Genomic DNA, 72,089 nt, shown 5'->3' with positions numbered 1-72,089 from the left:
TTCATGTTACATGGTTCAAATAGATGAGATTGAATTATGACATCAATGTATTGGACATGCAAATTGTAGAGATCTTTATAAGTTGAGCAAAAGAGATAACTTGCGAGGCTTACCCAAGTTGAGTAAGAAAGAAAATAAAGTATGTGGTGCTTGTCAAGTTGGCAAGCAAATTAGGAGTTATCACAAGAAAGTGAACCCCTTAACCACTACTAGATCTCTTGAACTTCTCCAGATGGACTTAGTTGGACCAACAAGAACAGAGAGTAAAGGAGGAAAGGAATATTTCTTAGTTGTATTTGATGACTACAGAAGATATTCTTGGGTAGCATTCTTACGAGAAAAGTTGGATGCATTTGACGAGAGAGAAAGGCTTATTAAACACATTCAGACTGAAAAAGAGCTGTTTGTAGTCAGAATAAGAAGTGGTCAGGGAACAAAATTTGAAAATAACAATTTTGAGAAATACTACAATGATCATGGTATATCAATTTTCAGCTCCTAAAACACCCTAGCAAAATGGAGTTGCTGAGAGGAAGAATAGTGTGTTACGGGAAATGGCAAGTGTTATGTTAAATAGTACGAAATTGCCTAAATGTCTATGGGCTGAAGCTGTGAATACTGCTTACTATATAATCAACCGTGTTTGTATTAGAGCTAGAAAAAAGAAAACAACATGTGAAATGTTGTTTGAGAAAAAGGCTAGTATAAAATATTTTGATACCTTCCGAAGTAAGTATTACATCTTACATGACTGTGAAAATTTAGTTAAGTTTGATACAAAAAGTGATAAAGGCATATTCTTAGGATATGTAATAAATAGTCGTGCATATTGTGTCTTAAATAAGAGAATTGGGGTAATACAAGAATATATAAATGTTGTAATTAATGATTAATCGATCAATCTCAGTCTTCACTAAGATGATGGTGATGGTGACATATTATGATTAATCAAAGTGAACCATTATCCAAATCATATATTATTGATTTTAAGTTAGTAAAAGGCCATCTGTTGACAACTGCAACTGTAGGGTTGCGCTATAGTAATAACTCGGTGAGACTGAGGTCGAATGCACAGGGACTTAACTTATATATATTTTGAAAATAATTATAACTATAACTAGAATAAGATCTAAAATAGAATTTGGAATAAGAGAGCTTAATTATGAAAGAGTTATCAATAATAAAAAGGAAACTAGAGCGCCAAGGATCAACTTATAGCTATTTTGATGCTACCTCACTTGATTCAATAAACGCAACTGGAATTGGAGTCCTATCCTATCCAGTTGGATGATAGAGCAATTAAACCATAATCTAAATTTTCCATTGAATTATTTTCCACATGAAGCACCAATGTGATGATTGTAGGGAATTCAACCTTCCACTATATCCAGGAGACAATGGTGAATCACGAATTTTATAGATCACACAATTATAAAACAAGTAAGAAGATATTAAAAGCCTTTCAAGCATCTACTATAATTGAAGTCACAATAAACCACTAAAAAACTGAAAATATTCCTTAATTCAAACTAAGAATTAATAGAAGTTTAACATAAATGTGAATCAAAGTAAGATAAACATCTAAACAAACTACAAGCTTCACCTCTTAGCTCTAACTAAGAGATTAGCCAACCAAATACATGATTGAAACTAAAACTAAAAAAAAAACCATAAAAACTAATTAGAAGAAGAAGATTGGAGAAGAAAGGACTCCTTAAAGTTCTCCAATACCTTGATCCACTCTTTCAACCCAAATTTGTGGTTAGAAACTCCTAAAAGACCCATATTTATAAGCTTTGCTTAGACCGACTTTGAAACCACCTCAATCTTACATAAAAAGTTACGCTTTGGTTAGACCAAATTAAGGCCGAAAATCTCACTTTTCACTGGACTATTGTTCACACCACAAGTATAGGGTTCTGATGTAGTAATAATCTCGGTAAGACCGAGGTTGAATCCAAAGGGACTGAACCTTGTACATAATTTGAAAGTAACTTGAAATAGAACTAGGCGAAGATGTAATCTAAACCAAAAGATTTTTAAGAGGATAATGGTGAAATATTAAAGTAAATCTTGTGAAATTCAAAGGTGGGAAACTAAGGTGCCAAGGATCCACTTGTAGAGTTCAGGGAGATCTATGCTTAATCCATGAACACAACTAGAATCAAAGTCCTATCTTCATCCAGTTGGAAGATATTTCATTAAAAACCAATCTGAACACCCTTTGATCTAGTTTTCAAGAGATGAGAGGTATGAGAATTAGAATTGATTCCATCACAAAACCATGCCCATGAGACAAAGCAAACAACATAATTTAACCAATCCACAACCAATCTGAGGGATGTATAACCTCAGGAAGGATTTCATCATCCAACCATGCTCAGGAGACAATGGTGAACAACAGGGACTCCTAAATTCATAATCCCTATAATGCTAAGAACATGCTTAAAGCTATCACAGATCCATTGTAATTTAAGTCACAACAAACTATTAAAAACTGAAAGGATTTCTTAATATCAAACTATAATCAAAGATAATGCATAAAACATGAATCAAAGCCGTAGAAATCTACCCATCACGTTACAAGCTTCACCTTTTAGACCTAGCTAAGAGGTTTAGCAAATCATAGGCATGATCAGCTAAAATTTGAGGGAAAGAATTAAAGGAAATTAATAAACAAAGAAAAAAGAAAAAGAAAAGGAAGAAGGAAAACTCTCATTGCCAGCCCGTTCCACGCCTCCATGGCAGCTCACGTCCCAAGATGTCCCTCCCACATTTTTCTCCCTCTCGTTTATAGGCCCTAGGGGCGGTTTAGAGGGCTGGAAGGTGGTGGAATCTATTTTCGTAGCTAGTAGTCGCAAGAATGCAATAGACCTACCATTGGATCGAGTTTTTGGATGGTATACGGCCAAGAAACCTGTTTTGGCTCCATGATTGGGGTAAAAACCCCCTTCTGAAGGTTCTGAACGGTTTGGATCACTCATCCGACCACAAACAGTGGCCCACAATTCCCTGCAACATTCGGAAAAACCAGATGTGCGTATGGTGCAAATTCCATTACGCTAACGTAATGGTAGGCCCCACAGTGATGTTTTCTGAAAAATTCACCCCGCTTATTAGATTCCTGGCGAAATTTTAGTCGAAAATGAGTATTTTTGGTCGAGTTTTGGTGCGGTCCACTGTATAAAATTAATTCGCCGTCCATTCTGCATTTTTTGGCGATCCACATGTGTACGTGTGCATTGGACTAAAAGGCCACCATGGTTAGGGTCGTTCCTACCCTAGGGACTCAATAGATGGTCCATATTACAGATTTGGATGATGGATGGGCCCCACTACTCAAGCCTAGATGGGTAGGTGCGTCCGCTGGATGTTTCATGCACGAGGAAGAGAAAGAGGTCGGGTCAGCCCGACTTTGACCGGGGTGCTTGATAGGTACACATCTTGTGCATGTGTGCGATGTACACGCACACCCTCGGGGTGGGGTCCACAGTGATCTTTATGAGAATTTGCTTCATTCATCCATTTTATCACCTCATTTAAGGGGTTGAGACTAAAATTGAAGCGTATCTAGATATCAGGCGGGCCTCAAATCAGGATTTTAGGGGCTGATCTGTCTGTTGGGCCACTTCCACAAAGATCTAATGATTGAAATTTAACGTGTACAGTTAATTTATGGTCCTCAGGCCATATATGAAGTTTCGAGTTGAACGGATGGTGGGAACCCTGTGATCTTGCATTCTAGACGATTTTCAAGCCTGTTTAACGTGAGTGGCCTGATTTTCTCGGATCTCTGGCGTGTAACCTCTTCGATCTCGGTCCCTTGGGGTCCGTCCCTTGCCTTGGTAATTTATGAGCATTAAATCCATGCTTTTAGTATCCTTTTTCAGTCTAGGCTCCTAAATACACCTTACATCACAAACACGATTAAAATGGGCCATTAAACAATATTATGTTCATAAATTCAGATAATAAATGGGGTTTAATATGCAATATTTAACCCTCAACACAATCCCCAACTAGCATTTTGCTAGTCCCAAGCAAAGTATGCGAAAAATAATTTAAGAATTACGGGACAATTCCTATAAAACCCGAGTGATTTTTGAAAAACAATCCAGTCAGTAAAATTTCAGGATTCATGAATGTTGGGCATTATTTCCTCTTGGACTCAAGAGCATAGTAAACTTCATAGTCAAGTTCATGGTATTAATCCATCTATTGGAAAAATTCTAAACATTGAGTTTCATGGATGTATCGTGCAACCTTAACTTATCATAATTAAAGGTTCAATCGTCAATTTTCATGATAATATTGATAATTACAAGAACATTCAGGACAACCATAACCTAAACCAAAACTTGCCTTACAGTTGGACTTTTCATTCTTTTAGCTTTTATTTTTTACATTGATGGGTTTCACGCTATATCAAACTTTTAAAGGTAAAGCCAAGGAGGGGAAACGAGCCCCCACCTATAGAGAGCAAACCCATGGTGAAGACCTTTCTCCCAACCCTTTTGGAAGACAATTGTTTTTTAGCTGGGTATTCATTCTTTTTTTTTTAATAAACATGATGGACAAATTCCCCAGGTTGGCTCCTTCCATGCCTAGTGATTACTTGGTTAACAATTCAATATCGAACTGAAGTTATAATGTGTAACGTAGGTGTGACATGTGAAATAATGACTCAATTAATGTTTAAAACTTCTAATAATGAATTAACAATTCAAACTTAACTGTGAAATCTAACAGATGGTTGAATCCAAGAGTCATAAATTACCAACATTAAGTATCTTATAATTCTAAATCAAAGATGGCCGTCAAAATCACTTCGAATTCACAAGAATCTCCAGAAAAAATTAAAAAAATTCATAATTTTTTGCTCAAGAATGAGAAAACATTGATTAGGTAACCTAATCTCCCATCCCTAACCTGAAATCTACATTGTCCTCAATGTAAAAGAAATAAGTATGCAATGCACATGGGACAATGAAAGTAAAAGAGAAGTGATGGAAAGATAGTGCCTGATGAGAAAATTGAACGGCCTTTCTAAAGAGATATCAGCGTGAGAGTGGGTTAGCATAAGAGTGAAACCAACGAAAGCAACCTATCCTAAAACAACTTAGAAAGTAAACTAACCTAACGGCATAAAGCCGACTATCTTGGAATGCCATAAAGCAAACTACCCTAGTCCTATGAAAACAGGGGAAAATCTACTCAGTCATGCCGCAAGGTTCTTCTTCCAACTAATATCTAGATAAATTTCTCAGTAGGTTTCTCAACAGGATCATCCAAAAGCCCTTTTTGCAATAGGCTTGGATACCCTGGAGCTTGAATGTTTAGAGAAATTTATGGACCTCATCAAAAATTTGTCGTTGATTCGCCTGAGGTATCCAAAGTATATATGATTCACCTATGACAGAAAAAGTTTCAAAGTTAGTATCTCATGATGAATTAGAGACTATAAGTAAATAAAACTCAGAAAACTTCTTAGAAAGTGATGTAGTCTCGACTTATTCCGAAGTTTCAGACTTTAGTTCAATTTTCAACTCCTTCTCCCTTAATGATAAACAGTCAGGATCTGGGGAAGAAGGGTGTTCAGAGTAAGGGTTCTCTCGGTTAGTAACAACTACTGAGATATTCTCTTGCGAGGCATCCACTATTTCTTTAATTATAGGATCGTTTGAATCTGGAAAGTGTGCCAAGCAATCGTCCAAAGAGTTGGGAACTTCAGCTGAGAGTGACTTATTTTCTACATTGACATTTGTAATGAAATGCTTAAGGACTCCATCTTTAAAAGTAGATGGAGGTATGCTCTCTTACTCTTGCCCTACGCAGACAAATTAAGGATCAATAGGGGAAGCATTGATGTGAACACTCTGTTCATTGAAGCTACTCAGTAGAGGCATTGAATGGTCAAAAGTGTACAGATTAGATGACGGCCTCAACTGGGTGGTTTTAGCTTCCAAAGTCATATCGAGCAACTTGTCCCTCTTCCAAATCATATCATCATTTAATTCAAGGGAGTGGTCCAAACATGTTTCACGAGAGTTAGAAGGGTCGGTTATAAGGGGCTCATCCTCAACATTTAAATCAAACATGTCAGATGAGTAGAGTAGCTCATTATGATTGATCACTTCATGTACTTCTTGATCATTGACCTGGACCAAACTTGAGATTAATTCCATGGGAATTTGGGCTACACATTCATGATCGTTATCCCAATACGCATCATCTTCCAATTTAGTGCAATACACTCTTGGGATGAGATTGCTTTCCTCACATTTTCTTTCTAAATTGGGTTGAGTTTCGAATAAACTAACCTCTCCCTTATCATTGAAACCTAGTGTGTCATGTGAGTGAAGTGTGCCATCATCATTATATTTGAAAGACACCCATGTCTCTCGATCATTCTTTTGAACCGTCATCGAGATCGACTCTTCAGGAAATTGAACCATATGCTCATTAACATAATCCAACTCTTCATTCCAAATTCTAGAGTTCTTCAAGAGCGAGTTAGGATCACTTTCCTCACAATGTATTTTGGGATTGGGTTGTGGTTGGGGTGAATGAGCCTCCTCTATCTTATCGAGGTGCGAATTAAGCACTTCCAACATTTTTCTAATTTTCACAAGACAGGTCATGTTACGCTGAAATGAATTCTCTTAGATTGTTTCTGGTTGGATATCAAAGGTAGGGTATCCAGGAGAATAATCATTATAACATGTTGTTAGTTCATCTTTCCAATTTTGATATTTCCACTGGTTATAATTATACGGATCATATGTGGGAGAATATGATGGTTGATAATAGTCCTCATTCCCATAATTATGATCGCGTAAGGACTTCTTAACTGATGGAGTATAGTATTCCAGTCGGTTCTCGATGATGGTTTGAGAAAAATATTGAGATATAGGTTAAATTACATTGTAATCATTATATATCCCTCCCCAATATCTCTTATCCATCTTAGCATATTGATGTACCCACTCTTCCATGGTAAAACCCTAACTCTGAATCTAATCATAAGCAAAATAAAAGAAAAGATCCTAAAGCAGTATGGAAAGTAAGGGGAGGGGAAGTTAGAAGGAAGTTACCAAATTAGAAGTTCCTATGTTAAGATCCTGCAAAAGAAAACAAAAGAAATTAGTTCCTAAAAATAAAAATTCTAAACTTAGAAAGTTCCTAAAAATAAAAAGTAGATTAGTTTCTAAAAAGGGAAAATTCCTTTTTTAAAAAAAAGAAAAATTTCTAAAAATAGAAAATAGAAAGTTTCTAAAAATAATTAGGAAAGTTCTAAAGCTAAAATTAGAAAGCTAAGTTAGTTTCTACAAAAAAAAAAAAAGAAATCCTAGAATTAGAAAAATTTTAAAAATAGAAAAATAAAACCCTAATCCTAAAAAAATAGAAAAATAGAAGAATTAGAAAGAGATTACTAATTTAGAAAGTCTATCTTAGAGTCCTTCCAAATTAGAAAGTTAAGTTAGTCTCTAAAAATAGAAAATAAAAATCTAAATCTAAAAATAGAAAAACCCTATTCTTAACCCAATTTTAAAATTAGTTAATTTCAAAAAAATGTAATTGTTAATACCCGGCAATGGCACCAAAAACTTATTCACACCCCAAGTATAGGGTTGTGATGTAGTAATAATCTCGGTATGATCGAGGTCGAATCTGCAGGGACTGAACCTTGTCCATAATCTGAAAGTAACTTGAATTAGAATTAGGTGAAGATGAAATCTAAATCAGAGGCTTTTAAGAGAGTAATGGTGAAATAGTAAACTAAAGCTTATAAAATTCAAAGGTGGGAAACTAGGGTGCCAAGGATCCACTTATAGAGATCAGGGAGATCTATGCTTGATCCACGAACACAACTAGAATCAGAGTCCTATCTTCATCCAGTTGGAAGATATTTCATTAAAAACTAATCTAAACATCCTTTGATCTAGTTTTCAAGAGATGAGAGGTATGAGAATTAGAATTGATTCCATTACAAAACCATGCCCATGAGACAAAGCAAACAACATAATTTAACCAATCCACAACTAATCTGAGGGATGTATGAACCTTAGGAAGGATTTCATCATCCAACCATGCTCAGGAGATGATGGTGAACAACAGGGACTCCTAAATTCATAATCCCTATAATGCTAAGAACATGCTTAAAGCTATCACAGATCCATTGTAATTTAAGTCACAACAAACCATTAAAAACTGAAAGGATTCCTTAATATCAAACTATAATTAAAGATAATCCATAAAACATGAATCAAATTCGTAGAAATCTACCCATCACGCTACAAGCTTCACCTCTTAGCCCTAGCTAAGAGGTTTAGCAAATCATTGGCATGATCAACTAAAATTTGAGGGAAAGAATAAAGGAAAGGAATAAACAAAGAAAAAAGAAAAGGAAGAAGGAAAACTCTCATTGCTGGCCCGTTCCATGCCTCCACGGCTGCTCACGTCCCAAGATGTCCCTCCCATGTTCTTCTCCCTCTCTTTTATAGGCTCCAGGGGCGGTTTAGAGGGCTGGAAGGCGATGGAATCTATTTTCACAGTTGGTAGTCACAAGAACGCAATAGACCTACATTTGGATCGAGTTTCTGGACGGTACATGGCTAAGAAACGTGTTTTGGCTCCATGGTTGGGGTAAAAACCCCCCTTTAAAGGTTCTGAATGGTTTGGATCACTCATCCGACCACAAATAGTGGCCCACAACTCCCTGCAACGTCCGAAAAAATTGGACGTGCGTATGGTGCGAATTCCATTACGCTGAAGTAATGGTGGGCACCACAATGACGTGTTTTGGAAAATCCAGCCCGTTCATTAGATTTCTGGCAAAATTTCAGTTGGAAAGGAGTAGTTTTGGTCAAGTTTTGGTGCAGTCCACTGTATAAAATCAATTCAACATCCATCCTACATTTTTCGGCGTGTGTACGTATGTATTGGATCAAAAGGCCACCATGGTTAGGGTCCTCCCTACCTTAGGGACTCAATGGACGGTCCTGATTACATATTTGGATGATGGGTGGCCCCACTACTTAAACCCAGATGGGTAGGCGCGTCCGCTAGACGTTTCACATTCGTGGAAGAGAAAGAGGTCGGGTCAGCCTGACTTTGACCGGGCTAAGGTCGGGCTGACCGACCGGTACAGGTCTTGTGCACTTGTGCTATGCACGCGTGCACCCTCGGGGTGGGGTCCACAGTGATCTTTATGAGAATCCGCTCTGTTCATCCGTTTTACCACCTCATTTAAGGGGTTGAGACTAAATTTGAAGCATATCCAGATATCAGGCAGGCCCCAAATTAGGATTTTAGGGGCTGATCTATCTGTTGGGCCACTTTCGCAAGGATCCAATGGTTGAAATTTGACATGTATGGTTAATTTATGGTCCTTAGGCCATATATGAAGTTTTGAGCTGAATGGATGGTGAGAACCCTGTGATCTTGTATTCTGGACGATTTTCAAGCCTGTTTAACATGAGTGACCTGATTTTCTCGGATCTCTGGCATTTAATTTCTTTGAACTTGGTCCCCTGGGGTCTTTCCCTTTCCTTCGTGATTTATGAGCGTTAAATCCATGCTTTTAATACCCTTTTTTCAGTCCAGGCTCCTAAATACACATTGTATCACAATCACGATTAAAATGGGCTATTAAACAGTATTATGATCGTAAATTCAGGTAATAAATGGGGTCTAATATGCAATATTTGACCCTTAACAACTATTCTGCACGATTTTAGTCGGACTGAAGTTGGCTTTGGTGGGACTGAAGTTTACTTTTGGAATTATTTCAGGACTTTCTATTTTAAGACTCAGAATTTCATAATATGATTTTTCTAACCAATTTTCAGGATTCCTTTTCTTTACTTTAAATCTTCGATTGTCTTCATTCCTCACTTGGTTTCCTTTGATCTTTGGCATGTGACTTTTTCATTAATGACTTCCAAATCTCCAAATCTTCATTTAGTAATCTTTTGAGCATAAATCTTCTATTTATGTGTTCTTTTCTCCTTAGCTCTCAAAATCACATTGTAAGAGAAAACATGTGAAAATAGATTAATTAAGCATATTTATGTTCCCAAAACCAATGAATAATAAGGGGCAAATATGCAATATTTAAACTCAACACACCCTTAATCAACATTTTGCTAATCCCGAGTAAAACATGCGTGAAACAATCTTTAAATCCCAAATTTCAAACCTGCTTCAGAAAATAATCTTTTTGTGTAATCAAGTATGAATGAGTAGGAATCAAAGATGAGAGAGTAAAAATTAGAAAACCTTGAGCCGAATCTCATGAGTAATTGTTTAAATCAAGTTTTCCTATACCTCCATCAGATTAGGAAGTTAATCCTAATAGATAGAATTAGTCGGAGGGATGGACATATCCTCTGAGTCAAATTTCTCAACGAATGGCTTGAGACGATGAGTGTTCACTTTTAAAATGTTGTCATTCATTGGATTCTTTATCTTAACGGCCCCATGAGGGTAAATGGTAGTAACAATGAAAGGGTCGGTCCAATGAGATCAAAGCTTACCCGAAAAAATATATAAACGAGAATTATATAAAAGGTCCTTATGACCTAGTGTGAACGATTTTCGAAGAATGTTCTGGTCATAGAATACTTTCATTTTATACTTGTAAATTCTCGAGTTCTCATATGCATTGTTTCGAATTTCCTTGAGTTCATTCAATTGAAGTTTGTATAGCGAGCTAGCATTGTGCAAATTGAAGTTCAAATTGTTAATTTCCCAATAGGCCTTATGTTCCAACTCCACATGCAAGTAGCAAGCCTTCCCATAGACAAGTCTAAAGGGAGACATTCCAATGGGGGTCTTGTAAGCTATACGGTAAGCCCATAAAGCATTAGACAGTCTAATTGACCAATCTTTATGATCGGGGTTAACCGTTTTTTTAAAATTTGTTTGATTTCCCTTTTAAAAATTTCAGCTTGACCGCTTGTCTTCGGGTGATAGGGGGTACTAACTTTGTGAGAGATGCCATATTTCTTCATTAAGTTCTCGAATGGCTTATTGTAAAAGTGTGAACCTCTATTACTTATGATGACTCGAGGTGTTCTGAACCAGGAAAGGATATTTTCTTTTAAAAATTAAATGACCGTCTGATGATCATTGTTCCAGCACGGGATGACCTCAACCCACTTGGTGACATAATCTACTGCTAACAAGATGTAAATGTTTCCAAAGGACTGGGGGAATGGTCCTATGAAATCAATGCCCCAACAATCGAATGCTTCAATAATCAGAATAGGGTTTAGTCGCATCATGTTTCGTTGGGACAATCCTCCCAAATTTTAACAATGTTCATTATCTTTGCAAAACTCATGAGTATTTTTGAACATATTGGGCCAATAAAAGCTGAACTATAGAATTTTAACCATAGTCTTTTTAGTAGAAAAGTGACCACCACAGGCCTGAGAATGAAAAAAGGATTTAGTTTGGGCAATATTTGAATGCTTTTATGTTTGTTGTCAGGCACACATCTCCTTAGAATTTGGTTTGGGCAATATTTGAATAGGTATGGATTATCCCAGATAAATTTGCGTACCTCTGTGTAGAATTTCTTCTTATCTTGTGCAGTCTAATGGATCGGCTGAAACCCGTGGCAAGATAATTAACAATATTAGCGAACCAAGGTACTTGGAAAAGTTTAAGTAATTGTTCGTTTGGGAACATGTAGTTTATTGGTGTCGTCTCAAGGGAATTATGTAGGTCAAGTCTAAAGAGATAGTCAGCCATTACATTCTCTACTCCATTCTTATCGCGTATTTCAATGTCCTACTCTTGGAGTAGAAGAATACATCTTATCAAGTGGGGCTTAGCATATTTCTTAGAGAGAAGGTACTTCAACGCCACATGATCGGTGTAAATAATGATCTTGGATCCGATTAAGTAGGACATAAATTTGTCTAAGGAGAATACTACGGATAAGAGTTCTTTCTACGGGGTAGAGTAGTTCACTTGGGTAGAATTTAGAGTTCTACTCACATAATAAATTACGTAGGGCTTCTTCTCCTTTATTTGGCCTGACACCTCCTCAATAGCATAGTCACTGGCATCGCACATAATCTCAAAAGGAGCGCTCTAATCGGGTGGTTGCATGATAGGGGCGGTAGTCAACATACTTTTGAGCTTATAAAAAGCTCTTTGACATTCTTCACTCCACTCGAATGGGGTGTCGGAGAAGATTATATAAAGGATGAGAGAGGTGACTAAAGTCTTTTATAAATCTTCTATAAAAATTGGCCTGTCCTAGAAAGGATCGCACGTCACGTATGCTTTTCGGTGAAGGTAGCTTAGAGATCAAGTCAATTTTAGACTTATCAACCTCAATTGCCTTGGACAAAATTATGTGTCCAAGAACTATTCCGTTGGGAACCATGAAATGACATTTTTCCTAATTCAGCATAAGATTTTCTCTTCACATCTCTTCAGCACAAGCTTAAGATGTTCAAGGCATTCACTGAAGGATGGATCGAAAATAGAGAAATCGTCCATAAAGACCTCTAGATATTGCCCCACCATGTCAAAAAAAATATGCTTAACATACATCATTGAAATATGACAGGGGCATTACACAGTACAAATGACATCCTCCGGTAAGCAATGGTGCCAAAGGGACATGTGAGCGTTGTCTTCTCTTGATCTTCAATGGCTATCTCTATCTGATTGTAGCCTGGATACCCATCCAAGAAACATTAGTAAGAATGACCAACTAGCCTTTTTAAAATTTGATCAATGAAAGGTAAAGGAAAGTGGTCCTTCCTTGTGATGGTATTCAACTTTCGCTAGTTAATGCACATCCTCCAACTAGAACTAACTCTAATTGACGCATGTTCATTGTCGACATTGGATACGATGGTGATTCTGGACTTCTTAGGAACCACCTATGTTGGATTCACTCATTGACATTTGGATATAGGGTATATGATACCCACATCCAACAATTTGAGTATCTCACCTTAACCCTTCCTTCATGTTTGGATTTAAGTGGTGTTGTGGTTGTTAGGGGGTTTTTTATATTTTCTTCTAAGTAAATGCGGTGAGTACAAATCAAAGGGTCAATTCCCTTGAAGTCCGTAATCGTCCATCCAAGGTCTCCCTTATGTTCCTTGAGAGTAGAAATAAGCATACTCTCTTATTTTTCATCAAGGTGGGAAGAAATCACCACTGAGTATGCCTCGTCTTGACCTAAATAGACATATTTAAGATCGGTGGGCAAAAGTTTTAAGTCAAGCTTCGGTGCCTTGAGAATAGACAGCAGAGGTACTATATCGGTCTAGGGCAACGTCTCAAATTGTGGCCTCCACCGGTTAATTTCAAGTACCGGCGTCACATCAAGCAAGGCATCCATCTCCTTAATCATGTTATCATCTAAATTAGGGGAGTGGACCAAGCACGTCTCCAAAGGGTTAGAGTATGGAGTAAAAAAATGTTCTATCTTCCACGAATGAATCGAACATGTTAACGTCGTGGGAATCGTCAACATCCTTTGATTGTTTGCTCATATTGAAAAAAATGTTGAGCTTCAATGTCATGTTTCCAAAAGATAAGTTCATAACTCCATTCCTACAATTGATTATAGCATTTGATATAGCTAGGAATAAGTGACTAAGAATGACAGGAATCTGAGTGCTCACATCCATGATAGGTTGAGTATCCAAGATGATAAAATCCATTGGATAGTAGAATTTATCGACTTGGACCAACACGTCTTCAATCATCCTTCTCGGTACACGAACTGAATGATTAGTAAGTTGTAGTGTGGTCCGGGTGGGTTTTATTTCACCTAGACCCAATTGTTCTAAAACCGAACATGGGATCAAATTAACACTTGCACCCAAGTCAAGGAGTGCATGTTTTATCCAGTGATTCCTAATTATACAAGTGATGGTTGGGCTACTGGAATCCTTGTATTTTTGTGGCATATCTTGCTTGAGGATGACACTCACTTTTCTATCAAAAAGACTTTCTTTTGTATATTTTGCTGCCTTTTGGTAGTACATAGTGAAAGTACCCTTGTTTGTCAATGTACGTGATGGTTGAGTCATAGAGTCAAGTGAGCCCCATATTAAAAACTATATGGCTGAAATCTTAACAAGAAGGAAAGGTTCAGGGTAGCCCCAAAGGAAAATTAAGCCTCACACCCCATAACCAAAACACCTAGGTAAAAGAACCCCCTCATAATCTAAGTTTGTTCAAAATCAACTAAGAAAACTCCGTAGAAAAACTTAGAATTATAAAGTTCCAGTTGCAAAGTTATATGAAAAGGAAAATAGATTTTTCGTAACTATCGATGACATCAAACATGTTCCAACCAAACCACATTTCTGGAGAAATTTTTGATGACATCGAAAAGGTATCGATCACATCAAACCTACAAGTTCGATGACATTGAACCCATTTTGATGATATCGAAAAATGGTCACCCAATTGTCCAGTAAGCTTAATAGGAAAATCATGAATTACTCGATGTCATTGAACTGCCTTCGATGTCATCGAAATTCAAACTTCGATGACATCGAAAAAGGGACCAATCTGTCCAAAGATTTTTCAAAGAAAATAATGAATTACTCGATGTCATCGAACTGACTTCAATGTCATCGAAATTCCAACTTCAATGACATCGAACATAGGAACCCAAAACTGAATAGCAAGATTCAAGAATTTTTGGTAAAAATGTCGATGAGATCGAGAAGTCATTCGATGACATTGAAGGTATCCTTCGATGACATCGAGCAGATCTATCCAGGCACTTACAAGAATATTTATGTACCAAGGCTCAATGCAATCGAAGTTAGATCGAGTCATCGAAGGAAACTTCGATGACATTGAATCTATCCTGACAGATTTCTGCTCGTTTTTTTTACCTTTAGGACTTCGTTGCCTATTTATTGAGGGTTGCTTCCTTAGTTCCTTAGTGATAAAACAGTAAGATTTAAGAGAGTTATTGCTATAGGAATACTACCTACCATTTTAAATCCTTTTTCTCATGGGAGTTCATCCTTCAACCCTATCTTAAATGCAATCATTGAAGAATTAATAGATTAGATTGAAGAATGAACTCCACCATTTAAGGATCTTCTAGCAATTCATTTATTGGCAAATCATTGAGCTGGAATCTTGTGAATGCTCAATATTTAGGAATCTCATCCACACTTAAAGACCCACATTCAATAGATAAGATTCACCAAAATACCTTGACCCAACATCGGCGACTTACATTAGAGCATCTACAGCTGTTGCAAATCAAGGGAGCTGAAGACTCTTCATCAACAAGGGAGATCATCTTTAATATGTGCTAAAAACATGGCTCACTCACTTACAAGTAAGTTCTTAAAATCCATAGAATTTGAAGACCTTTCCTTGCATAGGATTAGGATTCAGAGTTTGTTTCTCAAACTCGCGAAGACCTTTCGTGGCCCTCCAAATTAGTTTCTCACATAAGATGACCATGCCTAGAATTCTACATGTGTATCTTAGAACGTACATGGTTATAGTGAGGGCACTAGAATACATGGATCACAACTTTGTTAGCCTAATCTTAGACACCTGAGGACAACAGAAGAAAACTCTCTTAAACTCATAAGAATAGAAATGTTTCACACACATTAACTAGGCCAATGAATGAATGAATAATCCATGTAAATTTTTTAAGAAGCAGCAAAATATTGACTTTTCAAGGCACAACCCCAACATATTTAACCATTGTCTAGACCACGACTTAAATTGGAGTTTTTTTGGTGGATGTCCATGGGTTCATTGGATATGGGCCGGTGGGGATTACTTTGTTGAGAAGTGGAGCCACATCTGGGCCGCGCATGATCGGTCGTGGGATCTGCTAGACCGGTTGTGGCCCCCTGCTCGACCAGTCGTGGACTGGCATGACTCGAACTCTAGCGAGCTCAGTTTTTTTAGGTCCGAGGTGCTCGACCGGTCGTGGCCCATGCTCGACCAGTCGTGGGGTCCGCTTGACCGGTCGTGCAGTCTGCTCGACCGGTCATAGTTCGCAGATTCATTTCCAAATCTGATGCGGACTGCGGATTTCTGTGTCGCCTTTAGCAAGGGTGCGAAAGGAAAGTTGCCAAAACTATAAATTGGGGTCCCTAGGGCTATTCTAGGGTTAAGGTGAATATTGGGATATATTTTTAAGGTGTGGGTAAGGAATTTTCTCTGTTCTTCCAAGGGAGAGGTTAATATATTGCCTTGTAATCTTCGTTCTTCATAGTGGAAGCTTGCATCCGTGGTTTTTTTACCCTAGTTTGGAGTTTTTTCACGTATATCTTGTCTTGTGGTTTGTTTGCATTGCTTTGATCTATTTCTAGTTTATATTTCTTCTTGTTTATCGTTTGTGGGTAAGGTCTGAGATTGGATCTAGATTCACTGCGTTGTTGCGCAGCAATAACTAGTATCAGAGCTATTGGTTTAGTTCTATTGGGAGCGATGGCGGAAAAAGGGAAAACTAGAATTGAGAAGTTTGATGGTTCAAACTTTGCCTTCTGGAAGATGCAGATGGAGGATTATCTGTATCAAAAGGACCTCTATATTCCTCTAGGAGGAAAATAGAAGAAACCAGAAAAAATGACAGATGATGAATGGTTTTTACTGGATAGAAAGGCTTTAGGAACGATCTGACTCTCTTTGTTTAAGAGCGTCACCTTTAATATATCTAAGGTGAAAACTATAAAAGAATTAATGGAAGCCCTAGTCACCATGTATGAAAAGCCCTCAGCATCCAACAAGGTTCATCTTATGAAACAACTATTCAACATAAAGATGTCAGATAGTGGGAGCGTGGCTGAACATCTAAACGAGTTCAATACAGTCACGAGCCAGTTGAAATCCGTTGACATTATTTTTGAGGATGAGGTCAGGGCGTTATTGATCTTATCCAATTTGCCAGACAGTTGGGATGGTTTCGTGATTGCTGTGAGCAATTCTTCAGGGTTAACAAAGTTGAAATTTGATGATGTGGCCGGTCTAATTCTCAGTGAAGAATGTAGAAGAAAGGCATCAGGAGTTTCAGGGGATTCAGGGAATGCTCTAAACGTTGAAGGAAGAGGAAGATCGTTGAACAAAGGAGGTGATAAACACGGGCGTTCGAAGTCGAGGAAGAAGTCCAAGGGACCAAAAGACAAAGACGAGTGTTGGCATTACGGCAAGAAGGGGCATATGAAACGTGATTGCACGGTGCTTAAGAAAAAAGAAGGAAGCTCTCAAGGCGGGAAGGATTCAGTGAATCTATTTGAAGAGAGTGATATAGAGGCATTGATCTTGTCTCTTGATGCGATGAATGAGTCTTGGGTTATAGAATCGGGTGTTTCGTTTCATGCCACTTCATGTAAGGAAGTTCTGCGTGATTATGTGTCACGTGACTTTGGGAGAGTCTACCTGGGTGATGATGAGCCGTGCAGTATTGTTGGAAAGGGAGATGTTCATGTAAATAAAAAATACGGAATAATTTTGAAATTGAAGGATGTCAGACATGTACTGAGTTTGAAACGTAACTTGATCTCAGTGGAGCAGTTGGCCGATACCGGTTATGTGACAACATTCACTAGTGATTCCTGAAAGATCACAAAAGGTGCCCTGGTGATATCTTGAGGCAAGAAGAAAGGTAATTTATATGTGACTTCAGGATCGTATAGTTCACTCTCAGTCACATCAACTGGAGTGAATGGACAGTTGTGGCATCAGAGGTTAGGACATATGAGTGAGAAAAGGATGAAAGTGCTATTGTCAAAAAGGAAGCTACCGAGGCTGAAGTCTATTGACTTGGAATTCTGCGAGGACTGCATGTATGACAAGTAGAAGAGGGTAAGCTTCAAGAAGACGGGACGTGCTCCAAAGACGCATCTGTTGGAGCTTGTACACACTGATGTGTGGGGATCGGCACAGGTATTATCTCTTGGTGGCTCACGTTATTTTGTTTCTTTTATTGATGATGCTAGTAGAAAACTATGGGTCTATTTCTTAAAGCACAAATCTGATGTATTTGATGTATTTAAGAAGTAGAAAGTTATGGTAGAAAATGAGATAGGTAAAACAGTAAAATGTCTAAGATCTGACAATGGGGGAGAGTACTGTGATAAGAGATTTGAGGAGTATTGTGTAGCAAATAGAATCAAACATCAGAAAATGATTCCAGGAACACCCTAAGAGAATGGTGTGGCTGAGCGCATTAACAGGATCATCCTTGAGCGCGCCATGAGCATGAGATTACATGCAGGGTTGCCCAAGACTTTTTGGACAGATGCTGTGAATACTGCCGCATATCTCATCAATAGAAGTCCCTCAACACCATTGGATAGTAGGCTACCAGAAGAAACGTGGACTAGGAAGGAGGTGAACCTTACACATCTCAGAGTGTTCGGTTGTACTTCATATGTTCACATTGATGCAAAGCATAGAAATAAGCTGAATGTGAAGTCCAGGAGGTGTATGTCTATAGGCTACGGGCAGTATGATTTTGGCAATAGGTTTTGAGATGCAGAAAATAGGAAAATCATCAGAAGCGAGGACGTAGTCTTCAATGAAAAAGTGATGCATAAGGACAGTGTGCAGGAAAATAAGGTCGAGAAAAAGGAATTCGTAGAGATGGAAGAGTTACCAGATACGGGTGTTACAACGCCACAAGATGATCATGCATAGGAGCATTATGAGGTAGAGCCGCATACACCGGTTGTGAGGAGGTCTACTCGGGAGAGGAGACAGATGGTTCGATACTCACCTTCCTTATATTATCTACTGCTGACGGATAATGGTGAACCAAAGTATTTTGAAGAGGCATTACAGTCGGATATACAGGTTAAGTGAAAGCAGGCTATAGATGAGGAGATGGACTCTCTTGAGTCCAATTGTACATGAGAGCTAGTCACTTTACCTAAGGGTAAGAAAACTTTTCATAACAAGTGGGTTTACAGACTGAAGGAGGAGCACGATGGTTCGAAACGGTACAAGGCTAGATTTGTTGTGAAAGGGTTTCAACAAAAGACATGTATCGATTTCACTGAAATATTTTCACTGGTAGTGAAAATGTCTACGATTTGCATGGTCTTGAGTATAATGGCTTCAGAGGACTTACATCTAGAGCAGCTAGATGTTAATACAACCTTTCTTCATGGGGATCTTTAAGAAGAGATATACATGCATCAGCCGACAGGATACGTGGCACCAGGAAAGGAGAACAATTGTGTAGACTGAAGAAGAGTTTATATGGCCTGAAGTAGGTCCCGAGGCAGTCGTATAAGAAGTTCGACAGTTTCATGTTGGGAAAAGGTTTTAGGAGATGTCATGTAGACCACTGTTGTTACTTGAAGAAGTTTGATACGTCATACATCATCCTTCTTCTGTACGTTGATGATATGCTTGTGGTCTATTCAAGCATAAATGACATCTTAGATCTCAAAAGAAAACTGTCTAGAGAATTTTCTATGAAGGATTTAGGAGTTGCAAAACAAATCCTAGGCATGAGGATAAAGCGTGATAGAGAAAATAAGAAATTAATTTTGGCACATGCAGAATATATAGCCAAGGTACTTGATCGATTCAATATGAGAGGTGCTAAGCCGGTTAGCACTCCATTAGCCAACTACTTCAAGCTATCTACGGAGTAAGGAGCAAAGATGTAGGAGGAATGAGACTACATGGCCAAAGTCCCATACGCGTCAGCTATTGGGAGTCTTATGTATGCTATGGTAAGCACGTGGCCAGACATTGCTCAAGCAGTGGAAGTTATTAGCAGGTTCATGAACAACCCTAGGAAGAAACATTGGGAAGCTGTGAAGTGGATTCTTAGATACCTGGTAGGACTAAGGATATAGGGCTGTGCTATGGTGGATTAGAAATCAAGCTACAAGGCTATGTGGATTCAGATTTGACAGGAGATATCGACAGCAAAAGAAGCACTACAGGTTATGTCTTTACTCCGGGTAGTACTTCAGTCAATTAGGTTTCTCAGTTACAGAAGATAGTATCTATCAGTACGACGGAAGCAGAATATGTTGCGGCTACAGAAGCATGCAAGGAGATAGTGTGGATGTAAGGTTTCGTGGAAGAGTTGGGTAAGAAGCAAACAGATTACAAACTGTACAGTGACAGTCAGAGTGTAATACACTTGGTTAAGAATTCAGCCTTTCATTTAAGGACCAAGCATATTGACATCAGATATCACTTCATATGTTCGTTACTGGAAGATGGATCGATTGCTCTGGAGAAGATTCGTACAAGTGAGAATCCTGCAGACATGTTGACCAAAGTGGTCACACGAGACAAGTTGAAGCTCTGTTCAGCTTTGATTGGTTTTTAGGCTTGAAGATGGGGAGGTGGTGCACTCCGGATGAAGAAGAAGAGGTTTATGGTGATGTGTCTCCAAGTGGGAGATTGTTGAAAAGTGGAGCCACATCTAGGGCCGCGCACGACCGGTCATGGGATCTGCTCGACCGGTCGTGGCCCCCTACTCGACCAGCTGTGGACTGGCACGACTCGAACTCCAGCGAGCTCAGTTTTTTTGGGTCCGAGGTGCTTGACCGGTCGTAGGGTCCGCTCGACCGGTCGTGCAGTCTGCTCGACCGATCGTAATTACACAAATTCGTTTCCGAATCTGATGCGGACTGCGGATTTCTGTGTCGCCTTTCGCAAGGGTGCGAAAGGGAAGTTGCCAAAACTATAAATTGGGGTCCCTAGGGCTATTCTAGGGTTAAGGTGAATATTGAGATATATTTTTAAGGTGTGGGCAAGGGATTTTCTCTATACTTCTATGGGAGAGGTTAATATATTGCCTTGTAATCTTCGTTTTTCATAGTGGAAGCTTGCATCCGTGGTTTTTTATCCTAGTTTGAGGTTTTTTCACGTATTTCTTATCTTGTGGTTTGTTTGCATTGCTTGATCTATTTCTAGTTTATATTTCTTATTGTTTATCGTTTGTGGGTGAGGCCTGAGATTGGATCTAAGCTCACTGCGTTGTTGCGCAGCAACATACTTGTGAGTAATCACTAGCGGGTGGGTCACATGCATCTTTCCCTCCTAGTCTCTCTTTCTGCTTTTGGAATTTGGATTTAAATTGAAATTTGATTTTAATTCTTAATTTTAAATTCAATTTCAAATCACATGAGGAAGCGATATGATGAGTCCCTCCCTCATCCAAACTCTTCTAAATAGTTTCAAAATACACTAAGAAGGGATATCAGATGAGATGAATCCCTTCCTCATTCAAACTCTTCTAATGCTGCACTTTAAAAATGAAGGGATTCCTTGTTAAAGGCAACCAATAATGAGTCCCATAAAAAAAAATAGCAAAAATGAGAGTATCACGCCATTCCTCATTTTGTCCATACTATATATAATTTAAATTATTGATTGTAAAAAAGTCCAAGTTAATCGTGGAATCAGAGGGGTGGTTAAACGTCTCTATCCTCGTGCTAGTTATAGGCTATTGACGCGCACAGTACCTCTTTGGCTTTTGCAAAAGTCTCCAGGTTGCGTAATGTCGGATCCTGTCGGATCCTGCAGGCCCACCCATTTGGGTTGTCTTTCACAACAAGGTGGCTTCACCTTATTATTTTTGTACCTTCCATGCTGCATAGCCAACCATGATGGTAGGAATTCCAGAACTCAGGCCCGTAAATTTATTAGATGGGCCACACCATTGGAAAACCTTGAACAACCCAAAAGACCAATAAACTCGTATGTTAGTGCCACTTGGAGGAAACTTTTATGAGATCCAACCTGTTCTATAGATGCATCATCTCATCTTCACTACCACGCAGTAGAGATTGTACACCTACCATTAAAACCTTCCTCTGAGCCACTGAAATTTCAGATGAAGCTAAGATTTGTTTTTATCCTTCATCCATGTTTATGTGAGCCACTGAAATTTCGGTCCTACGAAGGTTTCACCGGTGGTCATCATTATCACCACCGCTTCCAATGGTATGTTCCACTTGATCCATGGATCTTGCTCATTTTTTTGTCTCATAACTTAAAATAGTATGGTAAAATGGATGAACGGTGTGGATAAAACTCATACATCAAGGTGTACCCCACAGAGCCCCTGTCTGGACCGATTTCCGTACAGGCGGGAGCAGGACGCAATCCGCTTCCTGTACTTCTCACGTCTAATAATTGGGCCTTTTATCTTATCGGCAGGCCTCACACCAGCGGCTACTTCTGGGGTTTTTGCTGAGCGTTAATATAAAATTTTCGATTCACATCTCTTCCCTACGTTTCCCATACAGCTACCGCACCACCACTACAACATCCCCAGCCCAGACACCACATGAAAAATGAACACATCGCCCGAAACCTGCCTTTTCACCACCCGCCAGCTATCAGGCCGCCTCCTCTACAAGCTCTACTTAGCTGTGTTCGTCGCCGCCATATCTTCTCTCTTCTACTATCGCCTCACTCACATCCCCAGCGACCATCGCCTCCTCTGGCTCCTCATCTCCTTAGCCGAATTCTGGTTTGCTGCCATGTGGTTCTTCCAACAAGGCTTCCGATGGGCCCCTGCATTCCACACTACCTACCCCGATCGGCTTCCAACGGAACACCTTCCCAAGATCGATGTCATGGTATGCACTGCCGATCCTGATAGAGAGCCCCCATCGCTCGTCGCTAACACACTCCTATCGCTCATGGCATACGACTACAACGTTAACAAGTTAGCCTACTATCTATCTGATGATGGTGGTTCGGAGCTGACATTCCATGCGGCCTATCAGGCGTCCATCTTCGCCAAATACTGGCTGCCCTTCTGTCGGAAGTACAATATCGAGCCTCGGGCTCCCCAGGCCTACTTCTCGACGGAGAATTCCATCGCCAGCTACAACAGCCATAGTTTCCGACTGGACTACAGCATAGTCAAGGTAACAATTTTTTACTCACTAAGAATTAGTACTTAGCGTTGGGAAATATATACCGAATAATAAAATTATTTAGTTTTAGCACCGGGCTGAATAATGAATAAATATGCCGAATCATGTATAATCCAGTTTATATAGGCACAGAGGAGTGGACGGTTGCTAGGTGGTCATCAATAGTTCAGAATATTTGCAAAATATTTCTGACCGTTGATACTTAATTCGGAGCATTTTAGATCGTTGGATCAAATGATCTAACCGTTGGATTATCAAAGCCCATCCATTTTCAAACCGTTAATGCTATTATCCATGACAGTTTTCTCTTGTGACGGTTTGCATAAGGTCACGAGGGAGGGTTCAAGTGCAGAGTGTACCATCTAATACTACTTCAGCCACACACGGCCTCGCACACCCCTAAGTTGGAGTGCGAGCATCTTAACCTCCAATTTTTTCAGTAAAAATACTACACACATTCACTTATAAATCACAAATTATTTATTTTTCATCCTTTCTGATGTAGGACTAAATAAAGCGTAATTTTTCATTTCTGATGTAGGACTAAATAAAGCGTAATTTTTCATTTCTGATGTAGGACTAAATAAAGCGTAATTTTTACTTGAAAACAATTTTTTAAAAATTATTTTAATTTTTAAAAACCAAAATTTCAACAGTTAAGACTGGTATCTAAGTTTGTTAACAACTAACCGCACTCTCTCTGAACATATGGCAAGTATCAGATCCCAACCGTTCATCTGTTGGCTCCTTTATTGATTAGGCTGCACAGCAAAAATCGCATTGGTTGAATCATCCTAGCCACTAATCAAAGGACTATGAAGAATCACATATGGACGGTAAAAAGAGGTTTACTAAGCCCATACATGTTCAATATGGCAGATATGTTCAAGATCCAAGTCGTCCATTAGGTTGGCCACTTTGTGCGGATATTTTGATTAAAAAATCAAGCTAGTCCACTGATAATCAGGTGGTGAAACAACTGGATGTATAAAACAAGTTCTCTGTAGCCATTCGTTTGTTTTGCACACTATGGTCCACCTCGTAAATGAACCAGCCAGATTTAGCTAAGATGCCTATAGTGTGGCCCATCTGATGTACTGATCAGATACTGCACACATTTGCCATATTAGCATGGGCGCTGATGGACAGGGCTAGTTGTACATAGGTGTCGCCTTTGAAGAACTCCAGTGAATAAAGTCCAACTAAACAAATCAACCATGGGTCAATCGTCGAAAGTTATCTAGTCCATGGCCAAATCATTCAAACATCGTGATTGTTGAGTTGTGGCCTATCCATGGCCCAGGTGGCTAGTGGTCGTGATATGTGGACCCCACCATGATGTATGTGTTTTATCCATGCCGTCCATCTATTTTGAAAGATAATTTTAGGGCTTGATTCCAAAATTTAGGTATATCTAAATCTCAGGTGGACCACAACATGGGAAAACAGTAGTGATTGAATGTCCACCGTTAAAAACCTCATAGGGCCCACTGTAATGGTTATTCGACATCTAACCTGTTGATTAGGTCATACAGACTTGGATGAATATGTTTTTAATGGTGGGCGTTCAATCAACACCGTGAGGTTCACTTGAGATTTGGATAAACCTCATTTTTGGGAAGAATGGATGGACGGCATGGATGAAACGCATGAATCATGGTGGGGCCCACAGAGCACCGACCACTAGCCATTGGCTAGTGCCAGGGTGAGTAGCCAATCCGTTTCCGGATTGATGGAACGGTTTACACCTAACTGGGATATGATCTGACACCGCATCTTTTGCAACCGTTCATTCAGTAGGTCCAATAGTAAATGGCATAGATCAAAACTCAAGACTCTTTGGATGATCTTAGCCCTTCGATCAGGCGTATCAAAATGGACACTAAAAGACAAGTTGTCAATAAATCGCACTCAAGGGCTAAAGATTCTTGGATTAGACAAATCAACGAACCTGTAGGATGCATGATTTGCATAACCAGATCAAGGTAATTTAAGGTAATTTCTGATTGATGGCCGATCAATGGTGAGGCTGTAAGATGCATGATTTGGATGATTGCACACAAATGCCACATGTAAATACGTGGAGCCGCACGCCTCTGCCTGGGAGCACACGTGCCAATATCGCCTATGTGCGTGAGATCTAAGCTTTGGTATCTTTTCACTAAAGGATTAGACCGTTTTATTCCGTAGGTGGGCCACTGTGCAAATAAAATAAAATAAATAAAAATAGGAGGGTTGAAAAGAAATGTCGTAGTCATCTCTCTTTCTGCTGTTTTCTGCACCGATGCCTATCTGGGCATCGAGTCGAGTCGGACCGGATTGGGTCTAACTCGGCTCAGTGCTAAATTTTCAATGAATTGATCCGATCCCATCCGAACTTGATCCGATCTGGGACCGAGTTCAGGTCATCTGACTCGATTTGATCCGTTGCACAGCTAGCCTGACCCGAACCGAGTCTGACTTGGTCAGGGAAACTGAGTTGGATTGGTTTGTGTACAGTTTGGATCGAGTCTTCTTTTTTATTTTTATTTAAAAAAATTTAAAATAAAAAAATATAATTTTCACCATTAAAAAATTCATAAGGCCCACCATAACGTTTATTTTCCATCCAATCTGTTAATAAGGTCACAACTATATGGACGAAGAGGAAAAACAAATTTCATATTGATGCGAAACTTCTGTGACCCCTAAAAGAGTTTCAATGGTAGACGTTCAACCCCCTATTGCTTTTTTGCAGTGTGGTCCACTTGATCTTTAGATCTCTTATTTTTTCGGCTCAAGCCTTAAGATGAGCCCGCCAAATGGATGGACGGTTTGGATATAACACATACCTCATGGGACCCATAGAACTTGCTGACGTCAATGCACCGGTTGGTGCATGGTACACCTGCCCATCCGACTTCCTCATGTCTATCAGGAGTCAGAAGTTAGAACAGTGCTCGAGGCGCCGGTTGAGATGACTGAGGAGACCGAATGGCTACTCCCCCTACCACTAGCTAATGGCTGGTGGTCGGTGCTTTTGTGGACCCCATCATGATGTATTTATTTCATCCATGTCGTCCATCTATTTTTCTAAATCAATTTATTGTATTAAACAAAAAATGAGGTATATCCCAATCTCAAGTGCACAACATTACAGGAAACAGTGTTGAATGAACGTTGTGCGGATCAGATCCGATCGGTCCTGATTGGCCATTGATCCGAACTCGACTCGATGTACGGTTAGATCTGAGTGGGCCTACTTGATCTGACCCGATCTTGGCCTTCGGATTGGATCGGATCGGGTCAAATCTATCGAATCGAGTCAGATTCTACCCAGCTCTACCTATATTGCATATTGGATACTGACACTGTCAATAACCATGTCCCATCGCTACTGGACGGTGCTTTTGGCCCATCATAATCTATATTTTCGATCCACATGTCCGTACATTTTGATAGCTCATTTTAAGCCCTAAGTTAGATGCAAATCTTAGGTGGACGACTAAATGAGAAACGATGGTGATTTAACACCCACTACTAAAAACTTACTGGGGTTGGAAAATTTTGTATCCCAGTGATATTTGCTTTTTTAGTCTTTCTATGTGAAATAAGAAGTTGGATGAAAAATAAACATTATGGTGGTCACTATAAAGCGATTAATAGTAGGCATTCAATCACCACTATTTTCCTATGGTGTCATTCACCTCATATAGTTGCCTATTTTTTGTCAGCTACACTAAAACAAGCTGAAAAAATGGATGAACAGCGTTAATAAAATACGTTTATCATGGTAGGGACCATGCATCACCACTATTTTCCTATGGTACATTTTGACAGCTCTACCTATATTGCATATTGGATACTGACACTGTCAGTAACCATGTCCCATCGCTACTGGACGGTGCTTTTGGCCCATCATAATCTATATTTTCGATCCACATGTCCGTACATTTTGACAACTCATTTTAAGCCCTGAGTTCGATGCAAATCTTAGGTGGACGACGTCATGAGAAACGGTGGTGATTTAACACCCATTACTAAAAGCTTACTGGGTTGGAAAATTTTGTATCCTAGTGATATTGCTTTTTTAGTCTTTCTATGTGAAATAAGAAGTTGGATGAAAAATAAACGTTATGGTGGTCACTATAAAGCGATTAATAGTAGGCATTCAATCACCACTATTTTCCTATGGTGCTGTTCACCTCATATATTTGCCTATTTTTTGTAAGCTACACTAAAACAAGCTGAAAAGAAATGGATGAACAGCGTTAATAAAATACGTTTATCATGGTAGGGACCATGCATCACCTTTTTATAGCTACATGGCTATTAATATCCTTAGCATGCAGGTGGCATTCCCTGACAATGCCTCTTGGATTGCCTGCCATGGTAGGTGCCGCACCGGGCTCATCCTGGTAGGTGCAGCTCTTAACATGAGGCCCACGTTAATGTATATATTGTCATCGGTAAAGATGAGCTAGTCAGAAGTATGAGATTAGCTTAGACATCTGTACGCGTTGCATGGTCAGCCAGCGCCAGTCATGACAAAGGAACTCCTCAATGATTAGAAAGTAATATCTTATTGTACTTTATTGTATGACACCAAACTTGAAACCGAGCTCTTCCATGGCCCCATCCATGTTCGAGTTAATATTCAGATCTCTTGTAGAAGCCTTTGAGGCATGATCCCATATAGGACCGATCACCCCCTGCTCTGAAGACTTTTATGAGAGAGAGTCCCTACATGATACGATAATATGAAGATGATGGTCATCCCCGATTTCACTTATTTTCTGTTAAGGAAGAGAGCTCGGTCTAGGCGCTCGGATACAACATTCAGGGGCATGTCGACAGGTAGTAACCTACTCGAATATTAAAGGAGAAGCTCGACCATGGCCCATCAAAAAGCCCAAGTTGGCCTCGGACTCCTACTACATGTTTCTCCTAATCTTGACCACTCAGAGCTTATTAAAGATATCTCTCCACGCTCTTCGCCGAGGATCTCAGAAGATTACCCCAACATGTTCGGGATAAGACTCCCTCTACAATATATACCTACCAAGTAGGGAAATTACCATCTATGCCACCGCACCTATCAACTATAAATAGAGGGCTATTCCACAATGAAAGGTATGCAAAAATCACATCTAAAACCCTACATTTTACTAGACTTAGTTTGCATGCCTGACTGTGGCATCAGAGGGTCCCCTACTGCAGACAAGGTCTTCGTCTTTGTCTTCTCTTGTAGGTATTAAGTGGTCTAAGGAGTATGTCCAGATTTCTGCATCAATAATTTGAAATCATTTGTGTGAACAACATTGAAAGCCTTTCCCATCATGTACAATGATCCTATGATGGTGAAAGGGAGAAAGAAGGCTTAAACCACCACTGTTGCACCCAACCTTGCGGTGGCAGAACAATTTGTGAACCATCGGGACTCACCCTCCCAACTTCAGGTTGATTCTGCACCCGTAGGTCCAATGCAGTGGTCCCGGAGCCGGGGAGGTTGGCTATTTCTCTGAAGCATCAAGTTGAAGCACCGACTAGTAATATCGATCAAAGAAGGCAGATCTTAGAAAGAAAGATCCCTCCTCCCAACCAAGGGGCTAAGGGAGCTAATGCTCGAACATCTACTGAAGTCTTTATGCCATCTCAGGTGCCCACCAGCTCCTAGAAGAACAAACAGACCCATGAGGTGCTGAGTTATGCACCCTCCCATGCCTCGAAAATTGCCACGCTGGCTGCCTTCGACCTACGTCATACATTGGAGAAGAAAAAGTATGGTAAGGCTCCCGAGACAGTAGCCGAGAACGAGGATCCTTGGGAAGCCGAACTCAAAGAGCTACGAGGTCAGATCGACGACATATGTCAAGTTATCGTGTCTACGCTCCGACCTCAATAGAAGCTATATTTGGAGGAAACTGAGCTGTCGTTCATTGACGATATCATGCATGCTCAGCTCCCGCCCAGATTCAGGATGCCGCAGATTACCCCTTACTCCGGGTCAACCAACCCAGCCGAGCATCTGAAATCTTTCAGGGTGTGGATGGAGCTTCATGGTGCCTCGACCGTGATGATGTGCCGAGCATTCTCCTTTACTCTGTCAGGAGCAGCCCTGAAATGATTTCGGTAATTGATGCCGAAGTCCATCATCTCGTTCACACAAACTCATCAAAGCCTTCATTACTAACTTCATTAGTGGACAAAGATAGGCAAAAGCCAACAACTCACCTCCTTACCATCACTCAGAAGGAGGACGAGTTGCTGAAGGATTATATTAAACACTTAAATTTAGAAGCGATGCAAGTGGAGGGCTATTCAGATCAGATTCCCTGACTGCCATAATGGTTGGCCTGAAGGAGGGGAGATTCCTCTTCTTGCTCGGCAAGAATCCCCCGACGACTTTGGTCAATCCTCTCAACCGAGCTCAGAAGTACTCCAATGTCGAGGAGCTTTTTAGCTCACGGAAAGCCACTCAGAGTGTAGGGAGCTCAACTAGGGAGAAATGGCCTAACAAGAAACAAACATCGCCCCCCAATAACAAGTGTAGAAGGGATGATGATCTAACTAGGGGTCAACGTCTGAGCAGACGACTTGAGAACAGACTCCGCTCTTACACTCCCCTCAATGCTACGCCCAAGTAAGTCCTTATGGAAGTTTGGGACAAAAGACTCTTGAAGTGGCCGAACTGGATGAGGACTGATGCCGACAAGCGGGATAAACGAAAGTATTTTCACTTCAATTGTGACCACAACCACTCTACCAGTGATTGCTTCGACCTCAAGGAGGAGATCATAGCCCTCATTCGCAATAGACACTTGCAAGAATATGTCAGGAGGGAAGAACGGTCAGATTGGAGGACCAAGCAGCCTGGCGGTGAAAACAACAATGAGGCTATAGGTGAGATTCGCACCATCTTTGGTGGGCATGCGGGAGGAGGAGACTTGAATCAAGCACGTAAAGCTCATGCTCAGAGCGTCAGCCATAACAGCTCAGAACACCACGTCCACCTCACCTACGGACCACTAAAAGAGCAGAAAAGGCTCCTTTGCTAATTGACCTTCACTGAGGAGGATGTCCATGGAATCTCCCACCCTCATGATGATGCTCTGGTTGTGGCCATGACCATGGAGATAGCTAACTGAGAAGTATACCGTATTCTTATGGATGCTGGCAACTTGGCCGACATCCGCTTTGCCAACGCCTTCAACAAAATGGGAATTAAGAGGCCTCGACTTCAACCTGTCAATACCCCAATGTTCAGATTTGTAGGAGACAGGGTCACCTCCGAAAGACCTATACAGTTACTGGTCACTGTGGGAGATGGACAAAATTAGACCACTACCATGATTGACTTTTTGGTGGTCGATTGTCCCTTCTTCTATAATGTGATCCTCGGACGACCATCCCTTAATACCATGAGAGCAGCAGTTTCTACATATCATATCATGATGAAGTTTCCCACTGAGCACAACATCGGGTAGATCCAGGGAGACCAGTGTGAAGCTTGCCACTGTTATTCCATGGCCTTGAGAGGGAATATGCAACACCACATGATGACCATTGCTTCCCTCTATATCCGAGAAGAGTCGCTCGAGAGAGGGTCTTCTTGGAAGACCTTGTACCCATCCCCTCAGTGAGTCTGATCTAGCCCGTAATGGACAGGTCAGCTCGTTGCTAGCTCTAGATATGCGGGATGGGATCACAGACCTCCTCTGACGCCATGCCGACATTTTCGCCTTGTCCCACCAAGACATGCCCGACATCAGCTCGGAAGTAATGGTCCACAAGTTGAATGTTGATCCCGACCATTGACTAGTGAGGTAGAAGTGACGAGTGTTCGAACCAGAATGATATGCCATCATTAGAGAGGAGGTCGGTAAGCTTGTGGAAGCTAGATTCATCGAGGAGATATATTATCTCAACTGGATTGCCAATGTCATCTTGGTGAAAAAGTCTAACGAGAAATGGCATGTCTTTGTCGACTACACAAACTTGAACAAGGACAGTCCCAAGGATAGTTTTCCTCTCCCAAGGATCGACCAGATGGTCGACAGTACTGCAGGGCACGAGCTCTTAAGTTTCATGAATGCATACTCAGGTTACAATCAGATCGCCATGTACCCACACGACAAGCAGAAGACCACCTTTATCACTGATAAGGGGCTCTACTGCTACAAAGTGATGCCTTTTGGGCTGATGAATGCTAGAGCTACGTACTAGCGACTGGTCAAGAAAAATATTTGCTTGGCAGATCGGGTACTCCATGGAGGTTTATGTCGGCGACATGCTTGTCAAGAGGGTAAAAGCTACATGTCATGACACCAACCTCGAGGAGATGTTCACAACCCTATGAAAATATTAGGTGAAATTGAACTCGAGCAAGTACGCCTACGACATCAGTTCAGAAAAATTCCTTGGCTTTTTGTCAGCCAAAGGGGAATTAAGGCAAACCCCAACAAGATTTGAGCTTTGCTTGACCTGAGTTCGCCCAAGTCGACAAAAGAGATCCAGTGCCTCACTGGAAGAGTCGTCACCCTCAATCGTTTCGTATCCCGGGCCACTGACAAGTGTCTTCCTTTCTTCTAGTAGTTAAAAGGCAAAAAGACGGTGGAATGGATTGAGGACTGCGAGCAAGCATTTCAATAGCTCAAGCAGTACTTAGGTTCACCTTCACTACTCTCCAAGCCCGAGCAAGGAGAACCACTGCTGCTACATGGTAGTTTCAGCCGCGACATTCAGCTCGGCCCTTATCTAGGAGCAAGGGAGGAAGCAACTCCCAGTGTACTACATTAGCAAGGCCTTGGTCCCAATCGAGACTAGGTACTCAGACATTTAGAAGCTTTCCTTAGCTTTGGTCGTATCATCTCGTTGCCTTCCTCCTTACTTCCAGGCCCATACAATCATAGTCCCTACCAATCAGCCTCTCCATCAAGTACTCCAGAAGCCCTAGCTGTTGGAGAGACTCACGAAATGGGCAATTGAGCTCAACAAATTTGACATCAAATATCAGTCTCGAACCGCCATCAAAGGCCATGCGGTGACCGATTTCATTGTCAAGTTCACCTACGACCAAAACCTGAAAACTGGTTCGAGCAGTGAAGATGATCAACTGGTCGAAGCTGATCAGGTGGCCAAACCCGGCTCATCAAACTAAACATTGTATGTCGATGGTACATCAAATTCTAAAGGCAGTGGGGCAGGGGTAGTACTCGGGCACTCAACTAGACCTGCATGCAATATGCCTTAAAATTTGGTTCCAGACATCGAATAACATGTCAAAGTATGAAGCACTACTCATCGGGCTTAGGCTAGCAACAACAATGGGGGCCCAAGTTCTAAAAGTCCACAGTGAACAACTCATTGTCAACCAGGTCGCTAACGAGTACTGGGCCAAGGAAGAAAAAATTATCGCTTTTGTTTAGAAGGCCCATGAACTCATCAACAAATTCAAAAAATGTGAAGTCACCCTTGTCCCCAGAGTGGAGAATTTCAAATCTGACGCAGTGGGGAAATTGGTCACAGCGATTAACGATGACATCTCGAACTCAATCCCCATCGACTTCTTGCTTGACTCGAGCAATAATGAGTCTGACATGGAAGTCACTTGCCCTCTCGACTCGGCCTTGAGTTAGATGGACCCAATTGTTGAGCATCTCCGTGAAGGCATGTTGCCCACAGACAAGCTTAAGGCACGCAGAATTCGGGTCAAGTTAGATCGGTATACCATGATAGGCACATCCTTTACAAAAAAAGGATTTTCCTTACCCTACCTACGATGCCTCCAACCCAAAGAAGCTGATTACTTTTTGAAGGAGATACACGAGGGAATCTGCGATAACCACTCTAGTAGTCGTGCTCTTTCCCATAAGGTCATCCATCAAGGATACTTTTGACCGACCATTCAAAAATTTATCAAATAGTATACCCAGAAATGTAACAAGTGCTAAAGATTTGCAATGATACCTTATTAACCCCTCGAGTAGCTGACCCCCATGACCGGACCATGGCTGTTCGCCCAATGGGGGATAGACATCATCGGCCCACTACCAATGAGTAAAGGTCAGGCCAAGTACGTTGTCGTCGCGGTCAACCACTTCACCAAATGGGCCGAGTCTGAACCGCTAGCCAAGATTACTGATTAGAAGATCACTGACTTCGTCTGAAAAAACATCATATGCCGTTATGGGATTCCGCATGCAATAGTCTCAAACAAAGGCAGACAGTTCGATAATGATCAGTTACGAGGCATGTGTGAGAGGTTAGGGGTCCGCAATGCTTACTCGTCTACTTGGCACCCTCAAGCTAATGACGAGGTAGAGGTAGTCAACAAAATCATCAAGAACCACCTCAAAACTAGGCTCAAGAAGGCCAAAGGAGCATGGGCCAAGGAGCGTTCATATGTGCTTTGAGCATACTGAATTGCTGCTCGCACATTTACAGGAGAAATCCCATTTTCCCTAGCCTTCAGAATAGAGGCCATCTTCCTAGTTGAAATGGGACTCCCCACAGCTCGTGTTCGGTCCTATGATGAAATTCAGAATGCCGAGCAGATGACCCTTAGTCTTGACCTGCTTGAAGAGAGGAGGGAATAAGTGCAACTGAAGGTCGCGACCCAACAGCAGCATGTCGCTCGATTATACAATTCCAGAGTAAGGGTGCAAAGGTTTCGAGTAGGAGACCTAGTTATCTGCAGAACCTTCCAAAACATGAAGGATCCCAGTTCAGAAACCCTAACGTCGAACTAGGAGGGACCCTATAAGATAATGGGTACTACTTGACCTGGGACCTATCGACTTGAAAATATGGAAGGACGGCCTTTACCACATCTGTGAAATGCCGAGCATTTGAAGTTCTACTATCCGTGAAAGATCGATCAAACTTTAGATAAAAGATGATGGGCCTATTATGTCATAAAGCTTGTAGTGTGGATAATCATATACATCGTGGTGGGAGCCTTGAATGTTCTACGTGGATAATCATATACATTGTGGTGGGAGCTAGGGAGCTTTACCACTAGTTCTGGAGGAGTCACTACAAATTTGAGTACATGCACTCGGTCATGAGCCCACAAAATAGATGGATAGGGTAAATTTCTCACAAACATCACAGTGTGTACCACTTAACTTCCACCACAGGAGTTTTTAGATTCCTAAAATCGATAGATCCCTAACTATGGGCCCACTGTCATGTATGCTTCTTACATCCACACTGTCCATCCTTTTCAAGATACTTTTAGAATAGGAGTCCAAAAATGCATCGAAGCCTATTCGCGAGAGGACCACACCAAAGGAAACGGTGGGGATTGAATGCTCACCATTAAAAACTTCTTGGGACCACTAAAATTTGGATATGCTAATTTTTTGGCTCATAATTTTAAATGATCTCAAGAAACGGATGGATGGCATGGATATAAGACACATATATCATGGTGGGGGCTTCACAAACATCGTATTAGATGTGTGAAATAAAAATATTGTTACTAGGCGTGGGTCAATTTGTCACAGAGATTCTCATGAAGTGGATTCTTGCAACATGTGTGTTTATGTTACACAAGTGCGAAATTCACGCCATTTATGGTGGGGGTTTTGTTGTAAATATCCCTTAACAAAAAATTGGCTGAACCACGAATCATCCTAGAGAGGCCATTTTATTTATTTTTCATTAATTGGCTGTCCATTTTCTATTCTTTTACCTGTTTGGTCACATAATGAATCGAATGGCCTAAATTGTGGGCTAACGATGGGAGACATTTGATCAATGGCCGAGGCATGGTTTGCTTATTATTATTATTATTATTATTATTATTATTATTATTATTGTGTGTGTGACGTATCATGGTTTGTGAGTTACGAGTTTTAAAATTAGATTGCTCAAACAATTCTAATTTCTAATTCTAGGACAGTTGTCTATGAATATATGATTATTGTTTTTTTTTTTTCAACTGTTCTATAAATGTCTACATCTCTAGTAGTCAGATAATGAAACACATGCGCTTTTTTTGACTTGTGACACATCTAAATTTGTTAATATAATTTGAAAATTTTGGAGACCAAGATGTTGGAATTATTGAGATGTGGAGTCACATCTGGATAGGGCCGCTCAACCAGTCGAGTGCCTTGCTCGACCGGTCAAGTGGCCCACTCGACCAGTCGAGGACTGGCTCGACTCAAAGTCTAGCGAGCTATGTTTTTTGGGGTCTGAGGTGCTCGACTGGTCAAGGCCCCTGCTCAACCAGTCAAGGGTCTACTCGACCAATCGAGTAGCCTGCTCGACCAGTTAAGGTTATGTGGATTCGTTTCTGAATTTTGCACGGACTGCAGATTTTTGAGTCGGTTTTCGCAGAAGTGCGAAAGGGAAGTTACCTAAACTATAAATAGGGGTCCATAAGGCTTTTCTAGGGTAATGAGAGTTATTCTAAAGTGTGGGCAAAGGGTTTTCTCTATACATCTAAGGGAAAAAGGTTAATATATTGCTTGTAATCTCATTTTTTTCACAGAAGTTTGCACCCATGGTTTTTTACCCTTATTTGGGGTTTTTCCACATATATCTTGTCTCGTGGTTTGTTTGGTATACTTTGATTCTACTTCTAGATTATATTTCTTTCTGTTTATCATTTGTGGGTGAGACCGGAGATTGGATCTCGGTTCACTGCGTTGTTGGTGTGCTGTACAACAGGAATTAATCTAGAAAGAAAAAAGTAAGATCAGGTTGAAGATTCTCAAAGGGCATGGGAAAGCCTGAAAAAACGTAGCTAGAAGTAAAGACTAATAAATAAATAAACCTACTCCAATTGGCTAAGGATAGTGATGATTAGTATGGACGACTTAATTTGACTTTTCTGCCATTTTTTAAATCATTTTTGACTGCATGCATATCATTTTTTTTTGGTGATTAGATATGGCAAGACATGTGCATGCATATCATTGTTTTTTATTGGTGATTAGATATCGCTGTATATGGACAGGTTTTACTTTTGTCTTTCCTTTGAAAGGAATCCTAAATGGACTAATTGAAATGATTGTCTATAGCAGCACACGTGACAATTGTGACACGTGTTGTATCTAGGCTACCCATGAGGTCGGGCCACCTTGAACAACCCATCCCCTAAAAATTCAATGTTTTCCATTCATGGTTTTGGTCACGTTCCTTATTTGAATTTGCTCGACGGGTCATCTTTTCAAACTTACCATTTTTTTCCCAATGCAACAACAAGACTACTTTTTGGGACAGGGAATGTTTGCTTTGTTTCCCACTTGATAAATTGTTTGGTATGGATCTTTCACATGACTGACAGATTATTACGTGCATTTTTAATCTTTTATTTTTTCCTTTTGTCTTTGGCTTCAACCATGGAATCGATTGTTTTTCAGGGATAGTCATTTCATATTTTGTTGATGAGTAACCCTTTTCACCAAACTTTATACCCATAAAGGTTAACCGGTTATACCACATGTTACCATAGACATAGAGGATAGCTTTTAACCTATTAAGTTTTCACTACTAGAAGGCTTGCCCCATCACTTGGATTGCCTTTTGACAAAAATCAGCCCCATCTACTAATTAGGTGGGCCACACTATATAAAGCAATGCTTGGCCACTAATAAACAACAAAATACAAGCATGGTGCACTCAAAGAGTGGATATCACGGATTTTTATTTATTTATTTTTTTCACAAGGTGCATGATCTTAGTGATGGGCCATGGATTGGTTGTCACACCCACATAAAGGGATGGAAGTTATCTGCTAGTTGGACTGTAACTTGTGGTCACTTGTTAGACTTTAAACTTTTTTTCCTTAACACTCACGCATATAGAAATTATACAATTGTGTAGGCTAATTAAAATTATTCTATATAATTCATGAAATGCTTAGTGAGTCTGACGCAGGGATGAACGTGATGAGGATAACTACTCTGAATCCATGGAGCTTCTCTGGACTCCTCACAGAGACTTCTTGAATCCACGAGGAAAGAAAGAAGAAAATAGAAATAAATTCTAATAAATTCGAAATTGATTAATTGATGACTAAAAATGAGTTCACAACCCTTTAAATAGGGGTACCAACAATGGGAAAGAAATCAGAATCAAACTACAACTAAAGCTCCTAGAATCCGTGACTTATTATAAATAGTAAACTTACTATTTATATACAGTCGTGATGTCTACTAGTGCACAAGGTTTTTGGCCAAAAATAGTAAGTGTCCTATTTGGCTTCACCAAACTGTTCCCCTAATTATTCTAAGCTCTTTTCATGTTGGACACAACTCCTAAAGCTCGACGGATGAAGAGTTATAATTAAACTAAAACTTACTATTTATAGTAAAAATGAAATTAAAATAGGAAAACGATCGTCGATCAAGGGATTTTTTGCAATTTCGGCGTAGCGAGGTTGGTTAACTAAAGTAGCTCGTTCTACCCCAAAATCATATATTTTACGTCAGGTAACTCATTCCGAATTGCGAGATACGCTCGATCTAAGGTCCGACGGTCCGGATCACTTCTGTCGTCGACCGGGCCTTTTCTGATCCATCTTGGCCATGAAATTGTCCGCGACCCACTCTACATCAAAGTCACAGTTTGAAAATTAGATTTGCTAAAATATTCCACTATTTGATTTTTGAAAAATTGTTTGTTGAAAAGCAGTGGTGGATGATTTTTTTCAGTTCCACATGAATGTTCTCTATAAGCATACTTTTTGGTTCATTATAGTGTTTGGCTCAAATTCGGTCATTCGTGTGACTTGCGCATGCCGGTTGTGTTAGAGCTAAATGTAGCTTGAATTGAATCGAATGCCTTGTGACCCCAAGTGTTGAATAGACCACGAAATTGAGTTTCGTATGAAATGGGCCATCTATCCAACCACCGATAATAAAGAATTAGGTGATTTGTGAAGAAGAGGGTTCGTTCTTCTAATGAGTTATTTTTATCTTTGTAATGAAATGAATTTTTATTAAATGCTTATAGTCTATATAGTTCAATGATATGACAATATTGATTGAAAAGAAGTGGCCACAAACTAAAAGTATTCTATTAATATCAAATGAATACTTACAATCATCATAAAGAAAAATAAAATGGATAACTAATGATAGTTTGTTCATTGTTTAACAAGATACTAAGCTTCATAAGCAAGACGGTCATTAGGTACTACAGTCTGTTTGTCATCGAGCTTCGATAATCTGCTCATTCGCTCAAATGAACTTTGTATGTAAGATAATTGTAATTTGGAGGATGGTTGTCAATTCATTGCTCAGCGTAAACTAGGCTTCGTAAGCAAGATGATCGATAGTGGGTGGATCTTCAACAGTCTATTCATCACACGGCTTGGCTTCATAAGAGAGATGATCATGATTAGATGAATTTGTTCGTCACCTGGAACCATGTGTTGTAGGTACGATGGTCGGTGAGGTGATAGTCTGTTCATCTCTTGAAACAAAAACTCATAGGTGAGGTAGTCGTGGCCAACCTCTACCTATTCGTCACTTGGGACCAAACTTCAGAAGTGAGATTGTCATGATTTGACTATCTATTTGTTACTCGATTGGGCTTCATAGGTAAGGCGTTGTAGTTAGACAACAATCAATTCATCACAAAGTCAAACTTTATAGGTAAGACAACCGTCGGAATTCCCAAGCATGTATGTAAGAATTTTCTACTAGCTTTCTATTTAAAACTTGAGATCATCCTAATGGTCTAGTGGTGTGATTGCGGAAATAGGGTATAGAGATAAAAAATGTAATTGGTCCATGCTTTTTACAACATTGTGCTAGTTAGTAGAGGAGGAGTTAGATTGGGACTAAGCTAAACCAAGATTGACATCTATAAGGGACGAAAGGTAGACAACGTTGTGCTGTATTGAAGAGTTGTGTTAGATTGACATGGGTTCGGAGCTCTTCATTCTTTTCTTTATTTATGCATAAATAGGGTGGTTACTGGAGAATTATATTCAGAATTACTCTCCATGATGTTTCTCAGTTAATTGGCTAATCAAGAAATATAGCCAATTATGCTTCTAACTTAACGATGGCTTCATATTTCCATCTAGTTGTTGTTGGAAAAAATTTATGAAATAAAAAATTTAGAAACACAAAAATTGAATAAGTTGATTAAAGCCAGGTTGAAGCACCTTTTTAATACATTATCCTTAAAGCATGATTCACACCCTTGTATGTGATTTGAGATTGTTGGTAGGTTGCTGGCAAATTGCTTCAAGGATATGTCAAGCCTTGTTTGGTCCTACGTGCAATGATCATGATGGGAACACCTTAGGAACTCGGTTAACGAAGTGAGTATTCTAATAGGAAATTCTGTGTAAAAGTTTGATTACTACTACGAGAGGTCTTGCCGAAGGAGAAAACGAGTAATCTGAGTGTGCTAATTCTAGTCTCTGAGGAGAAATGTTACCTTGGTTGTATTTTTCATTCTAGTAACATCGGTTTGTATAGATGGAGGGAGTGGACTGTTTCACATGAGGCCATCAAAGTTCAAAATGTTAAAAAAATATTTCTGAACATTGGCTCATTAATTCAGACATTCAGATCGTTGGATCCTTAATCTAAACATTGGATAAAAGATCTAGTCATTTGGAATAAAGATCATACTGCTGCAGAATATTTCACATAATACAACATTCTGAACGGTTCTCTCTTTACAACAGTAAAAAAAAAAAAAAAAAACCATATATAAAGCGTTCGATTAACCAGATTTTATAGTCTTCTCATACCAAAGAGGCCACATCCTTACCCACAACCTTAAACCAGTTATTTCTTAATAACATAATCGAAGAGGCCACACACATAATCACATCTACATTACATGAGTTACCTTATATTACTTGCTTAGCTCATTTAATGGTCATGTGTTCATTCCGTTTCATGAACGATCTCAAGAAAAATTCTAACTCTCATAAGAGGTGGCATCACCTCTACATTCACATAAGTGAAATCCTTCAAGTGTCATCATTATTATTAAAACACTTTTTCTTTAGAGTAGATTTCATTAACAGTTCTAAGACTCAACCATCTATCTATAATGGCCTAACGTCCAACATTATTCATCCTGGATGAGATTATGATCTATTATTTTTAGTGATGAAACTTTTCACTTATCAAGGACTTGTTCTTATCTATTGAACCCGAAATTAGAGATTTTCTAATGTTAGGTTGAATTTCTATCACTAGTTGAATTTTAAGTGAAAAGTTTTAACCCCATCCATCTAGATGATGTCCTTACTACTTCTCTTGTTAGATATTTATTGAAAGGATATATCAACAAGTTATTAATTGACTTCAAATATGAGATCGCAATGATTACATCTCGAATTAACTGCTTTCCATTGTTACATCTCAAACTTATATGCTTAGACTTTCCATTGTATGTTCCACTATAAGCTCTTGCTAGAGTGACTTCACTATCACATTGTAGTAAAATAACTGATATAGGCTTCGCACAGAATGAGATTTCTAGTAGAAGATCCTTTAGCCACACAACCTTTTTCCTGTTATAGCAAGAGCTATAAACTTATATTCCATTGTCGAATGTATTATGCATGTCTGTTTTTTAGATCCCCAAGAGAACTATTCCTCCTAGGGTGAATACCCAACTTGTTGTAAACTTATTGTCCCCTATACTTGACATCTAACTCACATCCTTGTCTCTTTTCAACACAGTCAGAAATTATGAGTAGCTTTGAGGTAACCAAGAACCCTAATAATAGGTTTATAGGGTTCTCACTGAGATTACTTGTAAACCTACTTAGTTTAGTCACAACTTATGCTATATTTGGTCTTATGCATTTCATAACATAAATAAGACTACTTGTAACACTCGCATAATTAAACTTTGCAACTGTTGTTCCATCATTTTCTCTCAACTTAATAGTTAGATCAAATGGGGTATTTGTTTTTATTTTTATTTTTATTTTTAAGCGATTAAACTTATTCAGTATCTTCTCAATGTAATAGGACTGAACACTACTATATATATATATATATATATATATATATATATATATATATATATATATATATATATATATATAAAATTTAGATACCTAGTATGGTATCAACTTGTCCAAGATCCTTTATTTTGAAGATGGAATAGAGGAACTGCTTTATTTTAGTTATATATTTCATTGTATTACTAATAATTAGCATGTTATCAACATATAAATATATAATAATGATGTAATCATTACATGCCTTAGAGTAAATTCACTTATCAATTACATTATGCATGAAACCATGAGATAATACCTTTGAATCAAAATTTTCATGCCACTATTTATGTCTCTGTTTCAATCTATACAATGACTTAATGGGCTTACATACTTTCTTCTCATTTCCTAGTAGAACAAACCCTTTTGGTTGCTCATGTATAAATCTTCATTGAAGTCACCATTCAAGAATGTTGTCATTACATTTATTTGGTGGATGTGAAGATGATGTATGAATGCCAATGCGAATAAAATTTTAATCAATGTTATTCTAACCATAAGTAATTATGTGTTAAAGTAATCAATTCCTTCTCTCTGAGGGATGCCTTTTGCTACTAGTTGAGCCTTGAAGGTCTGGATAGTACCATCACTGTGGTATTTCCTTCTGAATACCCACTTGCACCTTATAGGTTTGAAACCTGGATCCAGATTTACCAGTTCCCATATCTTATTTTATACACTCCTTCCAAAAAGAAGAGTCTCTTGAAGGCCTTGCTTCACTAAAGGTTTTATAGCCATCTTCTATAGTTAAAACTATATATATCTTCCTTATAACCTTATCTCTATCACCCTCAACAAGATAAAATGAGACATGTTGAGACTCTATCTAATCAGGATTGTGACTCTTTTTTACCCTTTCCATTTGACTTCTATGAGTTTCATTAGGAGCTTCAAGCTCTTGTTTAGTTCTCTCTATAGGATTACCACTAGGAGTTTGGATCTCAGTATCCTTTGTCTCCATAAATAGTGTGTTCTCAAAGAACTCTACATCTTTAGATTCTATGATCACATTAGACTCTAAGTCCAAGAGTGTATAGGCCTTACTTTTTTACGCATAACTCATAAAGTCATACTTACCAGCTTTGGGCCCTAACTTGGTTCTTCTATGATCAAGTGCTATTAAATACATGAGACATCATCATACTCTAAGATATCCTAAGATTGATTTTCTTCCTTTTCATATCTCATATGGAAAGGTCTTGATTTTCTTATATGGGATCCTATTTAGAATATGACACGCTGTTAGTAGCGCTTCTCTACACAAATTAAATAACATTTTTTTTTTGTATTAGCATTGAGTAGACCATTTCAACTAATTATTTATTTTTTTCCCTCGGCCACACCATTTATAGCTGAATAAATCATAAAAAATTATTATTCTCCTCTATTATTACATAGATTTTTTAAAATCTTTTTATCTAGTTGATTTTCTACCTCTGACTTGTAGATTTTAAATATATTAAATGCTTCATGTTTTTATCTCAGTTGGTACATATAGATATATATAGAGCAATCATCTATGAATGTTTTGAAGTATATTTTGCCTCCTCGGATTAGAATGTCATTTAACTCACATATGTTAGTGTGTATTAGGTCCATTACCTGACTTGATCTCTCAACACTTGGAAAATGTTTCTTTATCATCTTTGACCATATGCATACTTACATTCATCATTCTCACTTCATTATATGAGATTAAGTCATTCTTAGTCATGAGTCTTATGATGTTATAACATACATGTGCTAGTCTACCATGCCACAGGGATACAAACTTAACTATATAAGTAGAACAATTATTTTTATTTAGCGAGAACTTGATCATCCCATTACAAGTATACACTTTTACAACAAAATTCTCATTCCTCGACAATATTAACATGCTAGTTTTATATACTACCATAATTCCGGGTTTATCTAGAAGATCTCCTTAAACTAAGTTTCTTCTCATGTCCAGGAGACACACAGCATGTTGGTCAGGATTACATTCTTTCTAAAGGTAAACATAAGTTCCACTGTTCATTTGTCGATGACCTTTGACCAACATTCATTCCCCATTTGAACCTATTAACCATTGGTTAGGTTTTGAAGACAGATCTATCATAGCATACATGGATTGTTGCAACTGTATCGTACCACCAAATATGAACTTTTCCTTGAACCATGTTCACTTCAGTGATCATTTTGATTATGTTGTCTTCAATTGCACTAGCGTCTTTTTTTTTTAAGTTTTTTGTGGTCCCTAAAGAGTCAAGAGAAATTCCTAGTCTATCTGCAGACATAGCAAGGCCCATTGGGTTTTCTATTCTTCTTTTGAGACTTTTTGAATTTCCCGTTATCTTTATTAGGTTTTAGGGATTTATTCTTCATAGGGTTATTATTCTTTTGAGATGACATCTACTGCATTCACCTTAGATGAGGACACACCATTAGTATCATCTTTTTTGTCTCAGTCATGAGACTCTTTCTCAATTTAAAGACACTTTTGAATTTGTTCCAAGGTAAATTCTTCAGATTTATGTAGTAGTTTCTTCCTATAATCTTTCCAACTTGGAGGTAGTTTAGCTACTATAGGCCCAACTTAAAAGAATTCAAGTAGGTCAATTTTTAAGGCATTTATTTTATTTACGATCAATTATAATTCTTAGATCTAGGTCAGTCGATGCTTATTATCTACCATCGTGAAATCAAAGTACCTGACAATTAAGAATTTCTTTGTTCCTTCTTCTTCAACATTATACTTGAATTCCAATGCATTTCAGATTTCATTGGCCAGAGTTGTTTTTATGATCACGACATAAAAATTCGTCCTCTTATGGTTGTTTCTTACAGTGATTTGTTTTGTAAAAATTGTTTTCAGTTGCTTTTGAAAGTGGTTGCAAGTTCAGGTCTAGGATGTAGAAGATATTTAGAATGGTGAGAAGGAATTTTATCTTATCTTACAACTTGGTGAAGTTTGTGCCATCGATCCAGTCAAGCCTCATTAAGTCTCGGTTAATCAGCTTGATCGATGCAACACTTTTGGTATACATGTTAGTCATGCTTTAAGATTGTTCGAAAAAATTATGAAATTAAAATTTTGGAAATTAAGAATTGAATAAGTTTATTAAAACCAGGTTGAAGCACGTTTTACATATGCTTTAAAGCGTGATTTTCCCCCTCCTATCGATTTGAGATCGCTTGTGGGTTGCTGGTGAATTGCTTCTAGGATATGACAAGCCTTGTTTGGTCCTGCATGGAACAATCACCAAGGGACCATCTTTAAAACTCAATTAACGCATTCAGTATCATAGTAGGAGACTCCGTGTGTAAAAGTACGATTACAACTATGAGAGGTCTTGTTGAAGGAGGAGAAAATGAGAAGTCTGAGGATATTGGTTCTAGTCTCTAAGGAGATTTGTTGCCTTGGTTGTGTTTTTTATTCCATCAACATCGGTTTATATAGATGAAAGGAGTAGATTGTTTCACCTAAGGCTATTAAAGTTTAGAATGTTGCAAAAATATTTCTAAATGTTGGTTCATTAATCTAGACGTTTTAGATTGTTGGATCCTTAATTTAAATGTTGGATTAAAGATCTGACCATTTGGATTAAAGATCAGATAGTTATAGAATGTTTTGCATCATACACCATTCTAAACAATTCTTTCCATGCAATGGCAAAAAATTTATTGTATATAAAGCATTTGATTGACTAGACTATACACTCTTATCACACTATGATTTTACTGTCTCGCGATGGTTCGTGTAAGTTCGCTAAGGAACAACCACTCGTGACACGATGTGCATGTACGAAGTGCAAAGTGCACCAATAGCGCCTCTATAACCACACTACCTCACTACCCGGACCCTCGCCCATGCCTATGCCCACGCCGCGCGTGCAAGAGTGTGTGTGTTCTTACATTCCAGTGCTCCGCATTGGAACAGGCAAACCCATGCTCCCTCACACTTTTTCCTCTAAGTAAAGGTACTTCTCTATCAAATACTTATTATCACACTTTTCTTTCCTCTCCCTTAATAATGTTGGACAAATGAATTGTAGGGAAAAACACCTTTTTCCAAAAGGTTATGAGGGAAATTCAAATTTTTATTGGAAATATTTTCAAAACCCTTGTTTTAAAAAAAAACACATAGCTATTTTTTTAATTTACCTTTTAACCAAAAATCTCAACAATCATTAGCCAAGTCACATTTTGCAATGTGTCTTGGTGTATATCACTGTTAACTAGTTATTCGATTGTGTACACTTTCTCGAGCCATTATGTAAACTATGGTCTTTCGAATTCTATCATGTGTCCTGAAGCATATCACTGTCAACTAGCTATTTGATCGCATGCACTCTCTCGAGTTATTACATAAATTATGGAATTTTGTATTCCACTACATGTCTATGTCACGGTTGTGTGCTCTTAGTCTTTCTTTTCGTCTGACATGTGTTAATGGGCGATGATCATCCTGATCTTCCATTATCTTCTTCTTTTTATTCTAATGGCTGTAAGGATCTCATCCCAATCTTCTATATGGTGGTGCTGCCATGTGTCGACTTTCTAGTGGTCAAATCTGATGATGTCAAGTCGGGTGTAAACATATAGATTTAGAAACTCATTTATTAAACAATTTAATTTGAATTACTTACATGTCCAAGTTTATAGTTTTGAATCATGTGTTGTTTACCTTTCATTAAACTCCACCAAAGTATCAAAGTTTCTCGTTTCCACAATAGTCCCTTCTTCCCCATGATCATCCCCCTTGATATGGCTAGGGATTAGAGTTGTACATGAACCGAGTTAGCTCGGTTAGCTTGCTCGACTCAACTAAAAAATCTCAATTCAATTCGGCTAATTTTTTTAGCTTGAAAATATTTCGAGCCAAGTTTGAGCTTGCCCGAGCTCGACTCGACTCGGATTGAACCTCAACTTAAATCGACTTGGTGACTTGATTATTTTGATATTAATGTTGCTCGTCAAGTGTTTCATGAAATTACTCAATGAAGTGTTGTTTCATGTGCATACATTCTTCGCGGGATTGGATAGTGGCAAGGAAGGAATGGATATGAAACAAATCATTATATATAAAAAAAAAAACTTCACATTATAAAATTGCCCTCTAATCATGATTTGATGTTGCTCGCCTAGTGTTTGCTAAAATATCTGTATGTTGTTGTTACCATTTTGCATTATGTGAAAAATTGAAGATACTTTGTATGTGTTTGAGAAAATGCCGCACAGGCTTGAACTTAGATCGAACTCACCCGAGTTGCTGACTGAACTGAGCCGAGGTGACCAGTCAGGCTTGAGGACCGAGCTGAGCCAAGTTCGAGTTGGGGTTAGCTACTAGCATAGCCGAGCTGAGTAGTGCTAAGCTCGACTCGGTTCGACTCATGTACAACTCTACCAGGGATTTATGGGAAAAACTGAAACTTATTTGAAAGGACTGCACTAGCCATGTCTACAACTAATCGAACAGCATGCCAGGATGAATGCACATTAATTCTTTCAATCCATCATGTGCTCTCTTACATTTTCTCTATGGAAGTTAAAAATTAGTCCATTCCAAGACCTAGGTGTGCCTTAACATAGAAAAAGGTAGAAAATCATCCCTAAAAATTCTTTATTCACATGGTGTGACCCACATAAGTCTTGGAATGCCCTTGTGAGGTGTATTAAAGGAGAGGATTGGATGACATATACATACAATGTTGGATGCCATACATAATTAAGACAATTTTAATAGTGGGACTACCCATCTTAACTTTTCCTTATGGTGTAAGACTTCTCTCTTCTCTATTAGGTTTTGGACTACGGAATCACACCGAGATGGATCTAAGATAACAATCTAAGAGCACTAAGAAAACACAAGAGAACACAAAGATTTAACGTGGAAAACCCTTTCGGAGAAAAACCACGGCGCAAAGCGATAGATCTTCACTATGAAAGTAGAAATTACAAAGAGGAAGGACTTGACCAATCCTTAAATCTCTCCCTCGCTCCACTCTTTTAGAAACCCTAGAACCCTTTTAGAAAGCCTTAGAATCCCTTAGAAAATCAGAAAGAATCTTAAATTAAATTGGAAACAAATCCCGCACTTTCGCAGTTTTACAAAAAAATCTGCGCAGAATCTAATCAGATTTAAGACATCAATATAATTATCTCCACCATGTCTTCGCGATTCCGACGCCGTGACTTGCGCACCGAACCGATGGGCTAGGAGATATGGGCTCGCGTTTATTCCGAAGAAACACCGCGCGTTGCGGATTTCGAGGGAATCTCTACTATTAGTCCCATCAATCAACCATTAAAGCATCCCATACCTCAAGTACAACAACCCATCACCACCTTTTACAAAAGTCCACCATTCTTTCCACCTCACCACTCCTCTTTTCCAAATTTCAACAACAACCATACCTCTTTTTACCATTTTCAACCCAAACCATCCCCCATCACTCCATCACCCATCTCCTTCTCTCTCTCTCTCTCTCTCTCTCTCTCTCTCTCCCTTTACAACTATCTCTCTTATTCATTTTTTTAAAAAAAAATCCAAATCCAAGAGAGAGAGCTCCATACGTATGAGACCCTCTCCCATTTTCTCCCAAGTTTCAAGTGTGGCCCATCTCCTACCCCTTGATCTCTCATCTCAACCATCCATTTCTCATCTTCCACCATCAAAGAGGAGCTCAAGGAACCAAGGAAGCCTAGGGAGCAAGAAGATCAAGTGGTGGGTGTCTTAATAGGGTAGATTTTCATATTTTTAAGATGGACCAAGTGAGGCCAACCGATTAATGGTTTGGATCTCACTTTGGACCCTAAGATGTGGCCGATGGCCCACTTGGATCATCATGATCATTCCATGATGGGGCCATTCTCCATGGACCCCATCATGATGTTTATTTCCTTCCATGTTTAGGGTCATCTAGACCATTTATTTTAGTGGAGAAGGGATCTCCACCGTTGGATTTCAATTCCATGGACCCACTTGTAATGGGACCCACTTAATGTATGATTTAGTGCAAGGGAGGGCCCATAGTGCCGGGGTCCCTCCATCACACGGTCTCACTCTCTATATCTCTCCCTTTTTGTTTTATTTTTATTTTATTTTATTTTTATCTTGTTGTGTGATGATAAGGTTGTATGGCCCGCTTGAATGGACCCCACCATGTAGTAAGTATTTTATTTGAGTAGGGCCCACCTTATATGTGTACTACCCACACCACTCATCAGTGGTGGCCCACCTGATCAGGCCCACCTCAAATGTCCAGACAGTCCAGCGTCGTCCCTGGACGCTGGACGTGTAAATGGGAAAAACACAAATATCAACTTTTTCCAAAGTTTTGGGGTGGCCTATTCATGTAGGCCCCACCTTGATGCATGTATTAAATCCACACCATCCATTCCCTTCCCAAGCTCTTTTTAGCCGTTGACCTGGAAGATGGGATCCATCAGACCTTCAGGCGGGCCATACCGTGGCAAAAGGGGGTTTGCACCATTGAAACCTTTCCTAACCCTTCTATACGCTGAAACAGGCCCAATATTGGGCTTGTTTTGACTGTCGCGAAGCATGGGGAGTCTTTGGACGGAGCAGATCTGCAAGAGGTGGACCCCACCTGCAAAATCCATGGAAAAAGCGTAAATCAAAAAATAAAAATAAAAATAAAACACAGCAGCAACGCTGCTGTGTCAGTCAGCGCAGCAGGCGCTGCCTGCGCCAGCGAGCGGGCGGACTGGCCGCCGTACAGCCCAGCACGGCTGTAGCCGTGGGCCCCACCTTGATGTTTATGTACCATCTAAGCCTCAGGTGGCACACACCGCATGATACATCGGGATTTAACCCCTACCTTGGAAATCCTTTGGGGCCCACGAGTTTTGGATCGGGGTGAAAATTATTTTCACCCTTCATCTAGTCTCTGGACCTTATCAACGGTCCGGATCGGATATAAACACTATGGTGGGCCCCACATGGAGCCCACATTGATGTAAGTGTTTCATTCCCACCGTCCGCCTGGACGGTGGACGTGGAGCCACTGTGATGTGTGTGGGCCCACTGTGACGAGTGTGTGGGCCCACTGTGATGTGTGCGTGTGTGTGTATATATATATAGATATATATATATATATATATATAATATTATATTTCATATAATATTATATACATGTATTATGTATATATATTATATACTATATACATATTATATACTACATTATATGTATATATTTTTTTTACTAATGTTGAGGCCCGTGATTGAGGCCCACCTCAGTACTTGTGACCCATGGTTGAGGCCCACTTTGATGTATATAAAAGGCCCATGGGTCGAGGCCCATTCAATGTATTAGGGGCCCATGGGTCGAGGCCCATTTGATGTAATGGGGCCAATGAGTTGAGGCCCATTTGATGTGCACATGGGGCCCAATTGGTGAGGCCCATTTGATACATATAAGGCCCAGGTGAGTAGACCCATTTGATGTACATATGGAGCCCAACTGTCGAGGCCCATTTGACACGTGTAAGGCCCATAAGCTTAGGCCTATTTGATATGTTCTGAAGCCCCCGGGTTATAGCCCATTGCAATGTACATAAGGCCCATTGGTGTGGCTCACTTAATGAATATAAGGCCCATATGACTTGGCTAATTTGATGTATTTAAGGGCCCAATGGATGTACCTAAGGTCCATTGCAATGTGTGATCCCAAAATAGCTTATGAACTGATATTTTTCGACGGTCGTGCCTTGGGAGCAATGTTGGTTTGACGTCCACATTGTAAGTGTAGTGTGGTTAAATGTCCGCATTATGACTTTCCCTTGGGTCCACTGTTAGGCCCATATGTGTAGTGTATAGGCCGTCTAGGGCCCATCTTCCCATATGTGTAGTGTGTAGGCCGTCAGGCCCATCTTCATTATGAACATCATCCACCCCATATAACATATTTAATTCCATGACTCATGATCATATGCATCATACGTATGCTTGATATGAGAAATGACTTGATCATAGCATGGCCTTCGGGCAGATTGTTTAGGGCTCCGTACAGGGGGTGTTGCCTACATGAGCGCACGATATGCGCAGGATTTCTCTGCATGACCGAATAGTGTGATTCATGCATTCGCATTGTGTGGTATAGTTCTGTACGCCCTAGCGACATCGGGGTCGTAGCCTCCACACACGTATCGTGGTTGGCGGGATTGGATACCGGAAATACTTGTTCTACATGGGGTGCGATAGATATCCACGGGTGAAAGTCCCTAAACCCTTATGGTACCGGAGGTTGCTCCAACGTCTAGGCCGAGTGGGTGCATGAGCGCTGGGTGCCGATTACTAGGACGGTTGCGCTTTCCACCGTGTCGTGGTCGGTTGGAAGGGGTGCGGCCTTACCCGCCCGAGAGTCGGGGGCAATGCTGGGTTGAGTCTGACCAGCTCGAGGACTGGGTCCGCGATTGACGAGCCGAGCCCGATATTGGCAGGCGGATAGTGAGGTCTTTTCCCCTCACCTTATTGTGAGCGATGGGGCGGCAATCGGCTTGGAGTGTACTAGACCCCAGTGATATTCCCGATTTGAGCCGTATTGACATGTGGACTTAGATGAGGATTTGTATGCTTGACTTGCATTTTGCATTGCATGGCCTTGGTATGGCCGACATCATTCCTTGCACCGCATGGCCTTGGTACGGCTAATGGGATTCTTAGCATTCATCGGCATGTTCCGCATTACTCGATACATGACTACATTATCACCTTGAGCATACACGTTCACCACCCTCTAAGCTTTATAAGCTTATGCACGGCCGTTGCGTGCGGTGACGTTGGATCGCAGCGAGGCTTGGACGCGTGCTGATCTTCTTTTGGAGTTTTAGTCTATATTCATTGTATTTCCCTTATGCTCATTGTTCTTGTAAAGCTTTTTGATTATAGTGGAAATGTGATGGAGTTTTTGGTTGTTGTTTTTGGGTAATGACTTTGCTTATGCATATTACGAATCAAACGGATGTTAAAAATACTCCTTGTAGCATCCCAGGATCGGAACCTGGCGAATGGGCGCTGGGAGCCGAGAAGTAGAAATTACAAAGAGGAAGGACTTGACCAATCCTTAAATCTCTCCCTCGCTCCACTCTTTTAGAAACCCTAGAACCCTTTTAGAAAGCCTTAGAATCCCTTAGAAAATCAGAAAGAATCTTAAATTAAATTGGAAACAAATCCCGCACTTTCGCAGTTTTACAAAAAAATCTGCGCAGAATCTAATCAGATTTAAGACATCAATATAATTATCTCCACCATGTCTTTAATCTTCAAACGTGTAGCTCTTTATCCTCTTCTCTTATATCTGCCTCGCATCATAGCTTCATCAATGCTTCTCATGCACACTCCGTCCTCTTTTTACGCCATCGCCAAGCCTAGAGAAGTTGCACATAACTTGAACTTTTCTGTAGGAACAACCTTGGTGAGCATGTCTGTTGGATTCACGATAGTGTAAATCTTCTCTAGAATTACACCTTCTTCCTCAAGCACCTGTCGGATAAAATGGTAACAAACATCAATGTGTTTAGTACGAGAGTGATAAATAGAATTTTTACCCAAATTGATAGCGCTCTCCTTATCACAATTAACCGACACAGCCTCCTGCTGAAGTCCCAAATGATTTATCATGCCTCTTAACTAAACACCTTCCTTAAACACTTTCGTCACTTTTATATATTCTGCTTCGATCGTGGAAAGTGCCACCATGGACTGAAGCTTCGACATCCAACTAATTTCTCCACTCGCTAATACAAATGAGTATCATAAAGTTGACTATCTGGAATCCACACTGCCTGCGTAGTCTGAATCCAGATACCCTACCAACTTTGCTCTTATCTTCTCAAAAGTTAAGACGTAGTCTTTTGTACCTTGAATGTATCGAAGTATTCATTTCACCACTTCCTAATGTTACTTGCTGCGGTTTGACAAGTATCTGCTCACAATATCGACTACATGTGAAATCTCTAGTTTCGTACAGACTATGACATATATTAAACTGCTAATCGTATTCAAATAAGGCACCTGAGATATAACCTGTTTTTCCTCATTTAATTTAGGACATTATTCTGAGAAAAGCTTGAAGTGAGCTGTGTGGGGAACACTCACCGGCTTTGCCTGGTCCATCCCATACTTGATCAGAACCTTTTCAAGGTATTCTGCCTGTGATAAGCAAAGCATTCTCTTCTTCATGTCTCTATGAATATCTATGCCAAGAACCCTCGTTATAGCTCTCAAATCCTTCAACTTGAATGTTCCTGATAACCGACTCTTCAGTACGTTGATTTCAGATATATCGTGACAGGTGATCACAATATCATCAATATACAATATTAAGATGATGAATTTTCTATCACTCAGTGTCTTGTAATAGACACAGTGATCGTATTCACTTCGAGTAAATTTCTGACTCAACATTAAAGAATCAATTTTTTTATAACACTGCCTAGGCGACTATTTCAGGTTGAACAATGACGCATTAACTGCAAATCTTTTTCTTTGCTCCTTTAACTTTGTAGTCTTCTGGTTGCTTCATGTAGATCTGCTCTTCCAACTCCCAGTGCAGGAATGCAATCTTGACATCTATCTGTTCTAGCTCGAGATCGTATTAGGCAACCAGCGCCAAAACGAATTTAATGGATACTTGCTTAACCACTGGCGTAAATATCTTCTTGAAGTCGATTCTTTCTCTTTGAGCATACCCCTTCGCTACCAGCCTTGCTTTGTATCTATCCTGTTTTCCTTTAAATAACCACTTGCATCCAATCACTTTTCAGCCCACTAAAAGCTCCACCAGCTCCCATGTGTGGTTTTTGTGCAACAAGTCCATCACATCATCCATAGCCGCCTTCCACTTTTTTTATATCAAGCTCATTAAGAGTCTCCTGAATAGTAAAAGGGTCCCCCTCATCTATAATGAGGGCATATGTGACATTAGAGTTGTCCCTATATCTTCCCAGTAACCTGCGATTACGCAGTGAGTTACTTCTCATAGATGACTGCTCTACCTTATCCTATACCTTTGTCTATGCATGTCTCTACTTGAGTATCATCTGTGTCAATCTAGACGTGTACGATCAACCTTTCTGGTTCCACTTGCTCCTTCCGATCATTCTTGTGGAATAGGGAGCTTTCATCGAACCTGACGTTAAAGCTAGTGATGACCTTGCATGTGACCTTATCGAATAACCTGTTTCACACCAATATCATAGCCAACAAAGATATAATTTTTAGCTCTAAGGTCTAGTTTATCTCTCTCAACTGACGGTACATGAAAGTAAGCCTCACAACCAAATATGCACAAATCTGAGTAGTCCATCGTATGTCCACTCCATACTTCCTTTGAGATTTTACATTCAATTGATGTAGACAGGGATCGGTTCACCAAGTAGCAAGCCGTGTTAACGACTTTAGTCCATAAGTCCTTACCCAACGAAATATTACTTAACATGCATCGGGCCCTATCCAAGGGAAGTCCAATTGATTCGCTCAACCACACCATTTTGTTTGAGTGTGTGGCGCACTGTATTGTGCCTAATGATCGCTTCATCTTTGCAATACTCATTAAAATCAATGGAAGTAAATTCTCTACAATTGTCAGTCCTTAAAACCTTTATTAATTTTTTACCTTGACTGTTTTTCCATCATTGTCTTCCATTGTTTGAATATGCTGAAAACTTTGAATTTACGTTTCATAAAGTAAACCCAAACTTTCTTGGAGTAGTCCTTAATGAATGAAACAAACCATGATGACCCCTCTAATGGAAACCTCTGGTGATGGTCCCCATACGTCAAAGTGCACATAATCAAGCACTCCCTTACATACTTGTTTTTCTAGATTTAAAAAATAAACTAGATTGTTTACCATATATGCAATGCTCGCATATATCTAAATCAGAATTCTTAATAAAGCTGGAATCAAACAACGATCAGATAGTACCTTCACGCCTCACTCGCTCATGTGGCCCAGACGAGCATGCCACATATGTACAGACATGGAATCTGCAACAGTTGTTGCCGCTCCACCTGCTGAAGTGTTCCCGATCAACCTGTGAAGGTTTCTATGCCTTTGTGCTCTATTAACCATGAGTGCCCCTTTTGAAACTTTAAGGACACCATCAATACCAATGAACTTGCACCCTATAGCCTCGAGTGCACCAGGAGAAATTAGACTTTTCTTCATATCAGGAATGTGCCTGATATCAGTCAAGGTACACTCCATCTCATCAAACATCTTGATGCTTACCGTACCAATAAGCATAACATTACAGGCATTGTTATTGCCCATAAAGACCTGTCCACCATCACATTCCTTGTAACTAGCGAACCAACTCTGATGAGGAGTCATGTGATATGATGCTCCCGTGTCAAAGATCCATTCATCTTTATGATTGTCGTGCAAGTGACCAATCATGGACATATATAGAACATCACCACTACTTGTCTCTTCACCAGATGTGACAACATTGGCTTCCTTGGAAGAAGCCTTTGAGTTTTCTTCCTTTGCTTTAGGATTGGTATAATCCTTTTTCATGTGTCCAACCATCTCATAGTTCTAGCACTTTAGTTTTCCTTTACCATTGCCCTTGGATTTAGATTTAGGTCTTGAAGATCCTGTACCTCGATCAATATTCCTGCCCCTCATAATCAGTGCATTAGAAGATGTCCTCATGCCGTCGTTTAGCTTTCTAATGGCCTTCCCTTGAAGGGCTGAGATAATGGTGTCGACACTCAGGATTTTATTTGCGATGCACATTATGTTCCTGAATGGCTCATATGATGTCAGAAGAGAATTCAATAACATACATGCTTGTTCCTCATCTCTGATCACTTCCTCTATATCCAGCAGTTTGCAAACCAATTTATTAAAGTTGCCAATGTGGGCCCCCAGATGTCCACGCTCTACTACATCTTGAAGGTGTACCACTGTAGCTTTAAGTGTAAGTGATTTTCAGATGATTTTTTCATATGGATATCCTCTAACTTCTCCTATAAACTAGCCGCAGTTTTCTCCCTCAAAACATTGTAGAGAACCTCATCCATGAGACATAACAGATGGAAGCTAAAACATTCATGTCAAGAGTATTCCAGTCTTCGTCATTCATAGTCAATTTTCGCTTCTTACGAGCCTTAACTTTGTCTTGCTTGGTTAATAGACTAATCAACTTGATCTTCCATAACTCAAAATTATTTTTCTGAGTGCTACTCAATATCAAACTTAGTGTTTCCCATCGATGCAAATCCTACAGATCCAGATCTGTGCTCCAACGATTGCTCAGATACCACTTATTGGGGATTGTACTGTGTAATCACATAGAGATGGATCTAGGATAGAAATCCAAGAGCATTAAGTAAACACAAGATAATATAAAGATTTAACATGGAAAACCCTTTTGGAAAAAAATCATGACACAAAGTGACAAATCTTCACTATGAAAGTAGAAATTACAAAGAGGAATGACTTACAAGACTTGAGCAATCCTTAAATCTCTCCCTTGCTCCATCCTTTTAGAAACCCTAGTACCCTTTTAGAAAGTCTTAGAATCTCTTAGAAAATCGAAAAGAATCATAAACGAAATCAGAAACAAATCCTGTACTTTCGTAGTTTTGCAAAAAAATCTACGTAGAATTTGATTAGATTTAAGACAACAAATACAACATTCTCAACTTTTCCCCATGGTGTAAGAATTTTCTTTCAACATCAGATTGATCGAAGAATCTCACCCTTTGATTAATGGACAATTTGACTATTTATGACTTTCATTTATACATTCATTGGTGCCCACAACCTAACCATTTTGATCAATCCACAAATTTAACTTTCATTGTCATTAAAAAAAAGTTTAGTTTTTCATTTAAGCCATCTCTAAAGGACCCACATTTTGATAGTTTGGATTATATCTACAGTGTTGTGTACTTCTATATGATTGTTCATATTTTTTTAGGGTATGATAACTTTTTGTTCTTCTTGTATTTAGACTTAGCTATCTTTCAAAGATTCTTTGTCTATGAAGATTGAATACTAATCTCCCTTTCCTAAAGAAACAATAGGTCTAGTTTAACTTATTTAATTTGATTAATTTATATGGTATGAATAGTTTTCGTGTTGTGCAATTGTGCCGTGTGTACAATCTATTTGGCCCAAATTCTTTTGGTTGTGTGCTGTGTACGTGATGGGTGTACTAGAGCATAATGTGGTTTGAATCGAACTGAGCGCCTTGTGACCCCAAGGCACCAAAATTGATAGAGAGACTAAGTTTTATATGGATTATCCATCTATATAGCCACTGATTATAAAGAATCAGGCAATTTGCAAAGGAGAAATTTTGTCCTTTTGATGAGTTTTCTTTGCCTTCTAAATAAAAAGATTTCAATTAAACGCGTGATAAATTATATTGTTTAATGATAAGACAGTATTGATAAAAGGAAAATTATCTAAAACTAAAAGTAATCTATTGATATTGAATGAATGTTTACAATCAACATAAAGATAGATAATAATAATAATAATAATTAAAAAAAAAAAACAGAATAACTGATGACAGTATCATGCCTCAACAATATACTAGGCTTTGTAAGCAAGACAATTGTCAGTCATGACGATGTGTTCACCGTTTAATTGCGCTTCATAGGCAAGACAGTCATTAATCTCGATAATCTATTCATTGCTCGACTGAACTTCATAGGTGAGGCAATCGTGATTCTTGGGAGGGTCGTTTATTTTTCGTTCAGCATGAATCAAGCTTCGAAGACTAGACGGTCGATGGTGAGTGGATCTATGACAATCTATTCATCATGTGGTGGGTATCGTAGGCGAGACGATCGTGGTTAAAAGATAATCTATTCATCGCTCAAAACTGCAATTTGTAGGTGAGACAACTGGTAGTGTGATAGTCTATTCATCGCTTCGAACCAAACTTCATAGGTGAGATAGTCGTGGAACCAAACTTCGTAGGTGAGATGGTCGTGGCCAACGACTATCTGTTAGTTGCTCAAGACCTCACTTTGTAGGCGAGACTATTGTGATTCGATTATCTGTTTGTTACTTGACCAAGCTTCGTAAGCGAGATAGCCGTGGTTAGATGATCGTCTGTTTATCATACACAGTTGAACTTCATATGTGAGACAGTTGACCAAATCTCTAACCACATTAGTGAGAAAGTCCCACTGGCTTTTTATTCGAAACTTAGGGTTCATCCTTGTAGTGTAGTGGTGTGATTCTGGGCATAAGGTGAAGAGATCATAAGCAATCTAATTGGACCATGTTTTTTAGAGCATTGACTAGCTATTAGTGGAGGAGTTAGATCGAAACTAAGTTAAACTAAGATAAACATCAATGAGGGGCGAGGGATAGGCAGCATAGCATATATCAAAACTAAGTTAAACTTATATAAGAGTCCGTGAGAGACGAAGGATAGGCAAAATTGTGCCATATAGGAGATGTATTGGATTGACGTGGGCCTGGAGTTCTTTTCTCTTTGCTTTATTTATACACATAAGGCAGTTACTGGAGAATTGTAGTTGAGATCAATCTCTATGATTTTCTCTTAATCAATTGACTAAAAAGAAAACATGGCTGATTATGCTTCTATCTAATGGATCAATCTTTATGATCTTCGTGTTCCCACGCAGTCATTAGCTAACCGTAGCCAATAACATTTCGCCATATGTTTTGGAGCATATCACCATCAACTTGCTATTCAATTACGCATTTTCTTAGGCCATTATATAAATTATTGCCTTACATGTTCCGTCACATATCTGTGTGACAGCCGTATGCTCTCAGTCTTCTTACTTATCTTACATGTGTCCCTTAGTGGTTTTTTTTTTTTTTTTTTTCACGCACACACACCCCACACACTCACGCTAGTGGAATTTCGCCACCTATGGATACTCGAACCGTTGACTGGGTGTTGAAACTCCCGGAAGTCTATCACCGGAGCAAGAGTAAGGATCCCCCTTAGTGGTGGTTGTTGTGATCTTCCATAAATTCTTTCTACTATTGTATCGACTACAAGGATCTCATCTTGATCTTTCATATGGTGGTGCTACTACTTCTCGATTTTCTAGTTGTTGGAACTGACAATGTCAGGTTGGGTGTAAACACTATCAAGCATTTTATGCAAGGGTCATAATCTTACGGGCTAATTGCATGAGAACTTTTCTCTACAAATAATTTTATTTGAATTTAGTAGCATTCACATCAGCTTTGCATAAATTATAGGCCTAGCCCTGTCTTGACCCTTGACTATTCTAGCCTAGCTAGCCCAACATATAAGAGCCACGACTAGGGCCGAGGGCTCTTTAGCCCATTAGGGACAGGACTGGGCTAGGGCCAACCTTAGCTCTGCCCATTGCCACCCTATGGTTAATTGTAATAGACCATTTAACTTGGAGCTCCAACCACTGTAAATGAGTTGGACTTGAGACTTTCAACTTGAGTCATCTTGCAATGATCCAAACTATTTATATTACGAGTTTTGTCTTGTATGTTGTATAAACGCAAATAAAATTTATTAAATTGGATTATTTCAACCCTTTAAAATTTTGCTCTTGTGCTTTGAAAGTGGGCAGTCTCCATAAACCTTTGGATAATCTAAAGATTAATTGTTCCACTGAGATATTTCAGACACCCCATCTTAAAGAAGTTCTATCTAATAAATTGTTTGGATCATTGAAAAGAACCCAAATCCAACAACTAAATCCTTTTTATCATATTCCAATACATCGGGATGTATGGGAGCAAAAAGCTAAGGACAGGCAAAAGCCACAAAAACTAGGCAATCCTAGTTGCACAAAGCCTGGTCACCTAAGAAAAAAAGTAGCATTAAATGTCTTGAACTACGAACAGCCTAGACCATCCAAATCCCTAATCCAAATGTGGATAGAGCATTAGTCATTAATTACATTTAGAATATAACAGTAGGTAGCTGACTTTTTCCCTTTGAATCACACATTGCGGACCTGTTTGGTAATGGGTAAGGAAGGTAGATATATCAATAGTTCTAAGTGAATAGGTAGCTTAATTGATTTCAGAGACCTTGTATAATTTTTATAATCTTTTTTTGTGTAGAAAAAATTTGAAGAAATGAATGATCAGATAGAACAAGCAGGAACATGTGGGAAGGTGACCAATGAGACAAGGGAGCGGCACATGGGGTTCAGCGAGTGGGAGTCAAAGGTTGATCCAAGTGACCATGAATCGATAATCAAGGTGAGAAATTTTCTATCATGGGCCAAACATTCTGTTAGGACATAATTCATCAAGTCTTTTCTTACTACTTTCTACTTATGTCCTTTTAAGCCTTTCCCTTGTCATTTTAGATCCTTCAATTTATGCCAACTTCCTTCTAACCGCGCAGCTCTTGTTCCATGTTGCACATGACCAAATCATCTAAGTCTATTTTTCCTTATCTTATTACCTTTGGTACTACCTGTAAGCTTCATCTAATGCATTCATTTCTAATGCTTTCATTCCTCATCTTGTCATTCATCCATCTCAACATTCTCATTTCAGCTATACTCATCCTTTTGATATCTTGTTATTTAACTGCCCAACATTTTGCACTGTAATGCATGTCTGGTCTTGTAGCCATCCTAATAAATTTCCCTTTTAATTTGAGTGCTACACGATAATCACATAAAGCTCAAGAGGCACATCTTCATTTCTTTCACTTAGTTTGAATTTTATGGGCAACATCTCATCAATCTCTCTACTCTCATGAATTATTGACCCCGGGTATCCAAAGTTGTCATTTTCGAAAAATTGACGATAATCTTAACTAATTCTTTTTTTCCTTTACTTTTATTATTACTAAAATTGCAATCTATATACTCTATTTTAGTTTGACTAATTTTTTAATCCTTCAGATTCTAAAGAATCCCTCCATAAATCTAGCTTTCTGGTTACACTCTCTCTCATCTTTTCAATATACACTAGCAATCTATTCCCACAAATGCCCCATTAACTTATTCCTAACCAATGCAAAAAGGTACGTGCTCAATACCAACCCTTAGTGTAAGCCTATAGTAATCAAGAACCCACTTGCCTATTTACCGACAGTCCTCACATTTGTTACCAGCTCCTCGTGCATATTCTTAACAATATCAATATAACCTCCTGGGACTGTTCTTTTCCAACACCTACCATATTAACTTTCTTGGGAACCTATCTTATGCTTTCTCTGAGTTACTAAAGACAATTTAGAGATCCTTCCTCCTCTCTCTATATTTTCTTTAACAATTGTCCAAGAAGTAAAATAGCTTCAATGTTTTTTTTATGGAACACCTTGAAAGAGAAATTGATAGACAAGAAAATGTGGTACTTATACATATTGGCAGATGCAAAACACTTGAAAATTGATAGTTGCATGTCCAACCATAACATAGTCAGTGATTTAATCCAAATTACAAGTGTGGCCCAATTGATGAGTGACTTGTGCTCAACTTTGCCCTAGATGATCTCTAGGGAGGGGCCAACCTTTTTGATGGGTTTGATATCATCCACACATGTTACATTGGTACTTATCAAAAACAAAAACTAAGGTTCAACTACATCACTCAGTATCACACGCACAACACATGAGAGATTATCTAGAGCATTGTAAGTCCAATTAATTTATCTGGACTATCCATTGCATTCAAAGAGCATTGCATTGGCAATTATGCAAAATCATCCCAATGATATGATTCTAACCATCCAATTCTTGAGGAATCAACATCACTAAATAGTCATCTTATGAGGCAATTCCTGTCATCCCACGGATAGCTTGGAAAAATGGATGGTGATGAAAATAAGACCGAGTTTTAGGCAAATGAAGGGTCTATATTTTCCATGGTAGCTGATGAAATGTTTGATGGATGAATGGATAGTCTAGACAGATTGATCGGACCATACAAGTGACCAAAATCGTACATGAAAACTGATTTCAATCCTTAGTACAAATTAAAATAAACTAGTTTCGAGCTTAATATGGGGCTAGCAATCTGCTCTTGGACCTTAGCTAGCTGAACCAGGCTTAACATGGGCACAAATCATTAGCTCAGATCCACGTCTGGTGACCAGGCATCAGACCTTTTTATGCAATTTGTGGGAATTCATAATTAATAATCAACAATGGAAGTTGAAATAGTTACACAATGAGTAATCTAGAAGCATCTACTTCTACACATGCATATTTTTAACTTCAATAAAAAAAATCGATTACTGAAACAAAATTTTCCGAGACAATCAGCTTAATGCATTTTCTCCTCCTTCATACAATCACTGCAATGAAGGTGCTAAGTGTAAGTATTCTATGTAGTAAGGAAATTATCTAAGGGTGTAGAACTCTGCCAGATCTCCCTAAATTACTCACCTACATTTATACACTTTACCCTCTTGCCACCTACCTTTTCTTGTCATAGAATTCTCTCTCGAGGGTACTCTTAGGAGGTTTCTTTACCCAAAACTCCTACAATATACTAACTAAAGCACTGCAACTCATAATCTCAAAATTGCATAATCAAAATAAGTTACAAAAATAATAGCTAAAGCACTACAACTCATAATCTCAAAATTTCTTAATCAAAATAATTTACAAAAATAATAGCTAAAGCACTACAACTCATAATCTCAAAATTGCTTAATCAAAATAATTTACAAAAAGCCAGTTTGCAAATCATGTTGATATATCATTCTGATTCTTGATACAAGGCTAAATTTGTAAAGGCCATAGATTCTCCATTGGGACTCTTGGACCCAATAGGCACCTAATTAACCACACAACTCACCATGAATATCCACCTGGAGGTTTATATGTTGGTGAATCAAAGTAACTAATCAAGCCTTACTAAGAGCCTAGGTCCTCTCAAATCTAAGGATAATGTAACAAGCATAAGAAGTACAAGCCAAACCCTACAAATTCAGCTCTTCTTTATAAATCTAGTTCATGTGCAAGAATGCACACACAACTACACACGTACGGGATGTCTTCTCATGTCAGGTACTCATCATACATTCAACAGGCACACCATGGATAGTATCCCTAAGATATGCTATCCCGACTTGTTGCCCAATTTCATGAAAATATTCTAGGTGTACGAAGAATTGGACAAGTTAGGTCACAAAATCTTTTTGCATCCAACTTTTTCTACTTCATTTCCTAAGGATGTAGAGACATTGAAAATTCTTCCAACTAGATTGTCTCAATACATTCATTCGGTGTATAGACACAGTATTACTCAACAATAAAAGATGCATTAATGAATGAAAATAAAAATAAAAATAAATTAGACTGTAAGGCATTCCTTCTTAAAGAGAGGGTACTTTAAATGGATGGCTTCACTAACTTGTGGGATTTATTAGATTCTATTGAGAGGAGATGGTGGAGACTTGGATGCTGATGGTAACCCCATGCCCACACTTGTTTACCTTTCGAGGGAAAAACGACTAGGCCACCCACATCATTACAAGGCTGGCGCCCTCAATGCCATGGTAATCTTTCCATGTTTCTTTCTTTCCTCTTCTTCTTCTTCTTCTTCTTCTTCTTCTTCTTTTCTTCGTCATTTCTATTTTAGCACAAGAAAGTATCTGATATGCCAACACACAAAGAAAGCTTGCTTGTGATAATACCTATCAACTTCTTACCTAAATTAGTTCATTGTTATACAGCATTGATGATTGATAGATGGTGATATTCATACAAGATAATTCAACTTTTTGCATTTAGTCATTTTTTTTTTCCTTTCAATCCTTTTATAAAATGCAGCTTAAATAATTATTATGGCTACAGATTATTGCGTAATTGCGACTGGTTTGGTGAACAATGGACACTCAAGTCCCTACATGTTGCATACTTGTAACTCATTGAAGAGGGTTTGATAATTGGCCCAATTTGGACGGAAGATATATGATCATGTGTACAAAGCCAGACATCAATTATTAAAACTGGGTATCCAAGCTAATCCAGTCAGGGGTCCCTAGCTAGTTGGTTTATGTGCTGGTCGATCTGGACCATCCAGTCAGCGGTCCCTAGCTTGAATTTGCACAAAACAATGTTCCTAGCATCATAGCAATTTTCTATTTTTGGTGACCTGGGAATGTTATGGGGAATATTGCAAAAAAAAAAAAGTCCACTGATGAAGCAATAGCGAGGTCTCAATCAGTCCAATTTTGATCTACTAACTAAGATGCATCCCAAAAAATTGGATGGATGGGTTTGTCACTGATTAGATGGTAGGGATTAGTACTAAGCGTTATCTTATATGCATTTCTTTTTATATGATAACTGGAGTATGTGAAGGAGAGAGTTGAGCAAAGAGGGTCAATATGCATGGGTTGTGAAGGCCATTTATTGGGTTTTGACTGTGCAAGCAAGTGGACCATTTTCATTTTTTATTTTTTTTTCTAGCAGTCAAATTTTCTCATACATGTGTGGCCCACCCACATGAAGAATGACCTAGCTAGAACATGAGCATGTCATGAAGATCTGCTTTGTTCTTTTGAGGGATGGAATCTCAATCTCCCAAGCATTTCCTCTTAATAATTGTTGCTAATACTTTGGGGTTTTGGGCAGAATCGAGTGTCGGAGGTGATAAGCAATGCACCCTTCATCATCAACGTGGACTGTGACATGCACTCAAACAACTCCAAAGCGCTTCGCCATGCAATGTGCTTCTTCCTAGACCCAAAAGTGGGCTACCAAATCGGGTTTGTTCAGTTCCAACAGGGCTTCTTAGGCTTGACAGAGAATGACTTATATGCAAACAGCGGCAAGAGGGTTTATGAGGTACACACGATCATCCTGTGGACCCCAATCGACAATAACGGTCTACAAGCTACTGGCTGTGCGTGGACCCATGTTCGTGTTAAGGCTCTAAACTCCATTTGGGATGGCCCATGGACTCATCATTCAGTGTCTGCTTAAACCTGATGTTGCGTCATTTGACTTTAGGTGTGGATATGGACCTGGATCTAGCCTGACACTAGTCCCCTAAGCTCTAATCGAACTAAAAAAGGTCATGGTACTATACAATTGGGAAAGGACAGGACCAGCCCAGGAAGGAAAATAGTAACCTGACCAAATGCTTCTATCATCATATACATATTTTTGATGATAGAAGCATGACCCTAGATCCAAAAAGTGCCTTTAAACTACAATAAAAGTTTAATCAGACCCTCATAAGTGTCTCATCTTCCATCTTGTTATTATTATTATTATTATTATTATTATTATTATTACAGTGACCTACTTGATTATTGGACCACAGGTCATTCATCACTGGCCATAGCTTGGCTTGGTCTGAACACAGAGCCCTGGCCCTATAGGGCTTGGCCACCAGGGCCAGGTTGCATGGTCCAGTCCATCACCACACCTATTTGAAATTAAAAGAATGATACAAACAGGATTAATCACATAATGAAACCTTTACCATAAGCATGGCAATGGGCCAGGCTAGGGCTTGACCACTGTTGGCCTTTAGCCCTAGCCTAAATCCAGATGAAAGAGCGCAGAGGCTGGGCTATGCTAGTCCTAGCCCTATTATAAGTAAAAGAGAGATTAAAACGTTGGGTTCCATATATATGAGGACGTGATCATATGTTTGTTTATAACAGTGAGAAGGCCCGACTTTTGGACCAACAAAGCATTTAATTAACATGGAAGGACCCTCAAGATGGATGCACTAGATTTACCATTTATATACAACACATATTCACATCTTTGTTCAAAATGGTGAATGTTTTGGTGCCCAGACCTCATTACGTCCATTTATCATTTGCATGGGCCCAACTCAGCCCAGAAACATTTTCTAGATCTCAAGCACAGATCTAATCCTCTGGTCAAGTTTAATTAATGGACCAGGCCTTGGCCATAGATCATAGGAAGGCCAGGCTGGCCCATTCCATTACCTAAAATTTCCCAACATTGCACACAAATGGCTATGGTTTTTTTATTGTGATTGATGCCCCAGAGAGGTTATTTTGGGTCAATAAGACATTGAATGGTTGAGACCATCCAATTTGTATGATTTTTTATTTTTATTTTTAATCATGGCATATACACTGTAGAGCCAACAACCAAAGGGTGGGTCAATCTTCTGGACGTATAGCCTCATGTATGATAGTGATATGCACTTGACAGGAAAATGACCTTGTAAGAATCCAACAACAACAAGAAATCATGGCTGGCTTTGCATGACGTCCTTCTATCCTCTAATGGTTGTTCGTTTTCTGTAGGTGGAAATGTTGGGCATGAATGGGCACAATGGCCCTTTCTATGCTGGCACTGGTGCAGTTCACCGTCGTCAATCTCTCAATGGAAAAAAATTCACACCCGATTTTCGACCAAACTTGGATGAAGAACTAGGTATGTATTATAATCGAAAACGTAGCATTTGGGAAACATGACTAGCTAAATTAATATAACTTTGGGCATGTATACCTGTCAGCATTGGATAAAGAAATTTATGAGCATAATTTTAGATCTATGCTCCATAGGCATGTATACCTGTCAGTATTGGATAAAGAAATTTATCAGCATAATTTTAGATCTATGCTCCATAGGCAATACACCCCACACTACATCTCTCTCTCTCTCTCTCTCTCTCTCTCTCTCTCTCTCTCTCTCTCTCTCTCTCTCTCTCTCTCTCTCTATATATATATATATATATATATAAAGATTTGGCTAGCTAACATATCTGGCTAGTCCACTGATAAGTGGAATAAATGTTACCTATCAAAATTTGCAAATGGTAATTTATGGTGATACATATTATTGCATAATTTGCATGTTTTCTAATATTTTAAATCTATCTATAACATAGTCTATTGATGTCATCGATAAACTACTTGATTCTATTGAGCAGATGTCCATTCCATAGACAGATGCTCGATTCCATTGAGAAAATCTAAAAAAGTTTAAATTGATTGCTGAACAATTTTCGAGGTTGCTACTTGATGGCATCGAAGGCTCGTCGATGTCATCAACCGGTCTTCGACAGCTGTCAATGCCATCGAAGGACCTAGCGAAGGTGCATGTAGAATTGCGTAAGTGTACAATTTGTTTCCTATTTCAGTTGGATAGTATATATACGGAGTGTAATCGGGATTAGGGAGAGGATTAGGGTTTTCTAAGTTGTTTTAAAGGGTTCAAGGGCATAGCTAGGGATTTAAAGAAGGTTCGAACGGTGATTTGAATCGGTAAAATCATCTATCTCTTGTAATATTGTTTTTATAGTGCATTATTCGTTACTTTATGCCGTAGTTTTTTTCCTAAAGGATTTTTTTCACATAAAATTCGAATTTCCTTTTTATTGGATTTGTTTGTGGGATTGTAATTACTTTGCTTGATTATGCTCGAGTCTCGACGCTACAACAATGATACATGTAGTTGAGTAGGTAGTGAATACTTTTGGTTTAGTGTATATATTTATATATAAATAAATATGGGCTTGGGTGTAGCATACCCCCACCAAACCCAATTAGTAATCAGGCTCAAGAAAATATTCAAACTCATACCACACCTGTACCCAGCCTACGTCAGGCTAGATACGATGCCCAATAGGCCCATTGATTTGATACCCACACCTGTTAATGAAGTCAACCCAGTTGGGTCTTTGGGCCTAAGACTCAGGCCTAGATGCAATCCACCTGCCTAAACCTCAGCCCAAAGCCAATCAAAAACCAGGCTGGATTTTATCAAAGGCTAGCCAGTCCCTCATGGCCAATGAAATTCTGTGATATGGTGCCCACATCATCGCATTTCACGCACTGCAGCCGTGCTCGTACATGTACATATTGAATGGTAGAGGTGACGTTTCTTTTTCTTGCGTGTTGAATGGTAGCAGTTGGAGAAAATAAGAATTGGAATGAGTTGGAAGAAAAGGCGAAGACTCTTACTCGTTGCACCTACGAGCAAGGCAAACCATGGGGGAAGGAGGTATGCACCAAATTCTCATATGCTCCCTCTCTCTCTCTCTCTCTCTCTCTCTCTCTCTCTCTCTCTCTCTCTCTCTCTCTCTAGCTCTCTCTACGTGCGTGTATAGTTTCTCTCTACATATTTATCTTCTCTTGGTATTTGGTGGGATCTTCAATTTTTCTCTTATATCTTCTCAACATGCATCTACAGATAAAGATCGAAACACACACACACACACACACACATAACTCCATAACGTGTATGAAGAAAATAGGAATTCCTAAGTGAATTAATAGCAGTCAATTGTAACCAGTGACACGGAGTTTAAATTTCTGAATAATTCGGCTACCCAACTGAGTACATGTCACTAAATATCCTGCAATATATAAATGAATATTTCTCCATAAACAAAACGTAAAAAAATAAAATAAAATAATTTTGGAATTTTTTCTGTTTCTTTAAATTAATTACTGAATAATTCGTGAATAATTCATGAATTCAGGTTTTACTTGCAACTAAGTTACGAATCATGTATAATCGAGGAATTATTAGGGACAAACTCTTTTCCTGGGCCTGTTTGGATTACGTGAAATTGAAAAGATTCCATAGAAATGAAAATTTTTCTGTTTGGATATGTGCAAATCTCACATTTCCCATGTAAATTAAATTTCTGATAGTACCTTTTTTCTTTGGAAAAATATATGGGAAAACAAGCAACAGAAAAAAAAAAAAAATGTTTAATTTTCACCAATTTTCATAGAAATGTTATTTATAACACCTGATTAGAAGTGGAAGAGCTTTGTAACAAAATTTAAAACACCTGCCTCTTGAAACTTACATTGGTGGTGGTGGGAATCCATTCAAAATCATTTCAACCTGACAGTTGTTGGAAGTAATCTTGATTGGGGGGCCCACCTTTCGGACAGTTCGGATGTGCTACAAATGTTACACATTGGCATAGTAAGTGGGGTAAATGATACTATTAGTCTTATTTTGTGTTGTATGATATAGTTGTTTGTTTCAGATGGGAGTGATGTATGGATCAGCTGTAGAGGATGTTTTCACAGGGATGGTCTTGCATTCAAAGGGGTGGAAATCGGTTTTGTGTAGCCCAGAAAGGAAAGCGTATTTGGGTTATAGTCCTGTTAACGCCAATGACTCCCTCATTCAACACAAGAGATGGACGACAGGATTGCTTGAGTTATTCCTATCTGGCTTTTGCCCTTGGACTTACGGGGTTGGAAGATTGACGTTTGGGCACCTCTTGTGCTACACTGCATTCTCACTGTGGGGCCTTTGGTCTTTCCCCATATTGGCTTATGGACTCCTTCCTCCTTTGGCTATGGTCAATGCCATCCCAATATTCCCAATGGTACTCTCTCTCTCTCTCTCTCTCTCTCTCTCTCTCTCTCTCTCTCTCTCTCTCGAATTTGAACTGTCCCTTGAGTTCTGAACACATTTTAGAGACTACCATGCAAAAATCGCACTGGTTGGATGATCCAATCCACCCTGGGTTTGGCCTTATTTTCTACTGCCATTCTCTGCCATTCTTTTTCCAAGCCATGGATGGCATGGTTAAAATTGCCCAAAAAAATGATTTCTTTAGAATCATAAGCAATTCAAAATGGGTAGTAACAAATAATAGATCAACTGTTGATTGCACCTATTTTTTTTGTAAATGATCTTGCCTGATTATATTAAAGGACATTGATATATGGTTAACATTTTTCAAATCAGTATCACTTTTGTGTGGGGGCTCATCAGATATGTACTGGACCTAATGAACATTCTAGGCCAATGGATTGGATTGTCTACGTGTCCATTGAAACTAGGAAACACTGTAACTTATAGTTCTTTGACAGCACTTGAGCATTTCTTTTACATTGTCTTGAGACTTACCATGTTTAGTTTTTTTTTTTTTTTTTTTTTTTTCTGCTCTCCTTTGCTCCCATTTGATTTTCTAGGCATCAGACCCTTGGTTCAAGTTGTTTGTGTTCTTGGGCATTGCTCCCCATGCCTATAGTCTATTGGAGCTAATGTGGGTAAAAGGAAAAGTCCGGATGTGGTGGAACGAAACTCGGATGTGGATGATGAGGGGTTCATCCTCCTACTTCTTTTCGATCATATCCATCAGCTTAAAATTGTTGGGCCTTTCAGAGCCAGGATTCGAGGTAACAAGCAAAGTCATAGACAAGGAAGCGTTAAAGAGGTACAAGGAAGAAGTAATGGAATTCGCGGTAGCTTCTCCCATGTTCATTCCCCCAACAACACTATCACTGCTAAACCTCTATTGCTTTCTCAGGGCAATGATGATGACGATTATCAGAAAGGATAGGTGGGTCACCTTTGATCATATGGCTTTACAGATTATTATTTGTGGTTGTATAAGCTTAATTAGCATGCCATTATATGAAGCCTTGTTCTTGAGAAGGGACAAAGGTCGCATGCCAACATCTATAACTATCTACTCCATTGGGCTTTCACTCGCACTGTTATATCTATTATAGCCTTTCATATGATCCCATTTGGACAATATTTTTATCATCCTATATTGTATCTTCAAATCAAGAAACTTAAGTAGAATGAGACTTTTTTTTTTTTTTTTTTTTTAATTTGAATATGACAATACATGTAAGGGGGGATAATAGATATGGATGAGTTTATGGATGGGTTCATCCACCAAAAAAATGTGAATTATCTTTCTCTAAATCCTATATTGTTTCTTCAAATCAAGGAACTTATGTAGAATGAGACTATCATCCTATTCATGGGTTTATGGATGGGTTCATCCAAACATGTGAATTGTCAAGGTGAACAGGTCTGACTCAGGCTGACACTGGCCCAAACAAAAGCTAACCTGCACACATAAGAGTGGCAATTCACCAATGGATCGATACTTGCTACCTTTTGAAGAGTTTTCAGTTTGATCTTTAGGTATGTATCCTGGATGGATTTTACAAAAGAATGGGTTTGGGCTGAGTGATTTTCTGTCTATTACGTTACGTGATCTACTACTGTTATAGTTGTGCTTATGCCTCAATTTCAGACCCATTTACAATCATGGTGTTAAAAAGTGGTTACATTATGCTTGTACTGGTTGTTACATAGAGGAATCAGTCGCCCCCATTATGCAGTACAGGGATGAATCATATATATATATATATATATATATATATATAGAGAGAGAGAGAGAGAGAGAGAGAGAGAGAGAGAGAGAGAGAGAGAGAGAGAGAGTCAGTCAGTCATGCTCACCTGTGCGCCCACCGCACGTGCGCACCTTTGCACACGTGTCATGGGCTTCTAATCCGAAGAGTTCATGTGACGTGGAATCCCATGAAACCTTAGTGGACAAGATTTCACTTTGATCTAAAATTCTGGTGGGCCATAGCAAAGAGAAATGAAATTCAAGGGAGAAAATTGTTTTCATTTTTCATGGCACACCAAAGTTTTGGTTCAAAGTAAAAATTGGCCTGGGATGTTTCATGAGGTGCTGCTTCACGTGGACCATTCAGATTTTGGAGTCACATCACGTATGAGCAGCTGAGCATTCATATATATATATATATATACACACACAGGGAAATGATACTATGCAGAAATGATACTATGCGGTCGAGCGCATGCAACCCTAACATACAGTGAGTCATGTCCCGTCTTTCACCATATGATAATTTTGAAAAATACGTTTAATAGCTCCTGTTGAAAAGTAAACCGGCAAAACCGGTGGAGCATTTTACTCCCTTGCAAAGAAATAGATTAAAATATGAGCAAACATGGAATTTCAGGGTGTGACCTTAGTGGAGTTTTGTCATTAGTCCTACCGTGATAAATGTGTTATATCCAAACCATCTATCCATTTGTCAAGTTTATTTTAGGGCAAGATCTTAAAAATGAGGCAGATCCAAAGCTCAGGCGGACAACATCACGGGAAGCATTGAGGATTGAATGCTTACCATTGAAAACTTCTAGGGCCCATAGAAGCTCCGGATCAGGCTGATATTTATTTATTTATTTTTCTTCTTCATCCACATTTGGGTGACCTTATCAATAGGCCGAATTACAAATAAACATCATGGTAGGCCTTAGGAAGGTTTTAAAGGTGGGTGTCACTGCGCCCCACTGCTTTCTGTGGTGAGATCCACTTGAGCTTTGGATCTTCATAATTTTCAGGCTCATGGTCTAAAATGATCTCACCTAGTAAATTAACGGTATCGATATAGTACATACATCATGGTGGAGCCCACAGAATTGGTGATGTCAATGCACCAACTAAGTTGGCGGTGCAGCACACCGCTCTAGCCACTTACTGAAAGTAGCGGAACGGAATAGGTGTCATCGGGTAACACCTTTGTTACCCTCACCGTGTGGGGCTACTTTGATGAGTTTATGTATATCTATGCCCTCCATCCTTTTTATTATATTATCTTAATATATGATCCCAAAAATTAAGCAGTATGTGGACCACACCACTAGAAACATTAGTGAATAACCATTAAAAGCTTTTTATTGGTAACAAAAGTTTTGGATTAAGCTGATCTTTACATTTTTCCCTTCATCCAGGTCTGTTTGACCTTGTCAACGGGTTTGATGCAAACTAAACATGACAATGGACATTACTATAAGGCCTAGGAAGTTTTAATGGTAGGCCTTCAATCACCACTATTTTCGATAATATGGTCTACCTGAGATTTCTTCTTCATTTTTTGGACTTAAGCCGTAAAATGATCTTGAAAAATGGATGGACCGCATAGAAATAAAATAAATGGATTAAGTTGAGCCCCCATGGTGAGGGCTGCACTGTCACGGGTGAGGTCGGATTGCATATAATATGTTCCCATTGCGTCGAAGCAGAATGCATCTTGTGCTAGGGCATGGATTTCCCATGAAGCCTTTTGCAGGAAGCTCTTTTAGGTGGGGCCCATCGTGATGCTTGTGAGAAATCCACCTGTTCATCCATTTTGCAAGCTTGTTCTAAGACATAAAATAAAAATGAACTTATCCAACACTCAAGTGGAGCACATGAAAGAGGAAAATTGGGGGGAAATGTCCACCGTTGAAACCTTCCTGGGTTCCAACTTGATGTTTACATGACATCCAAACCCTTTATAAGGTCATTTCCATTGGGATGAATTGAAAACACAAAGAACTTAGCCTGGTACAAAATTTTTGTGGATATACGAATGTTTCAACTTTGATCATTCATTCCCTACTATTTCCTCTTGTATGGCCCACTTGAGTATTGGATCCCATTCATTTTTTATCGCATAAACTAAAATAAGGTTGTAAAAAGGATGGACAGAGCGGATTTATCACAAACATCA

General features: G+C 39.2%; 1 protein-coding gene across 2 annotated transcripts; it reads left to right on the top strand.

The window, feature by feature from the left end:
- Positions 1-22,176: 22,176 nt before the first annotated feature.
- On the top strand, positions 22,177-69,367 carry LOC131250558 (cellulose synthase-like protein E6). Of its 2 annotated transcripts, none has more exons than XM_058250855.1 (8): positions 22,177-22,886; positions 58,944-59,084; positions 62,217-62,345; positions 63,427-63,639; positions 65,088-65,217; positions 66,698-66,789; positions 67,793-68,140; positions 68,733-69,367. In XM_058250855.1, exons 1-8 carry the CDS (start codon positions 22,305-22,307, stop codon positions 69,273-69,275), a joined length of 2,178 nt encoding a protein of 725 aa, XP_058106838.1. In that variant the 5' UTR covers positions 22,177-22,304; the 3' UTR covers positions 69,276-69,367. The 2 variants fall into 2 exon arrangements, with proteins under 2 accessions (XP_058106838.1, XP_058106831.1); XM_058250848.1 differs by having other exon boundaries at positions 66,695-66,789.
- The last annotated feature ends 2,722 nt before the right edge of the window (positions 69,368-72,089 follow it).

The sequence above is a fragment of the Magnolia sinica genome, chromosome 1, assembly GCF_029962835.1.
Source record: "Magnolia sinica isolate HGM2019 chromosome 1, MsV1, whole genome shotgun sequence".
NCBI lineage: Eukaryota > Viridiplantae > Streptophyta > Magnoliopsida > Magnoliales > Magnoliaceae > Magnolia > Magnolia sinica.
This window is presented reverse-complemented; position numbering and strand designations above follow the sequence as displayed.

Excerpts from the sequence above, each read along its gene's own strand:
- LOC131250558 (XM_058250848.1), top strand. The coding sequence starts at position 22,305 with ATGAACACATCGCCCGAAACCTGCCTTTTCACCACCCGCCAGCTATCA. Across the intron at positions 63,640-65,087 it reads GCGGCAAGAGGGTTTATGAG|GTGGAAATGTTGGGCATGAA; the intron begins GTACACACGATC and ends CGTTTTCTGTAG. Across the intron at positions 66,790-67,792 it reads GCAAACCATGGGGGAAGGAG|ATGGGAGTGATGTATGGATC; the intron begins GTATGCACCAAA and ends TGTTTGTTTCAG.